This window comes from Loxodonta africana, chromosome 3 (assembly GCF_030014295.1).
Source record: "Loxodonta africana isolate mLoxAfr1 chromosome 3, mLoxAfr1.hap2, whole genome shotgun sequence".
In the NCBI taxonomy this organism is placed as follows: Eukaryota; Metazoa; Chordata; class Mammalia; order Proboscidea; family Elephantidae; genus Loxodonta; species Loxodonta africana.
In genome coordinates, this window is record NC_087344.1 from 152,761,941 (window position 1) to 152,834,029 (window position 72,089).

At 41.7% G+C, this 72,089-nt stretch overlaps 8 non-coding genes across 8 annotated transcripts; 3 read left to right on the plus strand and 5 right to left on the minus strand.

Moving 5' to 3' along the window:
* Nucleotides 1–1,337: 1,337 nt before the first annotated feature.
* TRNAQ-CUG (transfer RNA glutamine (anticodon CUG)) lies at nt 1,338–1,409 on the plus strand. The gene has a single exon. It is a non-coding gene; the product is annotated as a tRNA-Gln (tRNA).
* Nucleotides 1,410–10,092: 8,683 nt separating this feature from the next.
* LOC111748551 (U1 spliceosomal RNA) lies at nt 10,093–10,256 on the minus strand. Its single transcript, XR_002784243.2, has one exon. It is a non-coding gene; the product is annotated as a U1 spliceosomal RNA (small nuclear RNA).
* A 1,091-nt stretch (nt 10,257–11,347) lies between these two features.
* On the plus strand, nt 11,348–11,511 carry LOC111748545 (U1 spliceosomal RNA). Its single transcript, XR_002784238.1, has one exon. It is a non-coding gene; the product is annotated as a U1 spliceosomal RNA (small nuclear RNA).
* A 9,320-nt stretch (nt 11,512–20,831) lies between these two features.
* Nucleotides 20,832–20,905, plus strand: TRNAN-GUU (transfer RNA asparagine (anticodon GUU)). Its single transcript has one exon. It is a non-coding gene; the product is annotated as a tRNA-Asn (tRNA).
* Nucleotides 20,906–30,148: 9,243 nt separating this feature from the next.
* TRNAK-CUU (transfer RNA lysine (anticodon CUU)) lies at nt 30,149–30,221 on the minus strand. The gene has a single exon. It is a non-coding gene; the product is annotated as a tRNA-Lys (tRNA).
* An 881-nt stretch (nt 30,222–31,102) lies between these two features.
* On the minus strand, nt 31,103–31,174 carry TRNAH-GUG (transfer RNA histidin (anticodon GUG)). Its single transcript has one exon. It is a non-coding gene; the product is annotated as a tRNA-His (tRNA).
* Nucleotides 31,175–32,024: 850 nt separating this feature from the next.
* On the minus strand, nt 32,025–32,096 carry TRNAG-UCC (transfer RNA glycine (anticodon UCC)). Its single transcript has one exon. It is a non-coding gene; the product is annotated as a tRNA-Gly (tRNA).
* Nucleotides 32,097–37,802: 5,706 nt separating this feature from the next.
* On the minus strand, nt 37,803–37,874 carry TRNAE-CUC (transfer RNA glutamic acid (anticodon CUC)). Its single transcript has one exon. It is a non-coding gene; the product is annotated as a tRNA-Glu (tRNA).
* Nucleotides 37,875–72,089: the final 34,215 nt, after the last annotated feature.

A 72,089-nucleotide genomic window follows, 5' to 3' on the forward strand; every position in this document is an offset into this window, starting at 1 on the left:
AAAATGATGGGTATAAGAGGAAAATGAAAGCTCTCCTACCTCTCAATCCTACTCCCGAACAAACCACTGCTGACACTCCTTTATATATTACACTTAGGAAGCTGTGGGGGCTTCGGCCTGTAGTAGGTGCTGTTTGGCCAAGGGACCCAGGAAGTCCCGAGTCCTCCCCTGACAATCATCTGCCCTTTCTGGGCAATGAGAAATGAGTGAAGGCAAAGACAAGGAAAATAACATCATTGTTTGCAGAAATTTCACCTTGGGACAGGAAACTCTCGTAAATGAGGCCGAGTATGTGGTTTAGGAAGGAGGCTCAGAGAGCCGTGCCATTGCCCTAGACCCAAAGTGGGCTTTACCTCATTTCCTGAGATGCGGATGAAATGATAGAAGTCAATAAAAGGAAAGGGGCAGAGAGAAAGCCAGACAGATGAGCCCATTCACACGGGTGATAGAGGACTGTTTTGAGATTAGTCGGTGGAAACTATGGATACTAAATCAGTATTTACATGCATTTTTCTATTGATACGGAGGATTGGTACGGAGGAAACCCTGGTGGCGTAGTAGTTAAGTGCTTCGGCTGCTAATTAAGAGGTCAGCAGTTCGAATCCACCAGGTGCTCATTGGAAACTCCATGGGGCAGTTCTACTCTGTCCTGTAGAGTCGCTGTCAGTCGGGATCGACTCGACGGCAGTGGGTTTTTTATTGATGCGGAAACCCTGGTGGAGTGGTGGTTGAGAGCTACGGTTGCTAATTAAAAAGTTAGCAGTTCGAATCCACCAGGCGCTCCTTGGAAACTACGGGGCAGTGCTACTGTGCCCTATAGAGTCGCTGTGAGTCGGGATCGACTCAACAGCAGTAAGTTTGGTTTTTTGAGTTTATTGAGATGGACGGAAACCCTGGTGGAGTAGTGGCTAAGTGCTACCGCTGCTAACCAAAAGGTCGGCCGTTCAAATTCATCGGGCGCTCACTGGAAACTCTGTGGGGCAGTTCTACTCTGTCCTAGAGGGTCGCTATGAGTCGGAATCAACTCGACGGCAACAGGTTTGGTTTTTGTTTTTGTTTTTTTTTTTAATGAGATGGAAACCCTGGTGGATTGATTAGGAGATACCGATGCTAACCAAAAGGTTGGCAGTTGGAATCTACCAAGTAGTCTTTGGAAACTGTATTGGGCAGTTCTACTCTGTCCTATAGGGTCGCTGTCAGTCGGAATCGACTCCAGGGCAACGAAGTTTTGTTGTTTGTCATTGAGATGCTCATATAGGGTAGCTCTGAGTCGGAATTAACTAGAAGGCGGGGGATTTCAGGTGTGGTATTCAGATACAGTGGGGAGCTCTCCAGGTGGTTCCATGGTGTAACGGTGAGCACTCTGGACTCTGAATCCAGCGATCCGAGTTCAAATCTCGGTGGGACCTAGATGTTTAACTCAAGTAAAAAAGCTCCTTAGGTTAGTGTATTTTTTTTTTTTTAATTTGTTGCTGAGAATACATACAGAAGAACATACACCAATTCAGCAATTTGTACATCTGTAATACTATGACATTGAATACATTCTTGGAGTTGTGCAGTAGTTCTCATCCTCCTTTTGCAAGTGTATTCTATTTTAAAGACTCGAAAGGAAGCCTTTGATTACTGAGTTAGTAATTTAACGCACTAACTGATGTGTCAAAAGGCTGGCAAATCTGAAGTCTTTGTGTCACACTAGAGCCTAGGCTTGTGTCTCTTTCATCCTCTGATCTACCAAAGTGCCTTGTGGGCTCCCTTAGTGTTCATTAGCAGGTGGTGCACCCACTCACCCAGACGCACACAGTTTTTCGCCTTGCAGCCTGTCTGCAGGGCCTGGAGTGGAAAATCAAGGCGTAACAATATTTATTAAAGAGAGAAATAGCTAGATAGTTGGTTACATGGGTTGAAAGTGGTTATTTCTGGAGAACAGGAAATGTAGAAAGGGACCAGGGGACTACTGCTTTTCATAACAAACTTTTCGGCATATAAAAATATATACTAAATAAAAATAATTTCTTCGTTATGTAGAATGTTTTTAAAGTTCATCATTTGTATTTGAATTGAAATTTTGATGTAGTCGTATGCATCACTCTTTTTAAAGATTCTCAGTTTTGTGTCGTGTGTAGAAATGTATTCCCACTGTACAATTATAAAAATGTTATTGGGGCAATTTTGAAGCAAAATCAAATCGTTATTTCCCTTTTAATGAACTGAACAAATGAGGTAATAAATTCCCAGATCTTCTCAGATATGACTAATTCCACAGCTCGTGCCCTGAAGCACCAACAGCTGAGAGGACTGGACAGAATTTAGTGCTAAACAGTCCTGAGACCAAACCTCAGCTTCCTCATCAGCAGCGCGCCAAAGATTTCCTTCAGTGTTGGCTCAGATATTTTCCACCATCTTCCACACTAGGGAAAAAGAAGCTCTTACTCTTCAGGCTAGCTCAGTCCACAGGCCATACAACTTCTCCTTTTAAGGTCCTATATATTGCCTAGATTTCTTTTGGATCCGCCCGCGATGGACCTCTTTGGAACCCTCTTCGGTATCCAGCAGCTCCCCAGGTTGCACAGATAGATCTGTATGCACTGTCTCCACTGAGGCCACAAGGGAAGTGCCTGAACCTTCCCCTTGGAACTGTTGTCATCTATTCAAATGTTTTTTCTGCCACTCTAGCTGCTCAGTTTCTGGGACTCCAGTTACATGGATGTTAGGCCACTTGATGTTTTCTCACAGGTCAGTGATGTTTCGTTCTTTTCATTTTTAGTTCTTTTTTCTCTCTGTGTTTCATGTTGGATAATTTTTATTGCTATGTCTACTACAGCATCTAATTTGCTGTTAAAGTCATCCAGTGAATTTTTCATCTCTAGAAGTTCTATTTGAGTCTTTTTTTGAATATCTTTCATTTCTCTCTGCATCAAGCTCGTGCTTTCCTCCATCTTCCTGAACATACAGAGTATGTTTATTAAAAAAAAAAAAAAACCCGTTGCCATCGAGTCGAGTCCGTCTCATACCGACCCTATGTGTATGTTATACAACTGTTTAAATAACTTGCCTACTGATTCTATCATCTTTGGCATTTCTATGTCTGTTTCTATTGATTGATTTTTCTCATGGTTATGGATCATATTTTCCTGCTTCTTTGCATACTTAATAATTTTTATTGGATGCTAGACATTATGCATTTATGTTAAGCACTAGATATAAATATATATATGTATATACATATATGCATATAAACCACACCCGTTGCCATTGAAACAATTCTGACTTATAGAGCCCTATAGGACAGAGTAGAACTGCCCCATAGAGTTTCCACGGAGCACCTGCTGAATTTGAACTGCTGACCTTTTGGTTAGCAGCCATAACTCTTAACCAATAGGCCATCAGGGTTTCCTTTATATATATATATATATATATATATATATATATATATATATATAGCCCTTTAAATTTTTACTTTGATCTGGGATGCAGTTAAATTATTTAGAAACAGTTTGATTCTTTTGTTGTTGTTATTGTTAGTCATAGTCTGGTCCTAAGGATGAATTCTTGTCACTTTAGTTGAAATTGGTCTTTTTTGAGGCTCTTCAGCAACAATTCATTTCATATGAGTTTTTAATAAAAAGATCAATGTGATTAAATGGAGGGCATTTCCTAAAGATCCCATATTGGCATGATTTTTGCCAATTAAAAGTTTTAATTTTGGACAGAAAATTTTCAGAAAATTCATTACATCATCATGCTTTCATAGCAGGTCAACTAAGATATTAAAAATATCTGAAAGCTATAGCATATGGAGAACATTTGAAGGAACCAAAAATGTTATGGAGTAGAAAGTCATGGGGAATGTCAAGTATATTATAGACTTATGGAACTTTAGAGGCCCTTTAGTCTTTTTTTTTTTTTTTTTTTTGTCTAGTCTTCTATACAATATTAGAATCCTGTTCTAAAATTTTCCCAGTGGATAGTCAATGCTCTCTTTTGGAGCACTTGAACTTCTATCATAAGGAGCTCACTACTTGTTAAGGAAAGTTTCCATATTTTTTTTTTCAAGCATTTCTATGTGTTCTAACTTTTTCCCCCTATTAATTTTTTTATTGTACTTTAGATGAAGACTTACAGAGCAAACAAGTTTCTCATTAAACAATTAATACGCATATAGTTTTGTGTCATTGTTTGCCAACCCCATGACATATCAGTACTCTCCCCTTCTTGACCTTGTATTCCCCATTACCAGCTTTCCTGTCTCCTCCTGCTTTCTTGTCCTTGCCCATTTAGTCTCATTTTGTTTTATGAGCCTGTCTAATCTTTGGCTGAAGGGTGAACCTCAGTAGTGACTTCATTACTGAGCTATAAGGGTATTGGGGGGACATACTTTTAGGGTTTCTCTAGTCTCTGTCAGACTAGTAAGTCTGGCTTTTTTTTTTTTTTTTTGTAAGTTAGAATTTTGTTCTACATTTTTCTCCAACTCTCTCTGAGACCCTTTACTGTGATCCCTGTCAGGGCAGTCCGTGATGGTAGCCGGGCACCATCTAGTTGTGTTAGACTCAGTCTGGTGGAGGCTATGGTACTTGTGGTCCATTAGTGCTTTGGACTAATCTTTCCCTTGTATCTCTGGTTTTCTTCTTTCTCCCTTGCTCCAGATGGGGTGAGACCAGTGTAGTATCTTAGATGGCCTCTCAAAGCTTTTAAGACCCCAGACACTACTTACCAAAGTAGAATGTAGAACATTTTCTTTATAAACTATGTTATGCCACTTGAGCTACATGTTCCCAGAGAGTTTGATTCTTTTTAGGTTGGCTTTTAAGTTTTGTTGGGTGGGTTCAGAAAATCCTTTAGTCTAAGGCCAATTTAGACACAGTATGGAGGTATTACCTTACTGAAGACTGCCCTTCATGCCACATGTGTTAGATGCTTTTTCCATTCAGGCTGGTGTTACTGGCTCAGTCTGAGCTCTGTTCTAACTTCCTGTGGTTCAACGTCTGAAAAGAGCCGTTTCACATATACTTTGTCTTGTCTTCTGGTTTTTAAGGTGGAAGAGTAAGTATTGTCTCTGTTACTCCATCATGGCCTGAAGCAGAAGTCTATACAGTTTTCTTTTGTCGTATTTCACAATTCAGGCAAAAACTTTATCTTGGATGTTGTTTCCTATCTCCTATACCTAACATGCGCCATACACTATGCTATGGGTATTGTATCATCCTGTTAATCTATACAATAACTCTATAAGACATTTAATATTATTTTCATATAAGACTTGAAACACTGAAGGAGCTGGCCCAAGGTCAAACAGAAGGCAAGTAGCGGTGCCAGAACTGGAAGGGAGGTCTTCCCAGAGGTAGTGCCTCTAGCCACAGACCAGACCAAAGGTCCTTGTAATAACCTTGGTGTATCTGATTTTCCTGGTATCCAGTATCCAAGGAGTTCCTAGATGCTGTGTCGGTTGACTCCTTTTGGTCAGAAATTCCTCCCTCATGAAGTCAGAGCATAACTTGGCCCTTAAGCTCTGACTGAGAAAAGCCCTTAAACTCTCTGCAAACCCATGTTTTCTGACTGGTAAACCAAAAAAAACCAAACCCGTTGCCATCAAGTCGATTTCAACTCATAGTGACCCCATAGAGTTTCCAAGGAGCACCTGGTGGGGTTCGAACTGCCCACTTTTTGGTTAGCAGCAATAGCACTTAACCACTATGCCACCAGCGTTTGCCTTGTCATTGTAAGGCACTGAAAATGGACTTTGATCTTAATTCAGATATTTTGTGTTTGGGCGACAAAATCTCCAGATGCTGGGGAGAAAGTTCCCAGCTCTTCTTCATCGAGTTCTATCAGTCCGTAGGATGTACTTCTAGTTTCCATGTCCTGAATACTCACTTGGCAACTGGTGCGTTTTAGTTGGTTTTCTTTGCCTGCCCTTGTGTTCCCCGTCCTGCCCTGCAAGCCCTTGCCCACCCTAGCATTACCTGGGGCCCTGTAGACCTCTATGCTGTCCCCGAGGTAGCCACGAGGGAGCGCCATGGCCTTTCCCTCATTTTCTCTGTTTGACTAGTGTAAAATGGTTGCCAGTAATTTAAATTTACCAGGACACTGGCTCAGAAGTGGAAGCGAGGTGAGTACACACCCTGGGAGGTGTTAGGAGAACGCCCACACCTGCCAACACAGGACCTAGGGTTTTCTTCTAAAATACAGTTTAATATTCAGCATTTTTAGATAAGGAAAAAATTAAAGTTATTTCTCACAGTGAAAAATAATGTTCTATTTATTTACAATTCCCGGAGTCCCTGGGTGGTGAAAACGGTTAAATGCTCAACAACTAGCCCAAAGGTTGATGTTTGGAATCCACCCTGAGGAGCCTGGAAAGATAGACCTGGAGAAATACCACAGGTTTGAAAACTATGGTTTTCCCTCTCAGCAGGCCACAGATACTTCATTTGTATAGTAGGCTATAGACACTTTATTTGCATAGGTTATAGTCACTGCATTTGCATAGTGTATTGACCAATCCCTGCAAGGGGCATGCTAATTACAGGGCAGGCTGCAGCTCAGGGCCAGACAAAAAGTATCAAACCTCAAGTTGTTTACAGCTTACCCAGGAAATATCAGTCAACCTGGACGAAAGTAACAAACCCTTTGGGGCAGAAAACTGGGGCAAAGGTAACTCCTCAGGGCTTAGGGGAAAAAAATCTCTCAAGCAGTTTTACCAAAGAATCAAGGCAAAAGGTCACTTAAAGGATCTCATGTCGCCATAGGTGTGTTGCGGTGGCATCTGGAGAGAGTTGGCGGCAATGGGGGTAGGACTTGGGAGCAAGACATAAAGCAGGGCAGCTGTCACTCAAGGAAAGAAGTCTGAGGAAAGTTTAGATTTTTAAAAGGCATTTGATGAAGCACTGCTGCCTGGTTTGTGGTACCAACACTCTGTCTCATCTTTATACGGAGGCATCAAAGTGGGCTTGATGTGCTTGTTATGTATGGTGGGTATGAATATGGAATAAAATACATACTTACTCATATTAAAATATTCATCCTTGTACCACCTAAAATTATCTCAAGCATGACCAGTGCTACCCTTACCACATACAGGGAAACTGGCTATTGAAAAGTAAAATGAGCCCCACCTGGGGGTACAAAGTTGTTTGCTGTGATGGAATCTCCTAATACAGTCTCTCAGGCCAGGGAAACATGATGAATCATAATTCTTCTGAAAACAATTAGCCTGGGGCAGCTCTAGAAACTATTCCAGGCACCCTCTCATTTACAGACAGAGAAACTGGTTCAGAATTGAGGTCCATGACTTCCCCAAGACATGTGGCAAGGCTGATGCAGATGGAGAGGTTCTTGGTCTCCCAGAGTCTGCGAAAATGTAGCTAGGAGGCAGATGAATTTGCTCAGGACAAGGCCACAGCACAGGAGCCTACTGGTGGGAAATTTGAGACTGAGACCCAGAATCTAAGGGCTATGTATTTCCAGAGTGATTCTACCAGAAAGCCCATTCTTATACACTTAGGTCAATAAGGAATTCCAAGTCTTTGTCCCTTTACTAAGACCGGTGTTCCAATCTCCAAATCTTGGGCATTTTTTCTACCTTACACCTTCTTTCTTACATTTTTAACCTGATTTTGGTACATGAAATTCTCAAGCATAAAACAATTGTAGCTAATTTCTTTGAACATCCATTGAGTTCAACTGACGTCTTCACAGACTAGTTGAAATCCACCTTCTTTTCTTCTTCATTTTTTTTTTGCCTGACTCTAGGCTGCAACTCCACAGCAATAGCAGTAGCAATTTCTCTGTAAAAAAGAACCTAGCTAAGCAATCAAGAAATGGACATAAATTGCAAGAATTTATTATAATGGAATAAAGTCTGACAAGCAAACAAAATGCTTTGACTGTCCAGCAACTGATCACCAATCTCTGGGTGTCTTCATGTGACTTGAGGGTCTGGAATTCAAGTCAACAGGAGCTGAATCTTCTTGAGGCTAGAAATCTTATGAGGAAGAATCTGTTCCTGCTACTGTGGGTTCTGGGTAAATTTAAAAAAAAAAAAAAAAAAGGCCCCAAAGTCATTGACAAAGTCTGGATTGAGATATTGGATAAAGTCAGAGATTGCAATTAGTAGTTAATGAAGAACTGTGAAAGAAAGAGCTATATGCAAGGATACTCTCCACCTGCCATCTCCTGTAGGTTCTGGTTCTTCTCTGGATAGAGAAAGGTGTTTGAATTCTTAGTGACACCTGGCCGTGGACCTCCACGCAGGGCCAGCCTCATGGGCACGTGGCCTGTGCAGGCACTGAGGGCCCCACACTCAGAAGGATCCTCATGCTTGGTTTAATGTTCTGCTGTCATTATCTTGGAATTGTTCATAATTTTGTCTTTGAACTTGTGCTTTGTAAGTGAAATTCAATGGGACAAGAAAGAGTGCACAAGAGCAGAAGAAATGTGCACAATACATATGTCCACTGCAGTTCCTCACTGGCTCATTTATATACAGCATTCTTGATAACCCCATGAGCACAGACTTAAGGTGAACCGACAATGCATGGGGGTTTGGCAAGACTCAAAGTGAGTACAACGTGTGAAGCACAAGACAAAGCAAAGTCAAGGCATGACAGATTCAGACGGTTTAAAAAAATCCTTTTTTAGACTCAGTTTATAACTTACATGGACAGTGAAAGGAAAAGTTGTCAAAGGTGCCAGCTCCTCATGGCCCTCTCCTAAGTCGACACCCAAAAAAGGTGGCCAGAGGATGGCAACATAAGTAGTTGGAAGCTCTGTTGCTGAGGAGTCAATGCCTCACTGCAGCGGAGCAGTTTTATGTCCTGTGGCTGTGCCCTAAGGAGGGCTAGGTGAAGCAGGGAGGTGGACAGGAAAACTGTCTAGGGGCAGCCTCCCACAGGAAAGAGAGGCAGATGAGAAAAGGGTCAAGCTCCTCACTAAGCTGTCCATCTTATTATGTTCCTGGGTGGAGGGCAGGGTTTTCCACCAAGACTTGGGTTCTGACCTGCATGGCCTATGTGGACATGTACAAGGTGGCCAGAACACCATGGCAGACCGTTCGCCTGCATAAGGCGCGTCTAAAACTAATGGGCGCACTAACAGCCCGGGGAAGAAATGCTTTCTTGTCGACCAGAATTTGTTTCAGGATCTTCATGCTGTGAAAACAGACAGGATTTTTTACTGACATTAAGAACATCAGCCACGGAATTGTCTCCCTCTAGTGTTAGGGATTGAATTGTGTCCCCCAAAGAGATATGTTGGAGTCCTAACCCCGGCTACCTGTGAATATGACCTTCTTTGGGGTAATAAGATCTTTGAAGATAAACCCACTGTGGTTGGAGTCAATTCTGACTCATAGAGACCCTATAGGACAGAGCAGAACTGCTCCATAGGGTTTCCAAGGCTGTAAATCTTTACCGGAAGCTGACTGCCACTTCTTTCTCCCACTCTTTTAAGAGAGTATCAGTTAAATAATACCAGAGAAGGGTGGGTCCTACTCCTAATCCTTTCTGAGTGCTGTTTCATAAAAGAGGAGAGTCGCAGAGAGGGTCAGGCACAGAAGGAAGACACTATGTGAGGAAGATCTCTCACAGACCAAGGAAGGCCAAGAAGCCAAACCCCCGGGGGCTACCGACAAGGACCGCTGTTCCCCCAGGAGCCCAGGGGAGGATAGCCCCGCTGAGGCCCTAAATGGGACTTCTACCCCCCAGGACACTGAGAAAATAAACATGTGCTTTGCAAAGCCAGAAACTTGGGTGTATTTTTATTATAATAGGTCTTCCTAAAAAATTTCGAGCAATTGGCACAAATGACCCAGGACAAAAGCTCAGCTGCCGCTTGAACGGGTTCTCTTATTAAGGGGCAAAGCGTTTCTGTTGTCGCAAGAGATTCTTCATATGCGCTGATTCGCATTTCTCGTGGAAAAAGCAGGAACAGCGATCTGACCACCTTCAGAAAAGCAATCAAAAGCTAGAAAAGGAACAAAGCCACGGACCTCCACGAATCTTTTTCTCTTGAACGTGCAAGTGCAGGAAACAGACTAAACTAGCGCCGTTATAACTGGGTTAGATAAATCTATCTTTTAAAAACAACAAAGATCAGGGGAAAGCGCGAACGCAGTCCCCCACTACCACAAATTATGCAGTCGAGTTTCCCACATTTGGGGAAATCGCAGGGGTCAGCACATCCGGAGTGCAATGGATAAGCCTCGCCCTGGGAAAACCACCTTCGTGATCATGGTATCTCCCCTGCCAGGTAAGTATGAGTTGCTTACCCTCCGCCCCGCCGCAGCCTCACACTCCTCACACTTTACAGAGACGGTCATTCCGCTATTCTCACTTCCGAGCCCTCACAGCCCCCCTACGCTCCTATTGCACACAATTCCAAGCCACGGCCCGGACTCGCTCCCACAGCACGGACGATCATAACGTGTTTAAGCAGCAGACACCGATCTAGCAGCCACTGCGCTGCCATATCTACATAAGACACCGCGCCCGTCAGTGACATCACCGACCGCTCTCTTCCCGCCTACCCACGCACCGCCCCCTCCCCGCTCTGCCCTCGAACCCACGCCCCGCCCCCCTGTCGGCGTTTTCCTCCTACCATTCCTCCCAGCCGGCCAATGAGCGGGCCGGCAGGCGGACGAAGAAGTGACGTCTCCCTTCCCCCTCCGCAGCTACCACCTCCCCCACCCACCGTTTAGGCGGCGAGCCCAGCCCGCGGCCTGGCCCCACTGCGCGGGTTCTTCACCTCTCCTTCCCACACCCCTTTGGCGATCAGCTGAGGTCGGTGTTTCCTTCTCGGAATAATGGTTCCCAATGCGTAGAATAGAACAAATGTTTTACTTGCTTCTAAATGTTTACCAAGGATACCGGCCCTTTTCAAATTCCAGTCTTCTTTGTGATATGCCACTTCAATTGAAATTTGGAGCCATCCTCAGAAAGGAAGAAACAATACTTCCGAAAATAGAGGGACCGCCCAGTGGGCTACAAGCCCGCACCCCTTACTGGTTTTACCACTACTGGACAGTTTCCAATCTAATTTCATGAATCCAGTAGGAGTTTGTAGCAGAGACGACTGGCGATCTTAAACTCTCAAGCATGGTCGGTGATGTCACTGACGGGCGCGGTGTCTTATGTAGATATGGCAGCGCAGTGGCTGCTGGATCGGTGTCTGCTGCTTAAACACGTTATGATCGTCCGTGCTGTGGGAGCGAGTCCGGGCCGTGGCTTGGAATTGTGTGCAATAGGAGCGTAGGGGGGCTGTGAGGGCTCGGAAGTGAGAATAGCGGAATGACCGTCTCTGTAAAGTGTGAGGAGTGTGAGGCTGCGGCGGGGCGGAGGGTAAGCAACTCATACTTACCTGGCAGGGGAGATACCATGATCACGAAGGTGGTTTTCCCAGGGCGAGGCTTATCCATTGCACTCCGGATGTGCTGACCCCTGCGATTTCCCCAAATGTGGGAAACTCGACTGCATAATTTGTGGTAGTGGGGGACTGCGTTCGCGCTTTCCCCTGATATTTGTTGTGCAAAAAAAAGATATTTGTTTTCGTTGGTAAACTAGATTGGCTCTTTTACGGGTCGACGTAGGAGAAAGGCAGCGGACGAGACTGCTGTTTCGAGTTCGTGGGTTGGTTTTCGGAAGAAAAAAGACCACGGTGTTTTTTCTTTTTCAGGCTGGCGGAGAGCTTTAATGAGCACGCGTGCGCAACTTTTTCAGGAGCTGGCCTCATTTGCTCTTTGACTCAGAGCTTCGTACTGACCCCATTTTTAGCGAATGCTCGGCTTGTTTCCGGGACGGTCGGAGAGCGACGGATGATCATACGGCTGTCAGTGAAAAGTTGTCTACACAGCCTGACAAATCCGCCTCTCATGCCACAGGTTTCAGAGGAACTTTTGCGTGACTCTTGCGCTAAGAGGCGATGCGGTTTGTGCGCTCACCTCATAGAGCGAAGCGGAAGCTTCTTAAAACTGGTTGAGTGTTTGTTTTATTGCAGACTTCGAAGGTTTCCTTGATTGACCATGGTTTTGTCTCCTGTATTTTGTTAGAGGCTCTATTCAGACACTAACTCGATATTTTCCAAATTTAATTTCTTAAAAAAGAATGTCTCAGAAGCATCGAATTGGCAGCTTGCAAGAACTAACTATGAATGAAACCCATAAGGAAGGGAGGACTGGAATCTGCCTCATGCCTCAGTCTCTCACCTCCCCCGAACTCCCAACCTTAATGATGGGAGTGTCATTAAAGAGAAGGGGATCCGCCAGCTTGTAGTTGCATGCAAGCCCGACGCCCACAAGGTGAGCCAGGATAAAGGACCACATGTGACACAAAAGAATACGGTGGCCGCTTCAATTCCGCCTCCCAAATCGTGGAAAATGTCTCCTTTGGCCCAAAGCTATGCAGGAATGGGAATCCTGGGAGATGTGTTTCCAGCTGAGCTAAACTGACACACTACAAATCCACAACAGCCCACCTCTTGTTCACTTGGCATCCAATGCACAACTTCTCCTCCCCCCTCCTCCTCTATATCTTCTTCCTACTCCTCTTTCTTTTAACCATACTTGACTTTCGAAGGGGAGCCCTGCTAACCAAAAGGTCGACAGTTTGAATCCACCAGCCACTCCTTGGAAACCCTAGCGGGCAGTTCTACTCTGCCCTGTGGGGTCGCTGTGAGTCAGAATCAACCGAAACGGATTTCAGCTTTCAAAAAAAAAAAGACAATACCGAAATCATGCTTTTCTGGTCCCATGAAAACATGCTAGCCCTTTCCCCCAGAAAGAATACAAATTTCGTTATTTATCTTTAAGTGATGTGCTTTCCTTCTCTAGCCGAGAGTCACATTCCCCCTTTGCCACCCTGTAACTTAAAACTGAGATAAAAAGTTAACTACTACGACAAATATTATGTTAGCTGGTAGGGGGAGAAAAGAGAAATATTGGTTAATATATACACAAATGTATTCATATCAAAATAAGGAAGAAATAACTGTTACAGACCTCATTTCTGCAACTCTCGCATGGTCATAGCTGGCATATGTAACTACCTCCTTCAATACCCATTTCCTATTCCCTTTGCCATCAGCAACCACCACAGCTTGTCTGTCGCTGGTTTCTTGCCTGGTGAGGCGACGCAAAACCTTCTTTCCTAAAGGGTCTGGGCCATTTTCAGTCCTGGCTGCATTGGGTTGTTCTAGGTTTCCACTGAGCTGAATCACATGGCACAATGATTACTAAGGAGCCTGTTATGGATTGGATTGAGTCTCCCCAAAATGTGTGTTGTAAATCCTAACCTCTATGCCTGTGGTTATAATCCCATTTGGGGATGGGTTTTCTTTGTTATGTTAATGAGGCAGGATTAGTGTAGGGTGTGTTTTTAATTAATCTAATCTCTTTTGAGATATAAAAGAGACTAAACAAGAAAGCGAGAGAAGCAGAGATGGGGGAAGAGAGATGCCAAGGGACATGAAGATCGCCCAGGAGCAGAAGCCCAGAAGAGACAAGGACCTTCTTCCAGAGCCGACAGAGAGAGAAAGCCTTCCCCTAGAGCTGGCACCCTGAATTCGAACATCTAGCCTCCTAAACCACAAGAAAATAAATTTCTGTTAGTTAAAGCCGCACACTCGTGGCGTTTCTGTTACAGCAGCACTAGATAGCTAAGACGCCTCAGGGGATCGCCTGCATTCCATGCACACTCCCCCTCACCTTCATTGTGTAGTGCCAGCTCAGTTTCCCCTTAATGGTGGGGATCAGTCATCTCAGTCAGTAAAGTAACCCTCTTTTTCCCCTTTGAATCCGTCATGAGGTGCCCAAAGTGGCCAGGTGGCAGTCTCAATGTCTACTTTAACGCGGCCATTATTCTATCTCCTGGTGGAAGCATTCCTCTCTTGGGAGCTAAGGCTTCTGAATCAGTAGAGGCCCGAGTTGCAGGGGAGGGAAGTAACATTTTTACTAATGCAGGGGGTCTAACATATGGCATAAATAGAATACCAAGCATAACTAAAACTGTGCAAGCAGCAGCAGATGAACTAGGTAAAGGGGACCTCCTAAAAATTAAACACTTATGCCTATCGAAAGTCTTCATCAAAAGAGTAAAAAGAGAACCTAGAGACCAGGGAAAATTTCTTGGCTATGGCGTATCTGACAAGTATCTAATCTCTAAAATTTATGGAAAACCTTGACATCTCAACAACAAAAAGACGAACAATCCAACTAAAAAATGGACAAAGGATGTGAACAGACACTTCACCAACGAAGACATTCAGGCAACTAACAAACACATGAAGAGATGCTCGAGACCATCAGCCATCAGAGAGCTGCAAATCAAAACCACAATGAGATACCATCTCACCCTGGCAAGAATGGCACTGATCTGAAAAACAATGAATGCTGGCAAAGCTGTGGGGAGATTGGAACCCTTATACACTGCTGGTGGGAATGTAAAATGGTACCAACCACTGTGGAAAATGGTATGGTGCTTCCTTAAAAAGCTACAAAGAGAAATACCACATGACCCAGAAATCCCGCTCCTAGGTCTATACCCTAAAGAATTAAGAGCCATGACACGAATAGACATATGCACACCCACGTTCATCGCAGCATTATTCACAAGAGCAAAAAGCTGGAAACAACCTAAGTAGCCACCAACAGATGAATGCATTAGCAAACTGTGGTACATACACACAATGGAATACTATGCAATGACATAGAATAACTACGAATCTGTGAAACATCTCACAACGTGGATGAATCTGGAGGACATTATGCTGAATGAAACAAGTCCATCACAAGAGGACAAATACTGCATGAGGCCACTATTATAAAGAAACAAGAAAACATTTACAAACAGGGGAAAAAAAAAATCTTTGATGGTTACCGGGGATGGGAGGGGGAGGGAGGGAAAGGTACCAAATAGATAGAAGACACGTGTTAATATTGGTGAAGGGAAAAGCAATACACAATACGGGGGAAGTCAGCAAAATATGACCAAGGCATGGGAGGACACTGAGAGGAACACAAGAACAAAGGGCAACAACGGTAATTACATAGACAACCCTGCAAGGAGCGTATTAAGAAACACTAATTTTTGAGTGGATACATAGGTAGATAGTTATGCCAAGAAGTGTGGGAGGGTGTAAGGGAAGACACCCACCTGCAGATACAGGTTTGGTGGTAGATATTTCTATATACATAACTGTAGGTGCTGCTTATATATTAATAGAGCACACAAGGGCCACAGTCAGGGCAACTTCTTAGACATAACCAAACACCTAGCGGGACGAAGTTCCCAGGCTCAAAGGCGAAGGACCATAGACCTGGGGGACATCTACGTCAATGTTCTGCATCCTACTTCGGTGAGTAGCGTCTAGGGTCTTAAAAGCTTGCAAGCAGTCATCTAACATAAAACTATTGGTCTCTTACCATCCGGAGCAAAGGAGAGTGAGGAAAACCAAAGACTCAAGGGAGCAATTAGTCCAAGGACTAATGGACCACATGAACCACAGCCTACACCACCCTGAGACCAGAAGAACTAGGTGGTTCCCGGCTACCACTACTGACTGCTCTGACTGGGATCACAACAGAGGATCCCAGACAGAGCAGGAGAAAATTTGGAAGACAAAATATCAAATTCACAAAAAAGACCAGACTTACTGGTTTGACAGAGACTAGAGGAACCTCTGAGGCTATGGCCCTAAGACACCCTTCTGAGCTGGAACTGAAGCCTTTCCCGGAGACCACCTTTCCGGCGAACTATAGACAGGCGCATAGAATAAACAATAACGCCCGCTAGGAACATACTCCTTAGAACAATCAATTATGCGAACTCAAAAGGGCAACGTTTGACCAAAGAGAAAGAGGAGAAGGCAGCAAGGGGTAGAGGAAATGGGGAACCTCGGACGGAAAAGGGGAAAGTGCTGACATGTTGTGGGGAATGGAACCAATGTCATGGAACACTTTATGTACAAACTGTCCAATGGAAAACTAATTATCTCTGTAAAATTTCACCTAACGCACAATGACAGATTTAATTTTTTTTTTTTTTTAACTAATGTTATCAGTAGCGATAATAGAGGAACCACTCTCATTTCCACCCGTTGATCTGTGAACCTGGGAGAAACATCACCATATATTGGACACCGATTTAGGGCATGTACTACATCCCGTAGGACAATACCCATATCCTCAAGGTGTCGTCATTCACTGGCATTGAAACTGAATCTTCAAAAGGACCATTCCATCATGCTAGCCACTGCAGGGTAAGACCATGAGCCCAATGCAATGGTCAGATTAATTCTTGTTCAGAAGCAATGCTGTGTGGAATACCATAATGGGGGATAAACCATTCTGTAAGTCCACACAGATGGTTGTTTTAGCAGAATCACTGCAGGTAGGGAAGACAAATCCTTAACAAGAGTATCTATTCCAGTGAGAACAAAGCACTGACCCTCCCTTGTTGCAAGGGCCCTGTCTCAGGCTGGATTCTCTAGAGGAGCAAAACCAGTGAAATGTATATGTATATATACAGAGATATTTATGTCAGGGAAATGGATGGAGCAGTTGTGGTAGCTCGTAAGTCCCAAATTCATGGTCGGTCAGGTGTCAGGCTGGAGGCTTCACCTGACTCACTTGGTTGCAGCGGCTGACTCACATTGTTTCAGGGGCTGACCCGTAGTGTTGCAGGGGCTAGGGATCCAAAATAGGCAGGTCAGGCAGAAGGCCTCTGGTTCACAGGGTTCTGGCAGTTGGCAAATCCCAACATCTGCAGGCCAGGTGGCAGCATCTGGCTCACACCCCAAGAACCAGAGGTCAGAGGATGAGGAGTCACGTGCAGGATCCAGAGCAAGCCAGCAAACTTTGCCAGAATGTCCATAGATATTGGATGCAGGCCACACCCCCAAAGAAACTCCTCTTAGAACTCATTGGCTGATCACATCATGTTACATCATGGAGGTGATTACACTACATTACATTACAGAAAAGCAGTCAGTTCAATGTCTACCAAACCACTGAGAATCATAACCTGATCAAGTTGACACATAATATTAACCATTACAGGTCCTATGTGCTTAACCTGCCATCATATGGCTGGCTGATACTCTGCACCGCTGCTGGGGACTGGTGTCATATCAGGGGCTCAGAGCTGTTCTCTACTTTTGGCTGTTGAGGCATTCACTCACTAGTGGCTGTAGCCAGATTATCCTTGGTAAGTGGGTAAGTGGAACCCCACGTCATTAAGCACATGTATAATTTGCATCCCAGCTGCTAGGCCACTTTGTCTATGAGCCCATTGGGCATTCCTTTTTATGGTTTTCATTACTCTTTTGAGATTGTCTATCAGATCACTCATTGACATCATGTTTTCCGTGTGTGTGTGTGCGTGTGTGTGTGTGTGTGTGTGATAGCTACTTTGAAGTCGGCTAAATCTAACATCTGGGACATCTTGGAGTTGGGAGTTGGTTTCTATTGACTTATTTTTCCTTTGAATATGGGTCACATGTTTCTTTGCATGTCTAGTATTTTTTGTTTATTGGACACATTGAATGATACACTGTAGAGATTCTGGATTCTGATATCTTCCTCCAGATTATTCATTTTTGTTTTAGGAAACCTTATGGGACAGTTCTACTCTCTCATATAGGGTCACTATGAATTGGAGTTGATTTGATGGCACACAACAACAACAACAACAACAAGCATTTTGATTACTGGCTGATTACCTTGAACTTGTATAGGACTGGATTTAGGCTTTAACGTAAAACTGTGGAAAACTCAAGGTGTTCACCAAAACCCTCAACTTGTTAGAACTCAACTTCCAAACGTTGTCTCCCCTGCAGCTCTGTCTTATCAGGGTTTGGTTTGCAGCACAGTTAGGGACTGTCAAGAGTAGACCTTACATTAGGGTGTGGCTTCTGCTCTTAAAGCACACCCTTTCTGGAGAGAGTCTCCGCTGGGTGCTCAGAGTGGTAAAGAGTTGTTAACAAAGCTTGAATTCCAACATTGCCTGGTACTGACCTCTAGGACCTCTGTTCTGTTCTCTATCCTGTAGCATCTGTCCTCTGGCAAGCCTTGGGTAGTACCTTCCTGCACATGAGCAGCCCAGCACTCAGCAAATGACCTGCAGTAGACCTAGAGATGGACTTCTGAAAACTGGCCTCTAAACCATTTTCTCCCTTCCAGTCCTCTAATCTGTCCTAACTCTGATCTCTGCCTCCTCATGTGAACACCATGCTCTGCTGGGATTTCAGCTTGCTGTACCACCATCAGGAATTCTTCCCAACCCTCTCTCAGGGATCACAGTCTTGCACTGTTTTTGTCCAAAGTCTCTAAACTGGTGCCTCACACATTTTGTCATTTTTATGGTTATTTAAAGGAAGAAGACTAATTTGGGAGGAGTTACTATGTCATAGCTGCAGGTGAACAGAGCGGTGCACAGGCTTCAGCAGACCACCTTTAAAATGGTGGCTTTTCCACATGGATTACTGATTCTTGTCAGTGCCTTTGCAAATGAGGGTTTAATCACATGTGTTACTGATTTCAAAATAATTTGAACATCATTTTCCGCATTTGCAAATGAGTACAACCAAAAATGACCTGGGACTGCTGGATTCACTTTCAGCATGATGGCCCCACAATACCTAGGTTGAATATCCTGTTTTCTGGTGATAATTCAATGCTTCTGACTCTCCTAGGACCACAAAAAAGGACTGGCAAAAGGAGACCTGTAAGGGACCAAAATTTGTACTGTTAGAGAGGACTGGGCCTAGGCTCAGCAGGTGCAGCAGAAAATGATAGCATTCCCAGAATCAGGAGACAGGTGGGGGGATGAGAAGCCACCATGAGAGGCAAAGGTGGGGAGGAGAGGCCCAGATAGACAAGCTGTCTTTGCTGAGGCCAGTGACTAAATGTGTCCTGGGATCGTCGTCACCATTTTTCTTCATCCTCCCAATCCTGTCCCTCTTCCCTCTGAATCTCCCTCTCCATAATCTTCTCCGTTGCTGTCTAGACAGAGCAGAGTCAGAGGCCTGGTCCCACTACATCTTCTCTCCCATACGAGCTAACCTTTCTTCTGTGGGGACCCCCTTTGGGGGCCTGCTGAAGCCTGTACACTCTTCTTGTAATAATGGCTTTTAGTGTGTAGAATAGAACATTTAGAATGAAAAAAAGAAGTCAATTACTTTTAAATCCGGTTATCTTGTGTTGCTTCCACAGTATGGTAAGAGAGAATGAGAAAGCACCAACCTCCCAAGCATCGGAACCCTTACACCCAGAAGGACCTCAGAATTGGAGTTGTCCAGTGTACGAAATCTAAAGTCCAGTCCGTCTCAGGGCAATTGAAACCACCAGAATTCATTCTTCTTACTGGCCCAACAGAAAGTGTAGTAGTTCCCAGGAGTAGGGTTCCAAGAGGAAGGACCACATGGTCCCTCGTGGCCACCCGGGGATCCGCATGGCCCCGGAAGCAGCCATATCCCGATCCAGAGAAAACACACTGGACTTTGCGCGACACTCAAGACCTTGAAATTAAAAGTCTTCCGCGGTGTAGACCGAACGAGCTGGATGACGAAAAGCCGTGAGCTTCTCTTCTCTCTAAAAAAAAAAAAATCAGTTGTCCGAATGTAAAGTATCTGAGCAAAACCCGAAGTCAACCTGGGCGCGTTGCTGATGAGGAAAGTGAGGTTTGCAGAGAGCTGAATCATTTCCTCGGTCCCAGAGCTGGTCGGCACTAAGTCAGAGTCCAGGCCCCTGATGCGCCCTGCTTCTGAGCACAAGAGGGGAGCTGGGCAGTGGATAGAAACTGCTGCGCAGAGGGGGCATCTGACTGCGGGAGCGACTCCACCCTCCCTTGGCCTCTGAGAAGTCTCCACCTGTGCTCTTTTCCTCCAGGCGGAAGTCCAGGCGTCCATGGAAAGAAAGGACGACCAGTCTACGGGTCTCTTTCAACCTACCCCATGAGGTCCCACCGAGACTTTCCACGGATCCACCTTCTTAGTCCTGGTAATGGAATTTGCGAGCGTTCCACGACCATCGTGGATGCTTTTCTCCCAGTTCTTTAGGCACAAGTTCCCTTGGCCCCAAGATAACCTGCTGTTTCCTCGCCTTCCCTTCCTCACTGCTTGGTAGGGAGCCTCAGCCCCGCTCGCTCTTCATTTCCTCTCTGGGTGCTATGTGGGAAACAGAAACCGAAAGCCAAAGGAATATGCCTATTTATAAATAAATTTTTAGTTAAATTTATTATCGAGCCAGGAAAAAAAAAAAAAACCCGAAATGCAAGTTTGCAAGTAACCTGGAAAGGGCTACAAAAGCTATAGCGGATTTGCAAGTCTACATGGAATTAAAGCTACAGTTGTTATACATTATCCTACTCTTCGTAAACAATCTGCTTTATTCAATATACAGCTCTGAAGCTTACTCTGACGCTCTGTTCGTCATAATTCCTTATCACTGCCTCCTACGGTAGCCCCTGACAATAAATCTTTATTGTCAACATTCCTCGGAAAGGCCTCAGGCGGGTAGAGGGGGGCGTTGTGGGCTCCCAGCGGGGAGCCTGGGCGGATCTCCGCAGCCTGGGAACGCGGAGTCCTGGTGGGCGGTGGTGAGCAGCGACTGTGCGCCTCCAACTGCGCGAGGCTGCGGGTGTCGAGTCCCCACGCTCACTCCGGCTGAATATCAACGCCCAAGCGTGTCCAACGGTGTGACACTCCGCCTAAGTGTCTCTTGTGCTCCCAGTCTCTGGAGAGAGCGCGATTGGACAGCCAGAAAGCTGTGAAGGTATCCCCAGCCTGAGGGTAAAGGGTATGTCCTGACATCACAAGCTGTGTTCCAAACTCTAGATGCCTGTGTCTCTGTGGCGCAATCGGTTAGCGCGTTCGGCTGTTAACCGAAAGGTTGGTGGTTCGAGCCCACCCAGGGACGGCAGTTTTTACTTTGAGCTCCTTCTAACTGCTTCAAAGCAGCTTTAGGCTGCTAGCAACTTTTATCCTCAGAGCCCTCTGAGGCTATATTCGCTTTGAATCAGACCCCAAAACTTGCTGCTCGAAGATTCAAGTCCCATGAAAGAGGCCAAAATAAGTAATTTCTGGGCAAAAGTTTTATTCTTCTACCAAGCTCGCGTCCGGGGCTTCAGAGTTTACTTATTCCAGAGCCACTGCACAAATTCTCTCACTTCCCAAAGCTGCAGTTTTACAACTGCGCATCCCAGAAACCTGAAAAATCCCAAGAATGGAGACTAAGAAAACCCCACTCTCATCTGTAGTGCAGCCAAAAGCTCTGTGAGGAAATCTTGGTTCTGCAACGGTACAAGTTTAAACAAATTATTGAATTTTTCGTGTCTCTATTTCTTCTTATATAAAAAGGGGCAAATAGGAGTACTTCCCTCATGGGTTAACCTAAATTTTAATGACAGGCACATAAAGCATTTGAGCACTTAATAAATGCTCACTGACCTCAGCTATTATAATTATTTTCAATGGCATCATCATCACCATTGCCGTTATCTACCCGCCTTTTTAAACAACTGCATATCCTTTCATAGTACAGATAGACCATTGTATATTTAAACATTTCTCAATTGATGGACATGAGATTGGTTTTAATATTTATTGTCAAACGTAATTCTTCAGAGAACTTATACAAATATTTTGAATCATGTGTGCAAGTATTTCTCTAACATATATTCCTGGGAAGTGGGCTTGCCTGATCAAACTATTTGTACATTTCCAATTTTGCTAGTTCCTGCCTAATTGCCCTCCAAAGAAGCCGTACCTAGTAATATCCCCACATTCTAAGAGAATGCTGTTTACTGGGAAACACCGTATCTGGCATTTTAATAGCCGTGCAAATCCATCACTTTTGGTTGGAGAATGTTATTGTTTGTTGATTTCATACGTTAGTCTGAATTTTATGGACGAGGGGCTGGCTCTGTGATGCTCTCCTGACTCCTAGAATTCTGGAAAAGTGGTTTCCAGGAGATACTTGAGCTCACATTCACCTGACTGTAGAAGTGTTGACAGAGGTAACCCTGTTCCCATCATTCCTGTGACAGAGAGCCCAGGCTGCAGCTGCTGAGGAACCCAGAACTCACCCATCCTCCAGAGTGCGACCTTTATGACTGGTCCTGAGCCAAGTAAAAATTGGAAAAAACACTTTCAAATTTAATTTTTTATCAGATTGGGACTTAAATAATGGATTTTTTTCTTCTTATTTTCTGTGGCAACTAGAGGAGACATTGCATCCTTGACACTTTATTTATTTATTCATACTAGTGGGTGTTCTGTTGTGGTTGTGGAATTGTTTGGTCCATGCTGGTATGTGCTGCTTGCTATAAAATCTTATCTGGTGAGCTGGGGTGGACAAGCAGCTAACAAATACTTGTCATAGGAAATAGAGGATGAATTCTCAAATAATTTTACCTACAGTCAAGTCCTACTTTGATCCTTTGAGAGGTTTGGGTGGTAACACTGAAGACAGGCTCTGAGATGCCTGTCACAGTGATCAGGTTGCAAGTTCTCAGGAGGTGTGTGTAGGACTTTTTTGTAGTTCTGTGATCTTTTCCTCCGAGAGGGATTGGCATATGATTGTCTGATAATAGAAAATCAAGGGAGTATAAAAAGGCACATGTGGTGAGAAAATTCTCACCTTCTCTACCCAAGCTGCCAGTTCCTGATGGCTGAACAAACACTAACCTCATTGTTTGAAATACAGAATAGTATAGACCTTCAATAAGTGTTTAGGAGAGTGGAGCACAAGAGTGAGGCTCTCTCCACTGTCTGTTTCACAAAAGATGCATCACTTGTGAGACTCATTCCAGGGAGGAGTCTCACACCCCAGCCTCGCTTTCTCCCTACCACCTTTTTTTATGGTCTCCTATCATCCAGTCCCCTACATGTCTGTCATTTTGTCATACTGTGGGGGCTTGCGTGTTGCTGTGATGCTGGAAGCTATGCCACCGGTATTCAGATACCAGCAGGGTCACCCATGGAGGACAGGTTTCAGTTGAGCTTCCAAACTAATACAGACTAGGAAGAAGGACCCGGCAGTCTATTTCTGAAAAGTATTACCCAGTGAAAACCTTATGAATAGCAGCGGAACATTGTCTGATATAGTGCTGGAAGATGAGCCCCCCAGGTTGGAAGGCACTCAGAAGATGACTGGGGAAGAGCTCCCTCCTCAAAGTAGAGTTGACCTTAATGACATGGATGGAGTAAAGCTTTCGGGACCTTCATTTGCTGATGTGGCCCGACTCAAAAATGAGAAGAAACAGCTGCAAACATCCATTAATCATTGGAACCTGGAATGTACGAAGTATGAATCTAGGAAAATTAGAAATCATCAAAAATGAAATGGAACACATAAACATCGGTATCCTAGGCATTAGTGAACTGAAATGGACTGGTATTGGCCATTTGAATCTGACAATCATATAGTCTACTAAGCTGGGAATGACAACTCGAAGAGGAATGGTGTTGCATTCATCGTCAAAAAGAACCTTTCAAGATCTATCCTGAAGTACAATGCTGTCAGTGGTAGGATAATATCCATATGCCTACAAGGAAGACCAGTTAATACGGCTGTTATTCAAATATATGCACCAACCACCAGGGCCAAAGATGAAGAAATAGAAGATTTTTATCAGCTGCTGCACTCTGAAATTGATCAAACATGCAATTAAGATGAATTGATAATTACTGGACATTCGAATGAGAAAGTTGGAAACAAAGAAGAAGAATCAGTAGTTGGAAAATATGGCCTTGGTGATAGAAACAACGCTGGAGATCGAATGATAGAATTTTGCAAGACCAACGAGTTCTTTGCAAATACCCTCTTTCACCAGCATAAATGGAAACTGTATACATGGACCTCGCCAGATGGAGCACACAGAAATCAAATTGACTACATCTGTGGAAAGAGATGATGGAAAAGCTCAATATCATCAATCAGAACAAGGCCAGGGGCCGACTGTGGAACAGACCATCAATTGCTCATACGCAAGTTCAAGGTGAAACTGAAGAAAATCAGAGCAAGTCCATGAGAGCCAAAATATGACTTTGAGTATATCCCACCTCAATTTAGAGACCATCTCAAGAATAGACTTGATGCATTGAACATTGGTGACCGAAAACCGGACAAGTTGTGGAATGACATCAAGGAGATCATCCATGAAGAAAGCAAGAGGTCATTGAAAAGATAGGAAAGAAAGAAAAGACCAAGATGGATGTCAGAGGAGACTCTGAAACTAGCTCTCGAACGTCCAGCAGCTAAAGCAAAAGGAAGAATTGATGAAGTAAAAGAACTGAATGGAAGATTTCAAAGGGCAGCTTGAGAAGACAAAGTAAAGTATTATAATGATATGTGCAAAGAGGTGGAGATGGAAAACCAAAAGGGAAGAACACGCTCGGTGTTTCTCAAGCTGAAAGAGCTGAAGAAAAAATTCAAGCCTCAAGTTGCAATAGTGAAGGATTTTATGGGGAAAATATTAAATGATGCAGGAAGCATTAAAAGAAGATGGAAGGAATACAGAGTCATTATACCAAAAAGAATCAGTCGATGTTCAGCCATTCCAAGAAGTAGCATATGATCAGGAACCGATGGTACTGAAGGAGGAAGTCCAAGCTGCTCTCTCTGAAGGCATTGGCAAAACACAAGGCTCCAGGAATTGATGGAATATCAACTGAGATATTTCAACAAAGAGATGCAGTGCTGGAGGTGCTCACTCGTCTATGCCAAGAAATATGGAAGACAGCTTCCAGGACAACTACTGGAACAGATCCATATTTACACCTCTTCCCAAGAAAGTTGATCCAACCAAATGTGGAAATTGTAGAACAATATCATTAATATCACACGAAAGCAAAATTTTGCTGAAGATCATTCAAAAATGGCTGCAGCAGTATATCGACAGGGAACTGCCAGAAATTCAAACTGAATTCAGAAGAGGACGTGGAACCAGGGATATCATTGCTGATGTCAGATGGATCCTGGCTGAAAGCAGAGAATACCAGAAGTATGTTTACCTGTGTTTTATTGACTATGCAAAGGCATTCGACTGTGTGGATCATAACAAATTATGCATAACATTGCAAAGAATGGGAATTCCAGAACACTTAATTGTGCTCATGAGGAACTTTTACATAGATCAAGGGGCAGTTGTTTGGACAGAACAAGGGGATACTGATTGGTTTAAAGTCAGGAAAGATGTGCGCCAGGGTTGTATTCTTTCACCATACCTATTCAGTCTGTATGCTGAGCAAATAATCCCGAGAAGCTGGACTATATGAAGAAGAACGAGGCATCAGGATTGGTGGAAGATTCGTTAACAACCTGCATTATGCAGATGACACAACCTTACTTGCTGAAAGTGAAGAGGACTTGAAGCACTTATTAATGAAGATCAAAGACCATAGCCTTCAGTATGGATTACACCTCAACAAAAAGAAAACAAAAATCCTCACCACTGGACCAGTGAGCAACGTCATGATAAATGGAGAAAAGATTGAAGTTGTCAAGGATTTCATTTTACTTGGATCCACAATCAACAGCCATGGAAGCAGCAGTCAAGAAATCAAAAGATGCATTGCATTGGGTAAATCTGCTGCAAAGGACCTCTTTAAAGTGTTGAAAAGCAAAGATGTCACCTTGAAGACTAAGGTGCGCCTGACCCAAGCCATGGTATTTTCATTCGCATCATATGCATGTGAAAGCTGCACAATGAATAAGGAAGATGGAACAAAAATTGATGCCTTTGAATTGTGGTGTTGGCAAAGAATATTGAATATACCATACACTGCCAGAAGAACGAATAAATCTGTGTTAGAAGAAGTACAACCAGAATGCTCCTTAGAAGCAAGGATGTCTAGACTGCTCTGACATACTTTGGACATGTAGTCAGGAGGGATCAGCCCCTGGAGAAGGACATCATGTTTGGCAGAGTACAGGGTCAGCGGAAAAGAGGAAGACCCTCAATGGGGTGGACTGACACAGTGGCTGCAACAATGGGCTCAAGCATAACAACGATTGTAAGGATGGTGCAAGACCGGGCAGTGTTTCCTTCCTTTGTGCATAGGGTCGCTATGAGTCGGAGATGACTCAGGGCACTTAAACAAGACAAGATCATCCAGTCGCTATGAGTCGGGATTGATTCGACGGCACTGGGTTTGGTTTTTTTGGGTTTTCTCATCCAGTCGGAAAACCCTGCTGGCATAGTGGTTAAGAGCTAGTGCTACTAACCATAAACTTCGACAGTTAGAATCCACCAGGTGCTCCTTGGAAATGCTATGCAGCAGTTCTACTCTGTCATATAAGCTATTGGAATCGACTTGATGGTAGCAGGACCATCCAGTTATATCTGATATAATGTGATAATATGCAATTTAGGCTTAGGAGAAAGAACACATCAGGACTTCAACCTAAGCCACGTGCTCTGTCTCAATTTGTAAGAATTCCTGAGTCTGATGAAAGTCCTACAAACAATGTTACCATTCCTTATCATATTTATCAGGGTAGACAGATTATTGTCAGAGTAAGTGTGAGGATATCCTGGGTGTCTAGCCTAAATGGCATCTAAAGGACCTCAATCAACTATTGCTTCATCATTATGACTGAGAAAGTTGTACATCTGCACTATTTTTTTTAAAGGCCATACAGCAAAATTTTAACAAGAATTACCTCTTAGCAGTGGAATTGAGAATTAGGGAAATTTCATTTCTTCTTTACATCTCATGAGTTTGTTTGTTTCACAACAAGCATGACTTTATTACTTTTATAATAAATAAATGACCCACTTTAAAAGTATATATTAAAAACCTCAGACAATCCAGACCATATTGGCCTGCTGTGACTCAAAGTTGATCACGGGCTGCTGAAGCCACTAGATAGGCCATTATCCCATAATCACAGCCTGTCCCCTGAGAGTTTGGGGAAGTCTCAGTCTTTATGGACATCTTAATGCATCATGATCCAGAAGTTCCACAGGATTTTCTCCCCTTTCTTCTTCACTTGGCTTTTCCAGTCTTCTCCAGGCTAGAAACTTACAGATGCTAATTAAAAAGAAACTTTAAAAAAAATCCTGCACTTTGAAATTCCAGAAACATTGCCATTACTTTTTTGTGAAAAAGAGAATCCAGTTATGATATTCAAAACATAACATCAGCTGTAGAACTTTATTTTAATGAAATAGGAAGGCTCTGACAAAAATATAAGAGTTCTGACAATGATTTGTGGAAAATTTATCTCAGTGTTTATAATGATCTGGGTGAAAGGAAGAGTGAATCAAGTGAACATATACAGATAGATGGTCTTCCAGTCAAGATATGATACAGGCCTAAAGCAAACTCACTCTCACATAAATGAAAGAAATCAGAAAATACAAACTTAAAAAAAATTTTTTTTGACACCAAAATGCAGCCAATGACAAAATTAATCACACACAAAAAAATTTTTATTGTGCTTTAGATGAAGGTTTTCAGAGCAAATTAATTTCTCATTAACAATTAATATGCATATTGCTTGCCAACCCTATTATGTGTCAACACTTCACTTCTCTACCTTGAGTTCACCATTACCAGCTTTCCTGTCCCCTCCTGCCTTCTTGTCTTTGCCCCTGGGCTGGTGTGCCCATTTAGTCTCGTATACATGGTTGAGCTACATGTATTATTGTTTATTTTATGGGCCTGTCTAATCTTTAGCTGAAGGGTGAACCTCAGGAGTGACTTCAGTACTGAGTTAAAAGGGTGTCCAGGGGGCCGTACTCTTGGAGTTTTTCAACAAAAATCTTAAGAATGAAAAAGCCATGTGTGCTGGGTATTCTGCATTTGGCCCTCTAGATCCATTCTCACTGTAATCCACCCCATTCTTTGCCCCAAGAGGCCGACTCCTGCACAGAAGGATTCCCTTGCCCACTACCTTCCTGGCAGATACACCCAATGGGATGCATTAACTGGAGATGGGAGGGTGGCAAGAATATGAGTTGGGGGTAATTATTCCCTGCAGGTTGGCAGAGATTGTGTCTCCTCCATGAAGTCCACAGCTATTGTCTAGGGGCACTCTACTACAGCTGCAGTCTTAGCTACACCTATAACTTCTTCCAGGTTCCAGAAATAGCTCTCTCCCCTTGCCCCACCAGGTCCAGGGGTAGTAATGACTCTTCATTGTTGCTCAAGCTGGGATGTCACACCATCTTTTGATGACTGCATTCCCTTCTTAGACAGAGTCCAGTAATCCTGAGCTGGAGGTCCGAGGAACTGCCTCAATCCTCAGCAGGTAGGGCCTTCACAGAACCTCAGGGAATGTGCCACAAAATTATCTGGGAGCTAATTGTGTCCCCAGTAAGCTCATTAGCAGAAGAATAAATAACACCATACTTCCTTCAAAACTACCTCCAGTGAAAATTTCATAGTTTTGTAGGCAGAGCCATTCCCCCACGAAAGTTAAGAACAACAAACTGGTAAAATACTTGAAAAGCCTTTCTAAGCCTGACAGAAAACTTAGAAGCCTTAAGGGGAAAGACTGATATATTTAACTACATGAAAGTTTAAGAATATATATGGCAAAAAAATCAGATTTGTCAAGCACACACAGCTGGTAAAGATACGAACAGTCACGTTTAGATTCAGGCAGTTTATTACTTACATAGGCAATAAAAGAATGAGTAGCCAAAAGTGCCTGGGTTCTCATCCCACACACCAAAAAGGAAGACACAGAAACAAAGGGGCTTGTTGACTGCAGCAAGAGTTGTGGGATACCTGTTGATGAGGAGCCAATTCTAGGCTACAGCTAAGCAGTTTTATAGTCTGCAGCTATAGCCTGATGGTGAACAGATCATAAAACTTCATATCTCATCAGAGCCAGGAAGGTGATGAGAAACGGTCCCATGACTACCTCCAAGGGAAGATAGGCAAGTGAGAGATGGTCTCCTGGCAGATCTTCACAAGCCTCAGGCTAGTTCTTTAATGCCTCCAAGGTCTCTTGTTCTGGGAGAATCACTTCTTATGTTTAAGGATAAATCATTTCCCATCGAAATGATCTGGAGAAGGATAGTGAAAATGAACAGTTGCATAGCTTGAAGAAGGTAATCAATGTCACTGAATTGTACATGTAGAAATTGTTGAGTTGACATATGTTTTGTCAAGTATATTTTCACCACACACAATACACACACACATGTACATATATGTGTATATATTTGTGAATATACATACGTACATATATATTTTTTTTCTGGTGTGTTGACAATATATTGTTGTTATTAGTTGTCGGGCTGAGTCGGTTCCGACTCATAGTCCCCCTCGCTCCCCGTCCTGTGCCATCTTCACAGTGGTTGCTATGTTTGAGCCTATAGGTGCAGCGACTGTGTCGATCAATCCCCTTGAGGGTCTTCCTCTTTTTTGCTGACTCTCTCCCAAGTATGATGTCCTTCTCCAGGGACTGATCCCTCCAGGTAACATGTCCAAAGTACCTGAGACAAAGTCTCACTATCCTCACATCTAAGGAGCACTGGCTGTACTTCTTCCAAGACTGATTTGTTCGTTCTTCTGGCAGTCCTTGGTATATTCAATACTCTTCCCGAACACCAGAATTAAAATGCGTCAATTCTTCTTCCATCTTCCTTATTCATTGTCCAGCTTTCACATGCATATGAGGCGACTGAAAATATCATGGGTGGAGTCAGGGGCACCTCAGCCTTCAAAGTGACATCCTGAAATACATACATGTATATGCGATACATATGTATACATATATGTTGACAATATGCATATATATATATATATATTTTAATTTCCCACCGGCGCGAAGAGAACGAATGTGTTTCTATCTGGTCACGTTCCAAGGTATCTTCTTGGAGTGTTCAGGGAGGACGAAGGGGGAGCCTGGAGCTCCGGGGCCCGCCACTCGGAACTGCTCAGACTCCTCCACCTTCGCCCAGTCGAGGATCCCTGCCGGGGACAACCGCAGATCAGGAGCCTCTGGTCTCATGGACCAGAGTCGCTCGAATCTACCGCCTGGAATTATTTTTTGCTGAATTGGGGGCGACTGGAAGCTATTCCTGAAAATAATTCACCAAAGTTTAAAACAACAGTGGCAATTTAAAAGCTCGTAGTTCTGTTGATAGCTGACTAGAGAAGTTTCCGTAAAAATGGAAGAGAGGGAAAAAAAAAAACACCCCGCCCAACGTGGGGCTCGAACCCACGACCCTGAGATTAAGAGTCTCATGCTCTACCGACTGAGCTAGCCGGGCGCCGGGACTTAGCTGTTTCCTACATTATTATCATTTTTTTTTTTCGAGAGCTCGTGTCAACGGTCTAATTATGTAGTGTGAAAGTAATCTCTGGATCTAGAATTTCATAGACGCAGTCTCCAAGTTTTACCACTGAGAAAACCCGAAGTTCAAAGACAGAGCCTGCGGAGGTTAGGCGAACTCACTGGATGTGCGAATGGAGGGTCCTGAAACCCAGATACTTCAGCAAATTCCTTCTGGATCGGGTCACTCTGAGAACCCGGTTTCAAGGACTCTGGCTCTGCAAGAGCGCGAGGGGAGGAGGATGAGTGTCGCGAACAACCACGGGGAGCAGGAGGGGAGCGGACACTCGCTCCTGGGACCTGGGAGCTGCAGCCCAAACTTCTTCCCAGTCCAAAACCCTATTCTCCCCTAAACCATGCCGGGGAGGGGGAGGGGGACAGCTGGGAGAAGGCGACGCGTCATTGGAAAATAGGTCCTATTCACTATTTGGGGGGCACAAGTTTGTTTTTAAATACTAAAATTTTGTGTGGACTGAATAAAAGAGCATATTCATTGCCTCTGGAAGTCCCACCGAGATGTAAACTCAGATGGGATTTGCGTACTTGCTCGCGGGATCCTTGCCTCCTCTCCCCAAAGCATTCAGATCTCCAGCCTCTGGGGTCCAATCAGGCGCTCATGTGAAGGTCGACGGATACTGCCCTTGCAGCCTGGATTACCGCTTACACGAATTTTCATCCTGCTCTGAAACGTCTTTCCCTGTGTGGATGGTGGAAACTATTATTCATCAATTCTTTAACTGCAGTCCTGAGAGGCTGCCTCCAGCAAAAGCAGAATTACACCTTTAAAAGGTAGGGCTGCCAAAAAGCTTAGCAGTTCTTTGCCGTGACTCGGATTCGAACCGAGGTTGCTGCGGCCACAACGCAGAGTACTAACCACTATACGATCACGGCGCGCCACCCGCTAGGCGGCGGGCTACGTTCTGATTTGATGTCTTTTGAAACAGAAATGCCAACCAGTTTCCTACATTGTGTTGATTTACCCAGTTCATGTGACTCTCACCAGCCGAAATTCCATACGGATGCTTTCTCTTCGCAACTTCAAAGACCCGACACCTGAATCCCGATCTGAGCTCCTAAACACAGTGGGGAGCCAGGTCCTGACTTGAAGGGAGAGGCTGGAACTGCAGTCCTCGACCGCGCCCCCCGCCGCCCGTCTGCATCGATTTCTCTCTTCCTTCTTCTTCCTCCTCCAAAGAATCAAACCGTCTCGCCCAGGATTGGGAGAGGGAGCCCCGAAGGACTTTCACGTTTACATCTCCAACCTGTGGCCTATAATTGAGTTTTCTGTTCCCGGAATGGTGGCTCCGGAAGAGAAGCGAGGCTGAGGAGCTGCCGGAGGGATGAGGGTCCTCCTCCTGATTATTTTTCCTTGCTCACCTCACGGGAACTGCGGGCGCTTGCGGTGACTTCCTTGTGCTGCGTTTTCAGTAAATCAGAGCCGTCTCCGCGGATTCAGAAAAAGAAAACGGACCAGTCTGTTTCAGACACTTTCCTTAAGACCTCCAAAAGGACAGTTATCTTAAACCTCGTGCGACGCCAGCGGTCGAATCCCACAGATGTGCTCGATTCGGAGGCTGTAGATGCAAAAACCCGGAGGCTCGCTCTTGGGAGGGCTTCTTCGGAGATTCAGGGTGTCCGCATACAAACGCGGCCAAACCCCCTTTCAGCTCTTTGGGCCCCTTGTTTGCTGAAGTTGATGTCGTCCCCAAATTTCGGGTTGAAATAGAAAAAAAAAACAACCTGCGTTGGCCGGGAATCGAACCCGGGTCAACTGCTTGGAAGGCAGCTATGCTCACCACTATACCACCAACGCACACGGCGGTCTCTTCGGCTGGTTTTTATATGAAGACTACGACGTCAAGTTTGCACCGCCCCCCACCCCCCCCCCCATTCTTTGACGATTTACATTAAAAGAAATTTAGATAACAAAGCTAAAGAAGGTAAAGGAAAAGAAGCTCTCTCGAGGATTTCGCTTAGAATTAATGGTGTTGAAAATGTGGTAGTTTCCTGTTGTTTCATAAATTTAAAGAAAATCAGTTCAATTTTTTTTCTATCGTCGCTCGAAGGAGATCTCTGAAATCCAGTGCACGAGTTAAGGCTCTGATGTGAGAGTCAACTTTGTACATACAACGTTACGCATTAGAGTGTTTCCTTACGATATGAAATACATAAAAAATAAAATTGCAATTGAAAAAATATACACATTTTTAAGCTTTGAATACATATTGCCAAATTTCTGTGTGGAAAAGTTCTACCAATTTTTACTAGTCACCAAGTGTGTTAGTTATCTAGTGCTGCCATAACAGAAATACCACAAATGGATGGCTTTAACAACAACAAAAATTTATCTTCTCACAGTCTAGTACGTTACAAGTCCAAATTCAGGGCACTGCCTCCAGGGGAAGGCTTTCTCTCTCTGGAGGAAGGTCCTTGTCCTCAACCTTCCCATGGTCGAGGAGCTTCTTAGGCGCAGGGACCCGTGTCCAAAGGACCCGCTCTGCTCCTGGTGCTGCTTTTTTGGTGGTATGAGGTCCCCAGCTCTCTGCTTGCTTCCCTTTCCTTTTACCACTTGAGAGATAAAAGGTGTTGTAGGCCACACCCCAGGGAAACTCCCTTTACCTTGGACCAGGGAGGTGACCTGAGTAAGGGTGGTGTTACAATGCCACTCTAATCCTGTTAACATAAAATTGCAATCACAAAATGGAAGACAACCATACAATACTGGGAATCATGGCCTAACCAAGTTGATCCACACATTTTTGGGGGGACATAATTCAACCCATGACACCAAGTATTACTAAATTACATTAGTCAACTGGATCTCATCATTCTTTCTATAAAAAAAAATAATTTTTTTTCTTTCTACCTGTGGCAAAATGCAAGATAAAAATATGAAGCGTCATTTTAATTTGCATTTACATTATTATTGAGGCTGATCATTTTTCAAAAGCTTTCCAACTATTTGTGTTAGTTTTGAGACTTACTAAGTCATGTGCTTTGCCTATTTTTTTAATTGGGTATTTACGTTTCCCTACCGATTTATACCAGTTTATCATCTGTCTTTTAATATTATTTATGGGATTTTTTAGACGGGCAGAAGTTTTCACTTTTTATTTAGTCTAAATTATCAGTTTTATCCTTTATGATTCATCTGTCTTTGCCTTAATCTTGAAAAAGCCCTCCAGCCCAAGATTAGATAATTATTCACTAACTTTTTTTGTAGCTTTTAAATAGTCTCAGTTCTTGAGTTTAATTCTTTAATCTGTTTGATATGTGATTAACACAATAACTGCAACAATGGACTCAAACATACCAACGGTCATGAAGATGGCACAGGACTGGGCAACTTTTGTTTCTATTATATGTATGGTCACCATGAGCAGACTCCAGGGTGACTAAAAACAACAAATGAGTTGGTAATTCCACTTCTAGGAATTTATTCTGAGGAAACGTCCAATAATATACACAAAGAGTTATCAAAAAAAAAAAAGGGATCAAAGTATTATTTGTAAAACCAACTTTTTTTTTTTTTTTTTTTGGAAAGGAGAGAATAGGATTAAACCTATTTTAACGAAAAAGTACATTGGCTTTTGTTTTTAAAATATTTAAATCGTACATTGCTTGTATGAGTATAAATTGGTACAGCCTCTAAGGAGGGCAAATTGGCAATATCCATCCACAAATGCACATGCCTTTTGAACTAGCACTTCAATTCTTGTACACTTATTCCACATATGTACAAAATGAGTGACAGGTACAAGATTATTTATGGTAGCATTGTTTGTAATAAAATATCTCACATTAAACTTAACAACATTGGTTACCCCATTAGAGAGAAACTAGACAATCAGCGAAAAACAGGAAGAACCTCAAGGAGATGAATTGACACAGTGGCTGCAACAATGGGCTCAAGCTTAACAACGAATGTGAGAATGACACAGGACCTGGCAGTGTTTCACTCTGTTGTACATAGGGTTGCTATGAGTCGGAACCGGTTCAATGGCACCTAACAACAACTGATGGCAGAGATGGAAGTCAGGTTTATCAGTTACGCCCATTTGAATATTTGAATCCCGAACCATGTAAATATATTACATTTTCAACGATTAAATAATTAACTTGAAATAAAATATCGTGTTTTCTTGAGAATATTTATTTCTACTGGAAGGTGTTAGGAATATATCATTAAGTTAAAAAGAATAGCTGGATTCTCCCTCAAGATTGGGAACCAGACAAGGATGCCCTTTATCACCGCTCTTATTCAACATTGTTCTGGAGGTCCTAGCCAGAGCAATTAGGCTTGATAAAGAAATAAAGGGCATCCAGACTGGTAAGGAAGAAGTAAAAGTATCTCCATTTGCAGATGACATGATCTTATACACAGAAAACCCTGCAGAAAACTACCGAAACTAATAGAAGAATTCAGCAGAGTATCAGGATACAAGATAAACATACAAAAATCAGTTGGATTCCTCTACACCAGCAAAAAGAACATTGAAGAGGAAATCACTAAATCGATATCATTTACAGTAGCCCCCAAGAAGATAAAATACCAAAAAACCAAACCCAGTGCCGTGAAGTCGATTCCGACTCATGGTTGACCCTATAGGACAGAGCAGAACTGCCTCGTAGAATTTCCAAGGAGTGCCTGGCAGATTCAAACTGCCAACACTTTGGTTAGCAGCTGTAGCACTTAACCACTACACCACCAGGGTTTCTGGAAGATAAAATACTTAGGAATAAATCTTATCAGAGATGTAAAAGACCTATACAAAGAAAACGACAAGACATTACTGCAAGAAACCAAAAGAGACCTACATAAGTGGAAAAACATACCTCACTCATGGATAGGAAGATTTAACATTGTAAAAGTGTCCATTCTACCAAAAGTCGTCTATACATACAATGCACTTCCAATCCAAATTTCAATGACATTTTTTAAAGTGATGGAGAAACAAATCACCAACTTCATATGGAAGGGAAAGAAGCCCCGGATAAGTAAAGCATTACTGAAAAAAAAGAACAAAGTGGGAGGCCTCACTGTACCTGATTTTAGAACCTATTATACCGCCGCAGTTGTCAAAACAGGCTGGTGCTGGTACAACAACAGATACTTAGACTGAAGGAATCGAACTGAGAATCCAGATATAAATCCACCCACATATGAGCAGCTGATACTTGACAAAGGCCTAAAGTCAGTTAAATGGGGAAAAGACAGCCTGTTTAATAAATGGTGCTAGCATAACTGGATATCCGTTTGCAAAAAAATGAAATAAGACCCATACCTCACACCATGCACAAAACTAACTCAAAATGGATCAAAGCCCTAAATGTAAAATCTAAAATGATAAAGATCATGGAAGAAAAAATAAGGACAATGATAGGAGCCCTAATACCTTACTAACAATGAAGAACAGAAACTAGATAACTGGGAGGTCCTAAAAATCAAACACCTATGCTCATCCAAAGACTTCACCAAAAGAGTAAAAAGATTACCTACAGACTGGGAAAACGTGTTTAGCTAGGACATTTCCGATTAGCGTCTGATCTCTTAAATCTACATGATACTGCAAAAACCCAGCTACAAAAAGACAAACAACCCAATAAAAAAATGGGCAAAGGATATGAACAGGCACTTCACTAAAGAAGACATTCAGGTAGCTAACAGATACATGAGGAAATGCTCACCATCATTAGCCATTAGAGAAATGCAAATCAAAACTACAATGAGATTCCATCTCACGCCAACAAGGCTGGCATTAATCCAAAAAACACAAAAGAATAAATGTTGGAGAGGTTGCAGAGAGACTGGAACACACTTATACACTGCTGGTGAGAATGTAAAATGGTACAAAAAAAAAAATTTTTTTTTTTTGGTGGGAATGTAAAATGGTACAACCACTTTGGAAATTTATTTGGCACTTCCTTAAAAAACCAGAAATAGAACTAACATGGGACCCAGCAATCCTACTCCTAGGAATATATCCTAGAGAAATAAGAGCCATTACACAAACAGATGTATGTACACCCATGTTCATCGCAGCACTGTCCACAATAGCAAAAAGATGGAAGCAACCAAGCTACCCATGAACAGATGAATGGATAAATAAACTATGGTATATTCATACAGTGGAATACCATTCATCAATAAAGAACAATGATGAATCCGTGAAATATTTCATAACACGGAGGAATCTGGAAGGCATTATGCTGAGTGAAATTAGTCAGTTGCAAAAGGACAAATATTGTATAAGACCACTATTATAAGAACTGGAGAAATAGTTTAAACAGAGAAGGAAATATTCTTTGATGGTTATGAGAGGGGTGAGGGAGGGAGGGTGGGAGAGGGGTATTCACGAATTATATAGTAGAAAGAACTATACAGGTGAGGTCAGCACAACTGGACTAAACCAAAAGCAAAGAAGTTTCTGGAATAAACTGAATGCTTCAAAGGCCAATGTAGCAGGGGTGGGAGTTTGGGGACCATGGTTTCAGGGGACATCTAAGTCAATTGGCATAATAAAATCTATTAAGAAAACATTCTGCATCCCACTTTGAAAAGTGGCATCTGGGGTCTTAAACGCTAGCACATTGCCATCTAAGATGTATCAATTGGTCTCAACCCACCTGGAGCAAAAGAGAATGAAGAACACCAAAGACACAAGGCAATTATGAGCCCAAGAGACACAACCCAGCCCAGCCCAGAGGGCCACAGAAACCAGAGACTACATCAGCCTGAGACCAGAAGAACTAGATGGTGCCTGGCCATAACTGATGACTGCCCTGACAGAGAACGCAACAGACAATCCTTGAGGGAGCAGGAGAGCAGTGGGATGCAGACCTCAAATTCTTATAAAAAGACCACACTTAATGGTCTGACTGAGACTAGAAGGATCCCAGAGATCATGGTCCCCAGACCTTCTGTTAGCCCAAGACAGGAACCATTCCCAAAGCCAACTCTTCAGACAGGGATTGGACTGGACTATGGTATAGAAAATGATAATGGTAACGAGTGAGCTACTTGAATCAAGTAGACACTACATGAGACTGTGTGGGCAGCTCCTGTCTGGAAGGGAGATGAGAGGGCAGAGGGGATCAGAAGCTGGCTGAATGGACACGAAAATAGAGAGTGGAGGAAAGGAGTGTGCTGTCTCATTAGGGGGAGAGCGATTAGGAGTATATAAACCCAACCCAGTGCCGTTGAGGAGTATATAAAAAAATATGGCAAGGTGTATATAAATTTTTGTATGAGATACTGACTTGATTTGTAAACTTTCACTTAAAGCACAATAAAAATGAAAAAAAAAATAGCTGATGATAAAACAATGTTTATAGTGTGATTTCATTTTCTGTTTTAAAAAATTGTACGTCAACAGTTGTATTACGAGCGATCTTTTTGTTTGTGTTTTCCTACATTTTCTGTATTTGATTAGGTGGTAGATAGAGGGGTTGATTCGCAGAAACAAAGGTAATCATCAAAATGAGAGCTCCACAGACGCGAGCACGAAGAAAACGTACCTTCCCTGACCGGGAATCGAACCCGGGCCGCGGCGGTGAGAGCGCCGAATCCTAACCACTAGACCACCAGGGACGCTGGGAAAGTCTTCCGATATAATTCCTATGGTTCTAAGTAGACGAGTGTTTTTTACTCTGTCTTGTGCATTTTTAAAATTACCTATATTTTCAGACTTTCGAACATTGGGTCTTCCCCACATTGAAACTACTTTTCCCTCATAGTTCCTTTTTCTTTCTTTTTGTGTCAAAAGAAACACTGTGAGAGAATCCCCAAGATCAGCTCTTAGAGCTGATGGACGATTTTGTACACAAGAATACGGTCCCCAAGTCAAGAGGCAAAGGACCAGAGAGGAGCAAGAGACTGAGAAAGGAGCGCTCTTTGCTCCAAGTAGTCACAGTGATTTCCTGAATTACAATAGCAGGAAAGTAAAAATCTCTAGCCGGACATTTGCCAAAAAGGACCAAGAACTTTACCTTGAGAACGAGGATGTGTGGGTAACGTTAGGAAATACTGGGCTTATTGCAGCTTTTTTTTCATCTCCTGTGAATTTAGACCAAACTCTGTAGGTTAAAACGAATATTATTAATAAGCAAATACCACTCAGCCCACGGGTGCTCATTGCTCACCAGAATCTGAGCTTAACTCGCCAGTAGGAGACTAAAAGAAGGGCAGGGTCTTGGAGTTTTACGTTTTTTAATTATGAGGAAGGAAGAGAGGGAGAGAGGAGAAAGAAAATTGTTGGGTGCATGCTTAGACTGAAGGAACTTGTAAAACGATTTCCATCAACGCATGAGAGTGAAAGAAAGCAAATGTGGCAAAACGTTAACAATGAATCTAGGTGAAGGATAATCGAGTGTTTATCATGTAATTTCACCTTTCTGCAGGTTACAAATTAAAAAAAATAAAAAGTTGAGAAAAACAAAAATGAAACAAACAAAAAAAAGCAACCCCTCCCAAGCCTTTTTTTGGCCAGGTGACCATAACGTGATTAATCTCTACATATGAGTTCAAATGGAAAAATTTAAAGCAATTCCCCATACTTACATCAGGAAATGTTTTTGAAAACGAATGAAAAAAATAGAATTCAAAAATTAAATCATCAATGTTGTGTGCATGTCCCCAGGGCCTGACAGAAAAAAAACGAGTGATAGGACTTGAGGTGTTCGGGATTTTTTGTTTTGGTTTGCTTTTAAAGGTATCAATGTTAAAATGTTGTTAAAGAAGAGTATTAATCTTCCGCTCATTCAGCCTCCGCATTTTTATGGATTTAAATGCCAAAATTAAGGGAAAGAGTAACTAAATGCCAGACATTTATTTTCACAAAAGCTCAAATAATCCTGGTGTCACATTTCACCAAGGAGCATGACAGAGCCCACTTGCTTTTACTCTGTACCACTACCTGTGCCACAAGCCTGAAAAAGAGTATCTAATTTTCAGAGTAATATCTTGGGATTGAACAGGGTGGGCACAAGGTAATAGAATTTATTTCTCTAGGTCTTCGAAGAAAATCATCCTCCTTACGTTTTGGACAAGTCCATTTTAATCGGTTACTCTACCACCTGCTGGTAACTTTCGGTAACACACGAGAACCTAGGAAGGAAAGCATAAGCTTGGAAAGCTGGTTTGAACTGACAAACCACCTTTATCAATAACAAATCGCCAGGAGGAATCTTCATTGTTCAAGATAGGATTGCATCTCCTCCTCTTCCTATCATGACACACTTAAGAGTGGACAGAAAAAGAACGCGGTTCATTCACTTAACTCCACAATCCATTTTGTTTTATCAAACATGTAAAGATCATGAGCAAAGCTAGTATTGAAGACAGGCCAATATACACTTAAAAAGTTCACAATCTAGTGGGAAAACAAATAAACAAACTATTAAAAGAGGTTTAGAGAAGATGGAGTAGATGTACTTTTCCCTATTTCTCCCTCTAAGTACAATTAATAACCCTGAACATTACATATAAAAGAAACATAAAAATACTCTGAGAGAAGAAAGCAGACCAGCTAATGACCTCGAGATCCAAGGAACAACACAATGGTGAGTTTCCTGAGTTTTCTTTTTGCCTCATATATCCCAGACTTGGAGCTGAAGAACCCAGCAACCTGAAACACAATAGGCACAGCCAGCCTCCACCCCCAAAAACCTACTCTCCCTAGCCAAAGGACCAGGAAAGAGGAAGCCTAGCAAAACAGAAAACTTTTAGAAAATAACCTCTCTACTCCAGCCGAACACCAAAATAAAAATTTTAATGTGGCCTACCCACACTCACACTGGCAAAGGCATTGTGGGGAATCTAAACTTCCACTCTCATCAGGCTGTAATGAGGTACCTCTCCCTACTTTTCCAGCTAGGGTGGTGTCAGAGGAGACCCTGTGAGAGAGTCAGGACTTTCACCATCACCTAGTGGTAAGGAGACCATCTTCCTTTCCCGGTGTCAGTGGTGGCCATGTGGGGAGCAGTAAAGAGGCACTCTTACTTCTCCCAGCAAGGTAGATACCAGTGCAGGTTTAGTGAGTGTCTTAGATATCTACTGTTGCCATAATAGAAAAACCATAAGTGGGTGGCTTTAAGCAAACAGAAATTTATTCTCTCACAGTCTAGGAGGCTAGAAGTGTGAATTTAGAGTGCCAGCTCTCAGTGAATGCTTTCCTTCTCTGTTGGTTCTTGTTATCAACCTCCCCTGGTCTAGGAACTTCTCAGCACAGGTACCCCAGGTCCAAAGGGCACACTCCACTCCTGGCACTTCTTTGTTGGTGGCATAAGGTCCCTTTCCTCTCTGCTTGATTCTCTCTTTTGTATCTCAAAAGAGATTGACTCAAAATACAACCTAATCCTGTAGATTGAGTCCTGCCTTATCAACATAACTGCCTCTAATCCTGCCTCATTAATGCCATAGAGGTTAAGATTTACAACATACAGGATAATCACATCAGATCACAAAATGGTGGACAACCACACAATACTGGGAATGATGGCCTAGCCAAGCTGGCACACATTTTGGGGGGGACACAATTCAACCCATAGCAGTGGGGAACCTGGACTTTTTCACTCACCTGTGTGTAACAAGGCAACATCTTTCTGTCTTCATATGCCTGAGCAGTGTTACAGAAAGTCAGCTAAAACAAGTTTAAATAAGACCCAGAGTCATAATACCTAAAATGTCCATGTTTCAATAAAAAATCATGTATCATACCAAGAAGAGGAAGATCTGAAAGTGAATGAAAAAAGACAATTAATACATGTCAACATCTAGATGACAGAGAAATAAGAATTATCTGACAAAGATTTTAAAGCAGTTACCACAAAAATGCTTCAATACGCAATTACAAATATGCTTGAAACAAACGAAAAAATAGCAAGTTCCAGCAAACAAATTAAAAGTTTCAGCAAATAAATACAAGATGTAAAGAAAAACCGAATGGAAAATTTAGAACTAAAAAAATTCAATATCTGAAATAAAAACTCAATGATTGGGCCCAACAGCAGAATGAAGGGGACGGAGGAAACAATCAGTGAACAATACAGAATAGAAATTACTCAAACAGAACAAAAGGGAGAAAATAGACTAAGGGGAAAAAAAGCTGAGCTGCAGGGATCTGTGGAACTATAACAAAAGATCTAACACTGGTGTCTCTTTCCAGAAGGAGAGGAGAAAGAAGACTGAAAAAGTATTGGAAGAAATAATGGCTGAAAACTCTTCAAATTTGTCAGAGATAAACCTACACATTCACGAAGCTGGGTAAACTCCAAACGGGACAGACTCAAACAAATACATGCCAAGACACATCACAGCCAAACTACTGAAAGCTAAAGACAAAGGAAAAAATCTTAAAAGCATTGAGAGAAATGATACCTGTAGGATGGCATCGCATTTCTCATTAGAAACTATGGAGGCCAGAAGAAAGCAGCACAAGATTTTTCAAGTGCTGAAATAAAAGAACTGTTAACCCAGACTGTTATATCCAGTAAAAATATCCTTTAAATATGAAGGGAAAATCCTAGCAAGATATTTTGTAGATATAGACAAGATTATTCTAAAAGTTATATGGAAGGGCAAAGGAACTAGAATAGCTAAAACAACTTTGAAAAAGAAGAATTAATGGGAGATATCAACTTTTTTTTTTTTTTATCAACTTACCTATGTTCAAGACTTATTATATAGCTATAGTAGTCAAGACTATGTGGTATTGCCAGAGGATACACAGAACGATGGAATAGACTAGAGGATACAGAACAAAGAAATAAAAAATAGACTAAGGCCCAACTGATTTTTGGAAAAGATGCAAAAGCAATTCAGTGAAGAAAAGATAGGTTTTTCAACATACGGTGCTGGAGAAATTGAACATTCATAGGCAAACAAAAGAAATTAATCTTGACCTAAGTCTCATACCTTATACAAAAAATTAACTCAGACTGGATCACGGGCTTAAATGTAACATGTAAAACTATAAAACTTAAAAAAAAAATAGAAGAAAATATTTGGGAGCTAAGACTTGACACCTAAAGCATGATCCATAAAAGGAAAGATTAATAAATTAGATTTCATCAAATTAAAAACTTTGCTTTGTAAAAGATGCTGTTAAGAGGATAAAAAAAACAAGCTACAGAGAAAATATGTGCAAACCACATACCTTCATAGGACCCTACAGGACAGAATAGAACTGCCCCATAGAAATGGCTGGTAAATTCAAATTGCCAATGTTTTGGTTAGCAGCTGAGCTCTTAACTAACCACTGTGCCACCAGGGGTCCAACAAAGGACTAGTTATCTAGAATATACAAAGAACTGTTGAGCTCTTAACCACTGTGCCACCAGGGGTCCAACAAAGGGCTAGTTATCTAGCATACACAAAGAACTCTCAAAACTCAACAGTAAAAAAAATAATAAAATAATTCAATTACAAAACGGGCAAAAGAAATGAACAGATAGTTCACTAAAGAGGATATAAACCAAAACCAAAAACCCATCACTGTCACGTTACTTCAGATTCATAGTAATCCTAAAGGACATAATAGCACTGCCCCACAGGGTTTCCAAGGTGGTAGTCTTTACGGAAGCAGACTGCCATATCTTTCTCCCATGGTGTGCCTGGTGGGCTCCATTAACACCTGAGCACTTTAACCGCTGTGCCACCAGGACTCGTCAAAGAGGATATACAGATGGTAAATAAGCACAGGAAAAGATGTTTAAAAGTACTAGTCATTAGGGAAACGCAATTAAAACTACAATGATACGTCACTATACACCTATCAGAATAGCTAAAATAAACAAGTAACAATATCAAATGCTGACAAGATGCAAAGAAGCTGGAACACTCATACATTGCTTGTAGGAATGAAAATGGGACAGCTACTCTGGAAAACAGTTTGACAGTTTATTTAAAAAAAAAAACAAAAAACTAAATATGCAACTACCATATGACTCACATGCACTCCTGAACTCTTATCCCAGAGAAATGAAAATTTATGTTCACATAATAATCTGTATGCAAATATCAACAACAGCTCTATTCATAATTGCCAAAAACCAGAAAAAAAGGTAGGTGTCCTTCAACAGGTCCATCCAAAGCATGGACTACTACTCAGCAATAAAAAGGAGTGAACTAGTGAGACACCTAACAACCTGAATAAATCTCCAAAGAATTATGCTGAGTAAAAAAAAAACAATCCCAAAAGGTTATATACTGTATGATTCCATATATATAACATTTTTAAAATGACAAAATTATAGAAATGGAGAACAGATTAATGGTTTCCAGAGGTTAAGGTAGGGGTGCGAGTGGGAGGGAAGTGGATGTAGCTATAAAAGAGTAACATGAGGGATCCTTGCAGTGATAGAGGTGTTCTGTATGTTGACTGTACAAAGTTAATATCCTAGTTGTAATACATACTATAGTTTTGTAAGATGTTATCATTGGGGAAAACTGGGTAAAGGGTACAGGGGATCTCTCTTTGTTATTTCTTACTACCACATGTAAATCTATAATTACCCCCAAATAAAAAGTTTAATTTAACATAAAGTAAAAAAAAAAAAAATTTTTTTTTAAATGGCCTCTGGAAACGTTTAAACTCAGTGCTGAGGTGACTCCTGAGGTTCACTCTCCAGGCAAAGATTAGACAGGCCCATAAAACAAACAATAATACACATAGTTCAACCATGTATATAAGACTAAATGGGCACACCAGCCCAAGGGTAAGGATGAGAAGGCAGGAGGGGACAGGAAAGCTGGATGAATGGAAATGGGGAACCAAGGTTGAGAAGGGGAGAGTGTTGACGCGTCTCGGGGTTGGCAACCAATGTCACAAAACAATATGTGTATTAATTGCTTAATGCGAAATTAATTTGCTCTGTAAACCTTCATCTAAAGCACAATAAAAAAAATCGCAAAGTAAAAAGATTTTATAAACAAGCAAAAATAGAATTGATTAGGGTTAAAAAAGATTCCTCTTTTGGGAATGGGAAAAAGTGCAATAAATTCCACCAGGAGGAGTGAAGAAATATTAGAATGATTAATGCAGCACACCAACAGCAAAACCAGCATTGGGACTGATGATATCACTTCTAAATTATTTGAGATTTCCTTTTAGTTGGAGTTTTGAGATCCACATGTACCTCTTAACCCCCTTTACAACATCAGATTTTCCAAGGTGACGCCAGTCTCTACACTTCCTAATTGTTCACAGTATTTCATATTTTTTTGGACATTCCTGTGCGTACCAGCCCTTTAGGCCAGTGATCACAACCTTAGCTGCACATAAAATTACATGAGGGGGAAAAAAAATACTAGTGCTGGTTACTTCCCCTAGAGATTTTGATTTAATTAGCCTGGGATACAGCCTGAGGAACTGAATTTTTAATGCTCCCCAGATGATTCTGACATGGACCCAAGGTCAGGAGCCCCTGCTTTAGGCACTGAATAGTGCATTTTTTATATAGCACTTTATTACACTTGTTCTGCGTTAGACTATTATTTTTCACTTGTGTATATTTTGTCTCCATGGCAAGACTGTAATCTCAAAAAAAAAAAAAATTTTTTTTTTTTTAGAAGGCATTAATTCTATAATGTATTTCTAGCAAATTATAAGTGCTCAGTCAACACTTAAAGAATTGAACTAAGCCAACTAGCTAAAAATATTCCTGGCTTGGCACCAGGATCCAAGTAATTTTGGTTAATTAGCATAATCCAAAATTGAGATGGAACAGAGGAAGGAGATAAACTCTAGTATTTGATGGGAATGACAGACACTATTCCTGATACAGCAGTGGCTATAGTAGGAGGCCTAAGTAACAGAAATCTTTGTTTGATTAGCAATAAATATTGGGGGGAGGGGGAGACACAAAGCATTAATCATCAGCCCAAATCTGATTAGGTGCTTTTATCCACAAGATTAAAAATAAGTATGCCAAGTTCTCTCTAGGAGATAGAGGCCCATCTGTGTGCTAGAGCCCAGTAATCAATCAGAAACACCCAAAGTTCTTCTGATAGCAGCCAAGGTAGACATAATCTCTACCTTATAACTAAGAGACTCAGCAAGTAGATCTAAAGGTGTAGTAATTCTCTTTCCTGCCAAGTGCCAGTTGCATCCTTGTTGTTGTTGTTAGGTGCCATCCAGGCAGCTCTGACTCATAGCAACCTCATGTATAACAGTTCCTTTTATGGTATCCCATGGACTCTGATAATTTGGAACAGTCTATATCCAAAGATGTTTACCTGTGTTTTATTGGCTATGCAAAGGTATTTGACTATGTGGATCATAACAAATAATGGATAACATTGCAAAGAATGGGAACTCCAGAACCCTTAATTGTGCTCATGGAGAATCTTTACATAGACCAAGAGGCAGTCATTTAAACAGAACGAGGGGATATTGCATGACTTAAAATCAGAAAGAGTATGTGTCAGGGTTGTATCCTTTCACCATACTTATTCAGTTTGTATGCTGAGCAAATAATCTGAGAAGCTGGACTATATGAAGAAGAACATGCATCAACCTGTGATATGCAGATGACACAATCTTGCTAGTTGAAAATGAAGAGGACTTGAAGCACTTACTGATGAAGATCAAAGACTTCAGTATGGATTGCACCTCAACATAAAGAAAACAAAAACCCTCACAAATGGATCAATAAGCAACATCATGATAAGTGGAGAAAATATTGACGTTTTCAAGGATTTCATTTTACTTGGGCCCACCATGAATGCCCATGGAAGCAGCAGTCAAAAAATCAAATAACGCATTGCATTGGGCAAATCTGCTGCAAAAAAAAAACCTTTAAAGTGTTACAAAGCAGAGATGTCACATTGAGGACTAAAGTGCACCTGGCCCAAACCATGGTATTTTTTATTGCCTCATATGCATGTGAAAGCTGGAAAATGAATAAGGAAAACCGAAGTAGAATTGATGCATTTAAATTATGGTGTTGGTGAAGAACACTGAATATACCATGAACTTTCAGAAGAATAAACAAATTTGTCCTGGAAGAAGTACAGCCAGAATGGTCCTTAGAAACAAGGTTGGTGAGACTTTTTCTCAGGTACATTGGACATGTTATCAGGTGGGACCCGTCCCTGGAGAAGGACATCATGCTTGATAAAGTACTGGATCAGCAAAAAAGAGGAAGCCCTTGACCAGATGGATTGACATAGTGGCTGCAACAATGGCTTAAACCTAGCAACCTTTATAAGGATAGTACAGAACTGAGCAGTGTTTCGCTCTGTCGTATATAGGATTGCTATGAGTCAGAACCAACTTGACAGCGCCTAACAACATATCCAAAGGGCCTAAAAAGCCTGACATACCCAATGACAGGGCTGCAAGATACATAAAACAAACTCTATCAGCATTGAAAAGTGAGATAGGCAGCTCCACAATAATAGTAGGAGACTTCAACACACCACTTTCGGTGAAGGACAGGACATCCAGAAAGAAGCTCAATAAAGACACGGAAGATCTAAATGCCACAATCAACCAACTTGACCTCGTAGACATATACAGAACACTCCACCCAGCAGCAACCAAGTATACTTTCTTTTTTAGCGCACATGGAACATTCTCTAGAATAGACCACATATTAGGTCATAAAGCAAGCCTTAGCAGAATCCAAAACATTGAAATATTACAAAGCATCTTCTCTGACCACAGGCCATAAAAGTGGAAATCAATAACGGGAAAAGAAATCAAACACTTGGAAACTGAACAATACCCTGCTCAAAAAAGACTGGATTATAGAAGACATTAAGGATGGAATAAAGAAATTCAGAGACTCCAACGAGAATGAAAACACTTCCTATCAGAACCTTTTGGACACAGCAAAAGTGGTGCTCAGAAGCCAATTTATATCAATAAATTCACACATCCAAAAAAAAGAAAGGGCCAAAATCAAAGAATTATCTCTACAACTTGAACAAATAGAAAGGGAGCAGCAAAGGAAACCTACAGGCACCAGAAGAAAACAAATAATAAAAATTAGAGCTGAACTAAATGAAATAGAAAACAGAAAAACAATTGAAAGAATTAACAAGACCCAAAGCTGGTTTTTGAAAAACTCAACAAAATTGATAAACCACCGGCCAAACTGACAATAGAAAAACAGGAGAGGAAGCAAATAACCCAAATAAGAAATGAGATGGGCGATATTACAACAGACCCAATTGAAATTAAAAGAATCATATCAGATTACTACGAAAAACTATACTCAAACAAATTTGAAAACCTAGAAGAAATGGATGAATTCCTAGAAACACACTACCTACCTAAACTAACACAAACAGAGGTAGAACAACTAAATAGACCCATAAAAAAAGAAGAGATTGAAAAGGTAATCAAAAAACTCCCAACAGAAAAAAGCCCTGGTCTGGATGGCTTCATTGCAGAGTTCTACCAAACTTTCAGAGAAAAGTTAACACCACTACTACTAAAGGTATTTCAGAGCATAGAAAAGGACTGACTACTACCAAACTCATTCTATGATGCCACCATATTCCTGATACCAAAACCAGGTAAAGGCACCAACAGAAAAGAAAATTATAGATCTATAACCCTCATGAATGTAGATGCAAAAATCCTCAACAAAATTCTATCCAATAGAATTCAACAACATATCAAAAAAATAATTCACCATGACCAAGTGGGATTCATACCAGGTATGCAGGGATGGTTCGACGTTAGAAAAACAATTAATGTAATCCACCACATAAATAAAACAAAAGACAAGAATCACATGATTTTATCAGTTGATGCAGAAAAGGCATTTGACAAAGTTCAACACTCATTCATGATAAAAACTCTCAGCAAAATAGGAATAGGAGGAAAATCCCTCAACATAATAAAGGGCATTTATACAAAGCCAACAGCCAACATCACCCTAAATGGAGAGAGCCTGAAAACATTCTCATTGAGATCGGGAACCAGACAAGGATGCCCTTTATCACCACTCTTATTCAACATTGTGCTGGAAGTCCTAGCCAGAGCAATTAGGCTAGATAAAGAAGTAAAGGGCATCCAGATTGGCAAGGAAAAAGTAAAATTATTTGCATTTGCAGATGACATGATCTTATACACAGAAAACCTTAAGGAACCCTCCAGAAAACTACTGAAACTAATAGAAGAGTTCAGCAGAGTATCGGGATATAAGATAAACATGCAAAAATCAGTTGGATTCCTCTACACCACCGAAAAGAACATTGAAGGGGAAATCACCAAGTCAAAACCATTTACAGTAGCCTCCAAGAAGATAAAATACTTAGGAATAAATCTTGCCAGAGATGTAAAAGACTTATACAAAGAAAACTACAGTACGCTTCTGCAAGAAACCAAAAGAGACTCACATAAGTGGAAGAACATACCTTGCTCATGAATAGGAAGACTTAACATTATAAAAATGTTTATTCTACCAAAAGCGATCTATACATTTAATGCAATTCCGATCCAAGTCCCAAGGACATTCTTTAATGAGATGGAGAAACAAATCACCATTCTCATATGGAAGGGAAAGAGGCCCCGGGTAAGTAAAGCATTGCTGAAAAAGAAGAACAAAGTGGGAGGCCTTAGTTTACCTGATTTTAGAGCCTATTATACTGCCGCAGTAGTCAAAACAGCCTGGTACTGGTACAACAACAGATACACGGACCAATGGAACAGAATTGAGAATCCAGACATAAATCCATCCACGTATGAGCAGCAGATATTTGACAAAGGTCCCAAAACAGTTAAATGGGGAAAAGACAGTCTTTTTAACAAATGGTGCTGGCATAACTGGATATCCGTTTGCAAAAAAATGAAACAAGATCCATACCTCACTCCATGCACAAAAACTAACTCAAAATGGATCAAAGACCTAAATATAAAATCTAAAATGATAAAGATCATGGAAGAAAAAATAGGGACAACGTTAGGGGTCCTAATACATGGCCTAAACAGTATACAAAACATTATAAAGAATGTAGTAAAAAAACTAGATAACTGGGAGCTCCTAAAAATCAAACACCTATGCTCATCCAAAGACTTCACCAAAAGAGTAAGAAGACTATCTACAGACTGGGAAACAGTTTTTAGCTATGATATTTCTGATCAGCACTTGATCTCTAAAATCTATGTGATACTGCAAAAACTCAACTGCAAAAAGACAAATAACCCAACTAAAAAATGGGTAAAAGATATGAACAGACACTTCACTAAAGAAGACATTCAGGTAGCTAACAGATATATGAGGAAATGTTCACCATCATTAGCCATTAGAGAAATGCAAATCAAAACTACAATGAGATTTCATCTCACACCAACAAGGCTGGCATTAATCCAAAAAACACAAAATAATAAATGTTGAAGAGGCTGTGGAGAGATTGGAACACTTATACACCACTGGTGGGAATGTAAAATGGTACAACCATTTTGGAAATCGATTTGGCGCTTCCTTAAAAAGCTAGAAATAGAACTACCATACGATCCAGCAATCCCACTCCTTGGAATATATCCTAGAGAAATAAGAGCCTTTACACAAACAGATATATGCACACCCATGTTTATTGCAGCACTGTTTACAATAGCAAAAAGATGGAAGCAAACAAGGTGTCCATTGATGGATGAATGGATAAATAAATTACGGTATATTCACACAATGGAATACTACGGATCGATAAAGAACAGTGAGGAATCTGTGAAACATTTCATAACATGGAGGAACCTGGAAGGCATTATGCTGAGTGAAATTAGTCAGTTGCAAATGGACAAATATTGTATAAGACCACTATTCCAAGAACGTGAGAAATAGTTTAAGCTGAGAACATTTTTCGTGGTTATGAGATGGGGGAGAGAGGGAGGGTGGGAGAGGGGCACTCACTTATTAGATAGTAGATAAGAACTACTTTAGGTGAAGGGAAAGACAGCACGCAATACAGGGGAGGTCAGCACAACTGGACTAAACCAAAAGCAAAGAAGTTTCCTGAATAATCTGAATGCTTCAAAGCCCAGCGTAACAGGGGCAGGAGTCTGGGGACCATGGTTTCAGAGGACATCTAAGTCAATTGGCATAATAAAATCTATTAAGAAAACATTCTGCATCCCACTTTGAAGAGTGGCGTCTGGGGTCTTAAACACTAGCAAGCAGCCATCTAAGATGCATCAATTGGTCTCAATCCACCTGGATCAAAGGAGAATGAAGAATACCAAGGACACAAGGCAATTACGAACCCAAGAGACAGAAAGGGCCACATGAACCAGAGACTACATCATCCTGAGACCGGAAGAACTAGATGGTGCCTGGCTACAACCGATGACTGCCCTGACAGGTAACACAACAGAGAACCCCTGAGGGAGCAGGAGAGCAGTGGGATGCAGACCCCAAATTCTCATAAGAACAGACTTAATGGTCTGAGACTAGAAGGACCCCGGTGGTCACGGCCCCTAGACCTTCTGTTGCCCCAGGACAGGAACCATTCCCAAAGCCAACTCATCAGACATGGATTAGACTGGACAATGGGTTGGAGAGGGATGCTGGTGAGGAGTGAGCTTCTTGGATCAGGTGGACACTTGAGACTATGTTGGCATCTCCTGCCTGAAGGGGAGATGAGAGAGTGGAGGGGGTCAGAAGCTGGCGAAAAGGACACGAAAAGGGAGAATGGAGGGAGACAGTGGGCTGTCTCTTTAGGGGGAGAGTAATTGGGAGTGTGTAGCAAGGTGTATATGGGTTTTTGTGTGAGAGACTGACTTGATTTGTAAACTTTCACTTAAAGCACAATAAAAATTATTTTTTTTAAAAAAGTGACATATTGAAGAGACATCCTGCTGTACAATTTAACAGCCTAGATGTTTCCTATGTCCACCCAATTTCCAAGTTAATATTCTGTGCAGATGAGGGGATGGGGTAAGTGATGGAATTATAAAGACTCTGGAGCCCTGGTGGCAAAGTGGTTAAGAGCCCAGGTGCTCACCAAAAGGTCGGTAGTTCCAATCCACCAGCTACTCCTTGGAAATCCCATGGGGAAGTTCTACTCTGTCTTATAGGGTCACTATGAGTTCGAATCGACTCAACAGCAACAGGATTGGTTTTGTTTTTCTTGGCACCAGAAAAGATATCTGAGATCTGACATAGGAGACCTTAAAAATCGTATAAGGTGCTTGACCAAAATTAATAAGGATGAAGCAGGGTCTGGGGCTAGAATCCATTTTGAGTGAGAGTTTGTTAAAAGTTGTAGTTAATCATTATGAAAAGTTCCAGGAAGGAGTGAGAGTAGGAGCTGAAACTCATTGTCTCCCATACTTAGGGGAGGAATGTTCCATGAAGGGAACTTTATCCTGATCAACAAGCAAGCTATGTTCTTAGAAAGGAACATATTGCAATTACTTTGTGACCATCCTGTGAACCCATTGCTGTTACCAAGCCAAAAACAAATGTTGCCAAGTTGTTCCCAAGGAAATCTCCCATCGCCACTAGGCAGTAACTAATCAACAAAGCACATATCAGTAAGCAGTAACCAGGCAATAAAAATTCTTTAAACCAATCATTTAAACCCACGTGTTATGTTCACCAATGATTATAAAGATCCCACTTTGAATGTCTCACCTTGACAATGATGCATCGATGAATAACCAATCAGAATTTTTTTAAACTTTACTTCCTTCTGTAACAGTATATTAGAGACTCCATGACTATGATTCAGTTGGATCCATTAGTTTTTGTGCCTGGTGCACACTGATGGCTTCCTCATTCAAATGATTTTCTTTGTCTTGGCTTAATAAAAATCTCTTTTGATTGGATTTGAGTTCGGAGTCTTTTTCCCATACCACATTTTGGTATAGTTGGCCAGAATCCAAAGCTGTCTTCCTTCTGTAGGATCCTTGTGGTGTTGAGGACTGGAGCAGGCACCCAGTGACAGGACCCCTTGTGCCTTAACATTTCCACAGACCCTGCGGATCCCACTAATATAAGCACTCTTGGATTCGAATCCCATGATTTACGGCATGTTTCTCCAAGATCTTTTATTAAGCCTTTTTCTGTGTGTTTCTGTTCGGATTCTCTTAAATGTCTTAGTATACTTTTGTTTTTGGTGTCTAAATTTGAGTTTCTCAGTTTCCACGGAGATAAATCTACTTTCAAGGAGTCCTAAACCGCCATAAGCCGCTGTCCGAATCCCAAAGCTTCCCTAATAAGATTTCTCTGTGGTTGGGCAAAATCTGAAAGTAGTTCTCTATACAGGCAGTTTGTGTCTGAGATTGCTCAGAGGTGAAGTTTGAGCACCATCTAGTGACAGTTGGATGTATCTGCAGATTTCTGAATTTTTTTTTTTTTTTTTTCAATGCTAGGCTTTGGTAAGATGGGGAATGCTACTCTTAAAGACCAGAACAGACTCCCTCTGGTACTTGGGCCATCTACATGGTTAGTTATTATGGGCCAAACTCAGTTCAGTTTCTTGGGAAACAGCACGCGCTTACCAAAGACAGGGTTTCAGAACAGTGGCTGGTCTGGGGAGTTCTGAGCTCAGGAAGTTGATTTTCTTGTGCAGCAAATTAGAAGCTAAAAGATAAGGAACTAATCAAAAATCAGTGGGAAGCGTTCTTCATTGGCATTTGGAGGCCTCCTTCAGATAGCAGAATGAGAAGTTTGCTTCCCTGAAAGACACTGTGGCTTAAGAATCTAAATAGATAAGAGAATTGCAATGTCAGATCCAGCCCGTGGCTCCAGTTTCTTCTTTTTCTTCTTCTTCTCCTCCTGATCCTCTGGAGGCTACCTCTCTTTATCCTTCTTTACTGCCAGTGTCTTCTGGGGAACCTGACAATCCATTGTCAGAACTTCCCTACCACAGCAAGGATTCTTCAGATTCACCTCTTTCCGTTCCTGAAATGCCCTTTGCCAATTTTTTGCTTAATGGGACAGCCTCTTTACCAGTTTTTAAAGGGCTCAGCCCCTGATTCTTTCCAGCTGTCTGAAGATGGGTTACAAGCTATAAACATATTAAAAGAAGCTTTTATTGACTACTCCTGCCTTCGGCTTTCCTAATTATAAGCTGGACTTCTCTCTGTGCTTTCTTAAGAAAGCTGGTAATGCATTGGGAGTCCTCACCCAACACCACTGGGGACAACAGTGCCCTGTTGAGTATTATAGCCTCCAGCTAGATCCTGTGGCCTGTGAATATCCACCCTGCCTCCAGGCCATGGCAGCCCCCACTAGACTTGTAGAAGCCACTTCAGATATACGCTTAGAAAATTTTCTTGATGTTTTTGTCCCTCATTCAGTTTCTGTAATATTGAATTCTATTTCAGCTTAATATTTGTCTGCCAGTCAATTAATCTCCTATGGAATGTTTTTACTGGCAGCCACAATATTAGATTACACACAGTAAATTTTTTGAACTTTCCTACCCTATTGCCACTTCCTGAGGAAGATTTTTTACTCCTAGAAAAGACCTACAGGAACCCCCTCTCTCCAACCCGTCAATGATTCTTTTTGTTGATAGTTCTTATTTAAAACCAAATCCCTCCAGTTCTCATTTTCAGGGTACATAGGCTGTGACTACATCCACTGAAGTACTGGAAAGTGACACCCTTCCTGAAGTTACCTCAGCCCAACAGGCCAACTCGATTGCACTCACCAAGGCTTGCAAGCTGGCTTCCAGATTATTGATAACTGTCTCAGGCTGGGTTCTCTAGAGAAACAAAACCAGTGAAGGGTGTATATATATACAAAGAGACTGAGGGAGAGGGAGAGACAGATCGAAATTTATTTCAAAGAAATGGCTCACATGGTTGTGGAGCCTGAAAAGTCCCAAGTCTATGGGTCAGACATCAGGTTGGAGGTTTCTCCTGACTCACATAGCTGCAGGGGCTGATGAACCCATGACAGCAGGTCAGCCAGCAGGCTGTTGGCTCAAGTTCCAAGAAGCAGAGGTCAGATGATGACAAGCTGAATGCAGAATCCAGAGCACAGCAAAAACCAGTGAGCTTTGCCAGAAAGTCCATATATATTGGATACAGGCCACAGCCCCAAGGAAACTCCCTTTCAACTGATTGGTTGCTCATAGCAGATGTCATCATGAAGGTGGTTACATTATATCAGATCTCATCATAGAGGTGATCACATCCTTACGTAATTGCCAAACTACATCATAACTGACAAACCACTAAGAATCAAGGCCCAACCAAGTTGACACACAAGGTGATGCTGTGTGGGATACCTTAACCATCACAGTCCACCTCTTGTCAACTTGGCACCTGTGCACATCTACTAAAACTGTACATAATCTCTAAATAAAGACAATTATAAAGTCATTCTTGGCCTAACATGACACAACTAACACACGTACAACTAAAAATGCACTAACCCTGTTTACATCTTATATTTTATAAGTGAAGAAAACAAAAATATATGACGCACACATACAAGGAAGAAATACTTATAACAATTAGCCCTCATATCTGCAACTGGTCACGTGAACATAGCTGGTATTTAGAACTATGTCCTTCTACCACCCATTCCGTGTTCCCTTTGCCATCAGCAAGCACCTCAGATGGTGGTGGTTCTTTACCTGGTGGGGCGACCCAAACCTTCATTCCTGAAGGGTCTGGGCCATTAGTAGTCATGTTGGAATTGGGTTTCTGTAGCTTTCCATTGACTTTAATCACAGGGCATGGTAGTACTAAGAAACGCCCTAAGAGGTCTCCTGCATTTCAGACATACTCTTCTTTGCCTCCATTACGTAATATCAATCTGATTTCCTCTTGGCAATCAGGATCAATCACATCAGCCAATAAGATAACTCCATACTTTGATCCAGAAGCATAAGGATCCCGAAGTGGCCAGGTGGCATTCTTAACTTTCAGTTCAATGGAATCAGTGATGTGCCTCCAGCTGGGAACATTCCTTCCTTTGGAACTAAGACTTCTAGATCTGCAGAGCATAGGGTCGCAGGGACAGGAAGCAAAAATCTTGCAAGTGAATCACAGGGTAATAGTGAATGGTACCACTCCCATTTCTACCCCTTGATTCCTGGACTCGTGAATCTTGGCTATGGGAGAAACACCGTATATTGGATGCTGGTTTAGAGCATATACAGCCTCCTGAAGAACACTGCCCCAACCCTGCAAGGTATTGCCAACTACCTGGCACCATAATTGTGTCTTTAGAAGGCCACTCCATCGTTCTATCAAGCCAGCTGCTTCAAGATGATGGAGAACATAGAACCAGTGAATTCCATGAGCATGGGCCCATTGCTACACTTCATTTGTTGTAAAGTGAGTCCCTTGATCCAAGGTGATGCTGTGTGGGATACCTTGACGGTGGGATAAGGCATTCTGTAAGTCCACGGATGATAGTTTTGGCAGAACCATTACGTGCAGAAAAGGCAAATCCATATCCAGAGTAAGTGTCTGTTCCAATAAGTGCAAAACGCTCCCCTTTCCATGATGAAGTGGTCCAATGTAATAAACCTGCCACCAGGTTGCTGGCTGATCACCTTGAGGAATGGTGCCACATTGGGGACACAGTGTTGGTCTCCGCTGCTGGCAGATTGGGCGCTTAGCAGTGGCTGTAGCCAAGTTGGCCTTGATGAGTAGAAGTCCATGTTGCTGAGCCCGTGCAACACATCTTTCCCTGCCACCATGACCACTTTGTTCATGAGCCCATTGGGCAATGACAGGAGTGGCTAGGGAAAGAGGGTGACTGGTTTCCAAAAAAACATTTCTCCCTATCCACTTGGTTGCTAAAATTCTCCTCTACGGAGGTCACCCTTTGGTGAGCATTCACATGAGACACAAATATCTTCACTTCTTTGGCCCATCCAGAGAGGTTTATCCACATACATCTTCCACGTACCTCCTTGTTGCCAGTTTTCCAGTTATGCTCCTTCCAAGTCCCTGACCATCTAGCCAAACCATGAATCAGTGTACAATCGCACATCTGGCCATTTCTCCTCACAAGCAAAGTGAACAGCCACGTGCACTGCTTGAAGCTCTGTGCATCGGAAGGATTTTCCTTCACCACTGTCCTTCAGGGAGGTCTCAGAAAGGGGCTGTAGTGCTACTGCTGTCCACTTTCAAGGGATGCCTGAACACCGCACAGAAACAGCTGTAAACCAGGCACTAGTTTTCTCTTCCTTAGTAAACTGACCATAAGGAACTCTCCATGAGGCCATAGGTGCAGACTAGGAAATAGAAGGTAATGTGACAGGAGTGGAGACCATGGGCATTTGAGCCACTTCCTCATGCAACTTACTCATGCTTTCAGATCCTGCTTGGGCCCAATCTTGTATATACCACTTCTATTTAGAGTGCTGCTGAGTACATCTGACATTACGGCTCTGTGTATCAGACAGCACCCAGCGCACAATGGGCAGCTCAGGTCACGTGGTGACTTGGTGGTGCATGGTTAGGCATTCAGTCTCTACTAAGGCCCAGTAACAAGCCAAAAGCTGTTTTTCTAAAGGAAAGTGGTTATCTGCTGAGAATGGCAGGGCTTTACTCCAAAATCGCAAGGGTCTTTGCTGTGATTCACCAATAGGGGCCTGTCAAAGACTCCAAACAGCATCTCTATTTGCCACTGACACTTCAAGCACCACTGGACCTACCAAACAATATGGCCCAAGTGGGAAAGTGGCTTGCACGGCAGCCTGAACGTGTTGCAGAGCCTTCTATCGTTCTGATCCCCACTCAAAACTAGCACCTTTTCAAGCCACTTGATAAATAGGCCAGAGTAGCACACCCAAACGAGGGATATGTTGCCTCCAAACCAAAACAGGCCCACCAGGCGTTGTGCCTCTTTTTTATTGTAGGAGGGGCCAGATGCAGTAACTTATCCGTCACTTTAGGAGGAATATCTTGACATGCCCCACACCACTGGACCCCTAGAAATTTCACTGAGGTAGAAGGCACCTGAATTTTTGTCAGATTAATTTCCCACCCTCTAGCACACAAATGTTTTACCAATAAGTCTAGGGTCACTGCCTCAGTTATCTAGTGCTGCTATAACAGAAATACCACAAGTGGATGCCTTTAACAAATAGCAATTCATTCTATCACAGTCTAGCAGCCTAGAAGTCCGAATTCAGGGTGCCAGCTCCAGGGGAAACATTTCTCTCTCTGTTGGCTCTGGAGGAAGGTCCTTGTCATTAATCTTCCCTAGCCAAGGAGCTTTTCAGTGCAGGGACCCTGGGTCCAAAGGATGCGCTGTTCACCTGGCTCTTGTTCCTTGGTAGTATGAGGTCCCCATGTCTCTCAGCTCACTTCTGTCTTTTATATCTCAAAAGAGATTGGCTTAAGACACACCATAATCTTGTAGATTGAGTCCTGACTCATCAACATAACTGCTGCTAATCCCATCTCATTAACATCATAGAGATAGAATTTACAACTCATAGGAAAATCACATTAGATGACAAAATGGTGGAAAATCACACAGTACTGGGAATCATGGCCTAACCAAATTGATACACATATGATTCAATCCGTAACAGTCATTGACACTTCTTCATTACTAGGTCCAGTCAACATAATGTCATCAATGTAATGGACCGGTGTGACATCTTGTGGAAGGGAAAGGCAATCAAGGTCCCTGTGAATTAAATTATAACATAGGGTTGGAGAGGTGTTATACCCCTGAAGTAGGATAAGAAGGTGTACTGGTGGCTTTGCCAGCTGAAGGCAAAATATTTCTGGTGGTCCTTTGAAACAGCTACAGAGAAAAAGGTATTAGCCAGATCTATAGCTCCATACCAGGTACCAGGAGAAGTATTAACTAGCTCAAGCAATGAAATCACACCTGGAACAGCACCTGCAATTCGAGTCACCGCCTGGTGAAGTTTTTGATAATCCACTGTCATTCTCCAAGATCCATCTGTCTTTTGGATAGGCCAAATAGGCGAGTTGAATGAAGATGTGGTAGGAATCACCATCCTTGAATCCTTCAAGTCCTTTATGGTGACAGTAATCTGCAATCCCTCCAGAAATGAGGTATTGATTTGATTTACTATTTTCCTAGGTAGAGGCAGTCCTAATGGCTTCCACTTGGCTTTTCCTACATAATAGCCCTTACTCCACTTGTCGGGAATCCAAGGTGGGGGTTCTGCCAGTTGCTGAGTATATCTATTCCAATTATGCATTCTGGAACTGGGGAAATAACTACAGGTTGGGTTTGGGGACCCACTAGACCCACAGTGAGACAAACCTGAGCTAACACTCCATTAATAACCTGACCACCTTATGGCCCTCTCTGACTGGTGGGCCAGAGTAACGTTTGGGTCTACTGGAATTAGTGTCAGTTCGGAGCCAATATCTAGTAATTCCTGAAAAGTCTGATTATTTCCTTTTCCTCATTGAACAGCCATTCTTGTAAAAGGCTGTAGATCCGTTTGGGGAAGACTAGTAGCAAGATTAACAATATAAATTTTTGGCAGTGTGGTGGGGTCCTTCCTAAAGAGGAACCGGCCTCCGCTTCATTCACACAGTTGTGGATCTTTAAACTTCCTCAAGCCTGGAAATTGACTGAGGGGCTGTGGCTCTATTCTGGTGATTCAAGTTAGATTGCCATTCACCTGGCCCTAGAATTCTTCTGCTTGTACAGATCAAGTAAATATTTAGTAAATTTCCCATCTATTTCACTCCTAGGGACACCATGGCTAAGTAGCCAACACCATAAGTCCATATGAGTCAGGCTATCGTGATTACTCCTTTGATTCTGCTCTTCATTACAGTAACCATGCCCACCTTGTCTTTGTCAATTGAGTGCTGCCATTTGGCCCCTACCATGGGGTCCAATCAGCCATGGTAGTTAGGTGTCTTAGTTCAGTAAGGACAGCTCCCACTATCAAATCTGACTTAGGTAAAATAGCTATCACAGCAGTCTTCAAGGATGCTGGGGCTTCCTTCATAAATTTCTTCCTCACTGTTGTGGTAAAAGGTGTGTCCTCTGGGCACTCCTTGTGTGGGTCTGTGGGTCTAACCTAATAAATCCACTCCAACATGCCAATTTCCCTAAAACTTTGGCTACCTTCTTCTACAGTACACCAAGGCAGGTCTAGTACTTCAACTTGATTTAGTGTAGGCCACCACATAATCCATGCTTCAGCAAACTAATCAAATAAACAATTAGATCCTTTCCTAACCTCTTGAGCTGAAACACTGAACGAAGAATCTGCGCTTAGTGGACCCATATCAGTAAACTCAGACTCATCCAACTTTGTGTTCCTTGCACCGTTATCCCACACCCTTAATGCCATTTCCACACATATTCCCCAGGTTTCTGTCTGTATTATTAGAAAAGTAAAGCAGTTCTTCCGAAGTGTAGCATACACTCACCTGAGTTACACTTTGTACTTCACCTTTTGGGGCTTGCTGGGACTTAAGTCTAGTAATAGGTCTAGAAGAAAAATGAGGATGTGTTCTGAGAACATTCAGCAAAGTCTTCTAAGGCATCTGCCTCAGATGATGCCGCAAACAATGACTCAGATGCCTCCCCAAATGAGCACTCAGACGCCACTCCAGGTGATATCTCAGACAAAGGCCCTTCATACACAGCTGGGTTAATCTTATCAGATGAGGGTGGCAGGGGTGATTCAATGGAATTTAGGGGCTCATTGTCCCCAGTTTCCTGATTGTCTGCCCATAGTTCCCATCTCAAGTTTTAGAATTCCATTTCTTCCCAATCAATACCCTCACTTTAACTTCAGACACCATTTGAGGTTGGGAATTCAACTGGCATTGTAATGCAGCCACTCTCACGATAAAACTCTGGGTTTGGTTTTTGGCACTTTCAGCTCTGTTACTACAAGAAATAAGTCTTTCTTTCAAGGCACAAGTGGCAACTTTGAGGTCATTTATGTAGTACTTGAGCTTTGTCTCTGAAGCCTTGAGTTCATCTCTTTCTTTCACCACCTTGTCTAGCAAAAGTAGGACCAATCAACCAGCTTCCTTATACTTCTCATTCTAACAAAAATGTAGAAAAGTATCAAACACACAATCACCCAGAGCCTCGCCTCTCACCAATTCTTGATCTATTGGTGGTGATATTTTGTGCTTTTCTACTGCCACCACACACCATGGATTAGCAATGTCCTCTCTGTTATTGGAAGCAGAGTCATCAACATCTTTAAGACTAACTACACTTGATAAAAAATTTAGAAAATTCATCCTTACAATTTTGTTTCTCTAGAACTACTCTCAGTACCAAATGTTTTAGGCTACCTTAGAGGGGAAAAAAAAACAGTGATGCATATGAATATACATAGAGAGGGTGGGGAGAGAGATTGGGAAGTTCCAAGTTCATGGGTGTCATGGATTGAATTGTGTCCCCCCAAAATATCTGTCAACTTGGCTAGGCCATTATCCCCAGTATTGCGTAGTTGTCCACCATTTCGTCATCTCATGTGATTTTCCTATGTGTTCTAAATCCTATCTCTATGATGTTAATGAGGTCGGATCAGCAGTAGTTATGTTAATGGGGCAGGACTCAGTCTACAAGATTAGGTTACATTTTAAGCCAATCTCTTTGGAGATATAAAAGAAGTGAGCAGAGAGACATGGGGACTTTATACCACCAAGAAAAAAGGACTGAGAGCATAGCACATCCTTTGGATCCAGGGTCCCTGCACTGAGAAGCTCCTTGACCAGGGAAGATTGACGACAAGGGAGAGAAAGCCTTCCCCTAGAGCTGGCACCCTGAATTTGGACTTCTTGCCTACTGGACTGTGAGAGAATAAACTTCTGTTTGTTGAAGTCATCCACTTGTGGTATTTCTGTTATAGCAGCACTAGATAACTAAGACAATGGGTCAGGTGTCAGGTTGGAGGTTTTTCCTGACTCATGTAGCTGCTGGGGCTGACAAACCCAAGATCAGCAGGCCAGGTGGCAGGCTGCTGGCTCAAGTTCCAAGAATCAAGGTCAGATGATGACAAACCGAATGCAGGATTCAGAGCAGAGCAAAAACCAGCGAGGTTTGCCAGAAAGTCTACATATATTGGATGAAGGCTACACCCCCAAAGAAATTCCCTTTCAATTGATTGGCTGCTCAAAGCAGATCTCATCATGGAAGTGATCACATTATGGCAGATCTCATAACAGAAGTGAGGACATCATTACATAACTGCCAAACTACATCAAAATTGCCAAACCACTGAGAATCATGGCCCAGCCAAATTGACACAACCTTAATATCACAGTGACCATATATACAGATTTGAGATATGGTTTTTGGGTCACGCGCTTGGAAACAAAGGGGTTTCCTTACTTTATCTGGATCTCAAATGAAGAATGGTTCTTTGGTTGCCAACCTCCTGGAAGCCCACTTGCTGCTCTCAGAGATTGCTGTAGTTAAAATTCAGGATCATCAGCCAAAAAGGGGGCCTTTAACAGAAGAGGTCAAAGGAAATACATCAGCTGATGCTGCAGCAAAACAGGCTGCTGCATAATAGCCGCTTCCAGAAAAAGTACACTGCAGTGCAGAAAACTTTTAAAAAGAGGGATAGGAAACAGGGTAGGTTAGAGTTAAGCCTATTGTAGTAGTACCTAGAAGCCTGGATCACGTTAGACAGGGGTTAGCACAGATAAGTTGTAACATACTGAATTTTTCCTGTTTCTCTGACTTTTTCTAAAAGAAATAACTGGGTGCATAGCAAATGTTATCAAGACCCTATCACTCACCTTTGCGTGGGACCAGGGAACAGGCCCATTTTTCCCTTGGAATTGCATGTTCCTTTACTTTGATTTTGTTTAATTGAAATGCCTCAGGAATCAGGTGAAAGTTTAATCTATTTTTTTTTAAAAAACAACATTTTTTAGGAAAATTTTCAGGAGCTGCTAATCATGTTTTTACCCATAGCCCCCATCCTCCAAATAGAAATATAGATCTTGGATGATGTTGAATGTCTCAGGTTTAAATCTTTTTCACCCTCCCTACTCACAAAAATGTCCTGGTAATTTATTAAACCCAAGAAAATGTCATCTTTGTGGAGGAAACTCTACAAATCTTTCATCTAAACTATTAATCGAGGATTTCACTGTTAACACTGCCAATTGGCACACTTCACAGATGTATCAAGAGGCAGCTCCACCATCTGAAAAGGATAAGTTGATAAGAGGAAGCTATAAATATAATGATGAAACTCTCCTTTGGGAAGGAACAAACAATAAGCCAGTGATGTCTAAGGACTTAATAAATTTCTCTTGTAACTATCTTTCATAGAAAAGACAACTTAAGAAGAGATAAAACAGTAGGTGTTTTGCGAAAATATTACTGGGGTCATTTTGGAAAACAGCAGATCAAGTGGTGTGGCGATGCCCCATTGGCTCGGAGTACAACCTGAGCAGAACTTACAAGCCCTCACCAGAAAAATACCCTTTTCCCACTGAGCCTATGCTTGAATAGCAGATGAATTTTATACAACTAACACCTTCCTATGGTTATAAATTTGTATTAGTCATGATTTGCAAATACTCCCATTAAGCAGAAGCTTTCCCTTGTCATCAGGCTACAGTTACTTTTGTAGCTAAGAAACTATTAGAAAATATTGTATCTACCTGGGGACCTCCAGCCATTTTTTGCAGTGATTGGGGCACTCATTTTACAGGACAAGTGATCACTGCTATTTGTAAGAGTTTCCCCATATTGGGGCTCTTATCATGCCCAATCTTTTAGACTAGTGGGATGCACAAATGGCATAATTAAAAACCAATTGGTTAAACTTACTTCCTCTCTAGAATTGACATGGCCCCAAGCTCTCCGTTTGGTTTTAATGAATTTAAGGAAGACTCCTTTTGAGCCTCACAAATTGACTCCATATGAAATAATAACAGATCGACCAATGAATCTACCCTTTTGGTCAGCCATAACTGACTCAAAATAATTTGTTAAAATGTTGCAAGGCACTAATACATTAAGCCAAAAAGCATGCAAAACTCCTGAAGAAGGCATCAGAAATACAAGACATATTAACAGTTACTCAAACACACCTCCTCTTGAGCTGGGAGATTATGTCTATTGGAAAAGATACCAATTAAAGGACTCCCTTGAACCCAAGTGGAAAAGACCTTATCTTGTGTTGCTCACTACTTCTTGTGCTGCTAAACTACAGGGAGTAAAACCTTGGATTCAATTATTTCAACTAAAAAAGGTCCTGACTCCTAAGTGGACTACTGAGCTTTGAGAAGGACTAAAGTTGAAGTTCAGCTGGTATCAGGAGCCAAAGCAGACAACATCAAAGTAGACAGCTTATTTTACCTAAGAAACCAGAGCAGGCCTGTATTCAAGCAGAACCATCTTTTTCTTAAGCTTGGACAATTTCAAACTCATGCATTATTACTTAATCGTGGGTACTTGTTTCCTTGTACTGACATTCTTACTTGTCATCTGTTTATTGCATTACCTTTGGCACCTGAAGAGATTTTGACTTTATGTGTCCGTTAGAAATAGTTGGTCTAACTTTAGTAATCACAGGAGCAATTATTCTCTCTGGGTATTTTTGGTTTCATGCTTTCCTTTTATTCGTGTTTTAATTATGATTATCATCACCAGTTTAATCTCTCTGTTATTCTATTTTGCTACATCCTGGCATGATGATCCTTTTGTTAAATTAGTTCAATCAGAGGTGAGCGCCAGCAGTCTGACAGAACACTGGATTTGTCATCAAAACCCTTGATCAGTGCTGGAAAATTCTGACCTGCTGGCTTCTCCTTTATTAAACTATCATGCTATCTCCCCACCAGTCATTAACTCTAGTTCAGTACTTACAAGAGCCATTAGAGTTAAACTTTGGCATCCCCCTGAACTATCTGTGCATCCTTGTATAATATGCTTTTATCTGACTGAACTTAGAACCATATAATATGATCATAAGGGAGCAAAAGTGATCAATCTAGAAGTCCCATATAAGCAAGAAGGCCTTTTGGGACAATATATGGAGGCTCCCTGAGGTTATATTTCATGACATAAGGCGTGTTTAAGGGAACTGAAAAGTGCTTACCCTAGATATGATGATCTTAGTGTTACCATGTATAATAATCCTTGTCTACAGAATTACAGTAAGTTGTTAAATTTTGGACGATTATCCATTTGAAACAATGCTATTGTCGAGACTTGGCTAACACATGTAAATTTCTCCATTCTTGAACCACAGACCAAAAATGTAATCTGTGCACCTTATGGGTACGTGTTTCTCTGCAAAGGATCAAATTACAGTCATCTCTCTGATCCATGCCCACTTGATAGTCCTTATGCCTGGTCTATTCCATATGTCAATGATTGGAGAATGACAGGGCAATGTACCTTAGGATCTTTAGGAGTTTCCCTTGATATTTATACCCATAATGACAGCAAACATTGGATTATCAAAATCAAACCAAATCCATTGCTGTCAAGTCAATTCTGACTCATAGTGACCCTATAGGACAGAGTAGAACAGCTGAATAGGGTTTCCAAGAAGTGACTGGTAGATTCAAACTGCAGACCTTTTGGTTAACAGCCGAGCTCTTAACCACTTCACCACCAGGGCTCCAAACATTGGATTAGCTATGTTAAAATTTTAAATATGTCTAAAAGAGACACTTATATGAAAGACAACCCCATTGCTGATCAACCTGGATGGGGATGGTCTTTCCTAAGGGCTTTTATTCCAACCTATGGTATAGTAGAGCTAGAAGAGCCTCTGAAAAATTTATCTGCCACTATGGCACAGATTGCTGATGATGCTGCTAAGGGAATGATGGCCAACAGGAGTCTCTAGTCTCTAATCAAGATAGTTTTGGATCACTGTATAATCCTAGACTTCTTGTTAGCTCAACAAGGAGGCATATGTGCTATAGTAAACACCTCTTGTCATTCCTGGATTAACACCACCAGAAAGGTTGAACAAGACATAGAAAAATTCATCAAAATGTTATTTTATTACATTCTATACCCCCAATAGCAGTGACATCCTTTTCTAACTTTTTTAGTTGGTTACCTCAAGGAATAGGCTTCTGTTATGAAATTTGTTACAAATTAGAATTATACTTTTGATACTAATTGTAATTGTTATTGGAATTGCTAAACATGTTACAAAAATGCATTTATAACATCAGTAGCTCCAAACCTCTGCCAAAGGGAATTATGTACAAAGATTCAGCTCATTTTTGTAATAACACATATGGTTCTTGCACCCTTAATTAGCCTTACAAAATGGTCATTATTCCTGAAATTCAGCCTAGGTCTCCTAGAAACCCCAAGCATGATCACTGAAGATGACTATCTATGACATGGCATGGTGAAAAACCCCAGAGCATAATGAAGAAAACCAGAGCTGCCTGGCTACTAAGGCACCAGTAGTAAAATAGCCACGTGGGGGCAGCACATTATTAAAGGTCTAGCCCATGCAGAGGAAAGCATTCGGATACAACACATAGTCATGCAGAAGAAAGTATGCCTGCAAGTGTGATAAAAAAATATTCCACAGAAATTTTTTTGTTATCAAAAGGAGGGAATAACATAGGAGACCTTAAAAATCATCTAAGGTGCTTGGCCTAAAGTAATAAGGCTGAAGCAGGGTCCAGGGCTAGAATTCATTTTGTGCGAGAGTTGTTAAATTTATAATTACTCATTATGAAAAGTTCCAGAAAGGAGTGAGAGTAGGAGCTGAAACTCATTGTTTCCTGTACCCACGGGAGGAATGTTCCACAAAGGTTACTCTATCTTAATCAACAAGGAAGCTATGTTCTTAGAAAGGAACATATTGCAATTACCTTGACTATCCTGTGAACCCGTTGCAGTCACCAAGCCAAGAACGAATGTCGCCAGGTTATTCCCAAGGAAACCTTGTCCCCATAGTCACTACGCAGTAACTAATCAACAAGGCACATGTCACTAAGTAGTAACCAGTCAACAAATACTCTTTAAACCAATCATGTAACTCACATGTTATGTTCACCAATGATTGTAAAGATCCCACTTTGAATGTCCTGCCTTTGACAATGATGTATTGATAACCAATCAGAATTTTCTTTAACTTTACTTCCTTCTGTAAGAGTATATTAGAGATCCCATGACTGTGATTCAGTGGATCCATTAGTTTTTGTCCCTAGTGCACACTGATGATTCCCTCATTCAAATATTTTCCTTGTCTCGGCTTAATAAAAATCTCTTTTGACTGGATTTGAGTTTGGGGTCTTTTTTCCCTACCACAGATGGTATATGTAATCTGTTGGGTTTTTTAAATCCACTTTAGAAGTAGAACCCATTTTTTCTAAAGAAATCATACCCGGAATTCCAAAGCATAAAACAGTCAAAGTAGAGCTGTTCTGGCTGGACTGGGGTGACGGGAATTCCTAGGCTTTGAATTTCTGATTCTACAGGTGAAGGGGATGAGGGTTATTTGTGTGGCCTTGGAAGGCTCCAAAGAGAAGTCAAGTATATGAATTAAAAGGAGTCAACCACCTCTCTTACATGAAGGTGTTGGGAAACTTATGTCCTTGAGCTCCACAAGAGTAACTTGTTTCAAAAGCAATGATGATCCATACAGTGAAAGGATTTCTGCTGAATCAGCTTAGATAATAAAAGAGACTGAAAATATCTAATACACCTACTCCTCATTTTTTGGCTATCTCATTATCTGACATTTCACATTTACAATAATAGTAAAAAATCTACTATCTGACATTTTACATATTAATGATGTGTAAACATTACTGTGGCAGTAATGAACATGACGGTATGAGGCAGAAGTAACACTGTGATGATTAAGGTTATGTGTCACCTTGGCTGGCCATGATTCTCAGTGGTTTGGCTATTATGGAATGATATAATTTGGTGGTTATGTAATGATGTAGTCATCTTCCATTTTGTGATCTGATGTGGTCATCCTCCATTTTTTGAATAGCAGTGATTTTTGCATAACAACCTGGTCTTTGGAGGCTAACCGTGTCAATGAGTGTGGAGTGGGCGTACAGTCATGCTTTGCTTAATATCCATGATACATTCTATGAAATAGGACATTACATGATTTGGGCATTGTGCAAACAACATGTTATATACTGTATAGAGTTCACTTTGAGGCATGGCTGGTGGAAGTGATCTTCAGTCCAGGTGGAGAGCATATCCTGCACATTGAGTGTGTCAAGGACCATTCTCCTTGTGAGTCGGTTGGACCTCAAAGGTTAGGCCAAGATCTTGATATTTGGGGAGCCCTGGTGGCACAGTGATTAAAAGCAAGGGCTGCTAACCAAAAGGCCGGCAGTTCGAATTCACCAGCCACTCCTTGGAAACACTATGGGGCAGCTCTACTCTGTCCTATAGGGTCACTATAAATCAGAATCAACTTGAAGGCAGTGGGTTTGAGTTTTTTGGCTTATCACCAGAAGTATGTAGCCAAGATGATCATGAACTGGGCAGACTATCACTGCCAGCGCCAGGTGCAAGGTTCAGAAAAGAGTCCTCTCTTGGAGCCCAGCACCTAGCAGGCCCCAGACACTGCACAGGTCTGGATTACCAAAATCTGAAGGTAGTTCATGCCCTGGGGTGGGAGCCATGCACAAGTTAAAGTGGAAGCCCTGTTTTGAACCCTGTTCTTATAGGTCCTTTTTCTACCCCTTGGGTTAAAAATGATGGGGTTTCTTTTCTTTCTTTCTTTTTTTTTTTTCCTTTCTTTTCCTGTGTTGAATGTTTGCAAATACAAATTTAAAGAGTTCTAATAAAGAATTAAAAAAAAAGAAAAAGAAACGACCATGGACGTATATGCTGGTGGACGTTACTTGAACGGACATTATCCGGCGCATGATTGTAGTATTCCTGAACCAGATGATACCACCTTCCCAAGCGCCTTTGGATAAATATTTAGGGGCACTTTTTCAATTTACAATGACTAGGGATGCAATAAGGATCCCTGATAGTGCAATGGTTAAGAGCTCGACTGTTAACCTGAAGGTCGGGGGTTCCAACCCACCAGCTGCTCTGTGGGAAAAAAGACCTGCGAACTGTTCCCCTAAAGATTACAGCACAGGAAACCCTATGGGACAGTTCTACTCCGTCTTATAGGATCACTATCAGTCTCGACTCGACAGCAACGGGTTATCAGTCAGAACTAACTCAACGGCACAAAACAACAGGGATACAACACTATTATGAGAATGACGCAGGTTCAGGCAACATTTTGCCCTGCTATACATGGGATGGAAACCCTGGTGGCGTAGTGGTTGAGTGCTACGGCTGCTAGCCAAAAGGTCAGCAGTTCGAATCCGCCAGGCGCTCCTTGGAAACTCTATGGGGCAGTTCTACTCTGTCCTATAAGGTCGCTATGAGTCTGAATCATCTCGAAGGCAGTGGGTTTGGTTTTTGGTTTTATACAAGGGGTTGCTATGAGTCAGAGCCAATATGATGGCACTTAACAACAACAGGGATGCAACTGACACGTGGCAGGAGTGAAAAAGAGGACAAGAATGCTAAATGTCCTGCACTGAGCAGGACAGTTCCACAAAACAAACAATTATCTCTTCCAAAATGTCAACAGGGCCCCTCTGAAAGACACGAAACAATGGAAGATTTGGGTTACTTTACACTCAAGGTACCCATGATACACCTCAATATGTTCTGCAACAACTGAACTCTAGGAAGTAATCCTAAACTTTCTCTCCCTCATTACTTTTCACCGCTTCCTGTTTACTCTTAACAATTACCCACATTCACCTTCATAAATTCTCACTGATAATGAATAATCCTTTTTTCATATAAGATCTGTAGCTCCCATACAGGCCAGGCCAGAAGCCTACCTATGGGAAACCGTGCCTATGGCAAGCACTGAAATTGTGCCCTGGAAGGCCCATGGAGACTGTAACAAGTGCCCAGGGACAATCTCAAGTTGTGCACCCCACAAATCGAGGCTCCAGGATCAGTCTCTAAGTTGTGCCCGTCCTGACAATTTCAAGAAGAGTAGATGTTGATAGTGGCAATGTGTTAGCAGAAACGCCTTCCTCCCTCTTATCCTCCCCCCTCTTGTCCAGCTGCCTCAGTCTGGTTCCTTTCATATTTGTGGCACCTCTGAATATCTGTCGTTCCACTCCTCTTCTGGTGCCCCCTTGGCTTGTGCCCAGGGGGCAAGTGCTGCCTCTCTATGCCTCTGTGTGTACCACACTTGAGGAAGGATGCTGGGCAGTACTGGGTTAATAGAGACTGTTCAGTGGGTTCCCCTCCACCCATTCAAGTGGCATCCAGGGCATGTGCCATACCTGCCATACGGTAGATACACCTCTGCGGGGGCCAGGGGCCACTAGTGGCTGAACCACAAACATAACCAAAGCCACTGTAAAAAATAGTAATGTCCCTTTAGTAGCACTGTGCCTAGTTCTTCACATGAAGGTAAATGGTCAGAATGTTGAACACTTCACAAAGGAAAACTACCTGCAACTTTATGGTGACTTGAAAGAATTGCATTCTACTCAAATAGTGATAGAGTTTCCCCTCTACAAAAACTCAATAGTCTTTCAATATGGAAATTAATATAAACCAAATAAACAAAAATAAATTTACATATACTGTAACAGGTAGTCTCTAGCAACTTGAGTGTTTTTCAGAGCTGCCTGAAAGCCAGAATGGAATTGTTTCTATGACAACATGAAATATTCTTGGAGGCAGAGGAGCAGAATCCGTTTTATTACTGCTTTGCCCTGAGTTTTAACTGATCTACTCAAGGTTGATTTAACAAGTATCTAATCTTACTCTTATCACCAACCATGGTAAAGAGGAGTCACATTTGTCTATTCTAGCCCTCATTAGAGACTTTATATGCCCCCAAGAAATTGTTAAGATGTCACGTGCACTTATTTGAGCATCTGTCTGAGTACAACGATCATACCTCTCGTCAAATTTTCCAAAGGAGTCTGTGATCAACAAAAATTAGGAGCCACTGATTTATAAACTTTCAATCCCAAGTAATCTCATACCGCAAACATCCTGATCAGTTCACAAAAGGAAACCCATCCTTTACTGCATATGCAGCCTTTGACATTAGAAACATTTTGTTTTTGAAAACTCTCATCTTAAAACAGAAAAATGCAAACACTGCTCTCAGTCTTTTCTGGGATTGATAAAAACATCATATGTGTGGGTAAAGATGGCACAAAGTATATATATCTTTATGTAATAGCTGCAAGTAAGTAAAGTGGCAAAATTTCAAGCTATGAAAAAGGAAAAAAAACAAAAAAAAGGAAGCTCCCTTTTATTTCATTTAAATTTAAACTCACGCTACCAAAAAGTATTTTTATTTTTTCCAAAAAGGATTTGAACCAAAAAACAAATTCATATGTAACAAAAAACAAATATAAAAAATGACAACTAAAATAAAAAGAAATAGAAAATTCAAAAGCTATAGAAAAGACAAAATACACAGCAAAAACCCAGGCTGATAAAAATACTGTAATTGAGCATTATTTTTCCTCCACATTTCTGAGCAGTGAAAAGAAAAAGATAATCAGGTATTTAATTCTCACTGACTCTTAAAAGAAAACATATTGAGCTGTCAAAAGAGGCAAGCTTTTCTTATACTATATGGGGAACTTATCAAGTATAAAGAGAACGTTTTCCCTTCATCTTAAGATACAGTTCCTACACAAAAAGCAAGATAAATTTTGAATGTTTCACATTACTAGCAGTTTCAAAATAATGAGTTGATCCCTAGCATTCTACAATGATGATCAATGAGTTTTTGTTTTTAAAGTACCATTGTAAACTTAGAGATTTGAACATATTTGATATGTCTCAATCCATTGTAAATATTATTCCTTTTGATGCTCAAATTGCCCCCACCTTGGCCAGTGGGACCTATTCTAGTTGGCTTCCGAGTCCTTTTGATACAATCCTAATAGTCTTTGAAAGCTTCCTTGCTTATCTTGGATAATTACTGCCCCAAACCTGAAATTAGCCTAGTTCCTTTTAGTGGAAAATGGTATTAGATAGCACAATTTGGACACTAATAGTGTTCATTGCTGTTGGGTAATTATTTCTAGGCCTTTTTTCAGGAAACATGTTTTAGGATAAAATACACCATGAATTCATAGTTAGACTTCCAATTTAAATAAAATATTACAGGGCTTTCACTTAAATTCATTATTCATAAATCTCTATATCTTTATCCCATACCAAAAATTCCATTTCTCAAAGACCCTAACATTATTACTTACTTGTTTTATTCCACAGTAAACCCACAATAGTTTCAGAATAACAATATCAACACTACCATCAACAATATGACTACTTTAAGATATTTTTGCATTTCTTTTATCAGTAGGGTGTACCCCACTTGGGATGTCACAATCAAATTATTGTGTTTTAAAGTCACTTGAATAGTTTGATTGGGAGCATTTTATATTATTATAATAAAACTCCTCATGATATGGTGGAGAAAAAAAAAATGTGTTAGCTCCTTATACATATGAAGAGCATTGTTCAGGCCTCTAGATTCTGAATTAAATGTAAAGCCAACTGGTACAGGTGTCTTAGTGACACTATTTGGAATCAACCTTCATGTTAATTTCACTTGGCAAGTACTAAGGGATGATGATCACAGATATGCCTAGGGCTGCAAAAAACATGACACGGCTAAATTCTTTGGTTGTAATATCTTTAAAAGGTCAAAAGATTATGTTACTCCACAAAAATATCTTTCTGAATTTCCTTTCCTCTCGGTTCATTTCTCCACATCAGTCACTGTGTTTCTGACATTCTGCTTCTGTCTCTTTCCTTTTTGTCAATAATTTTTTTCATTTTCTTTCACCTTTCACCGGCCATCATACAGAATCAAAGTACCTTTTCATCTTTTGTCACACTTATTGAAGAGTTTTATGTT